This window comes from Drosophila subpulchrella, unplaced genomic scaffold (genome assembly GCF_014743375.2).
Source record: "Drosophila subpulchrella strain 33 F10 #4 breed RU33 unplaced genomic scaffold, RU_Dsub_v1.1 Primary Assembly Seq415, whole genome shotgun sequence".
NCBI classification, from domain to species: domain Eukaryota; kingdom Metazoa; phylum Arthropoda; class Insecta; order Diptera; family Drosophilidae; genus Drosophila; species Drosophila subpulchrella.
This window is the reverse complement of record NW_023665632.1, coordinates 1-72,089: the sequence shown is the minus strand read 5'-3', so window position 1 is coordinate 72,089 and position 72,089 is coordinate 1. Positions and strand designations below refer to the sequence as shown.

Sequence of the window (72,089 nt, the reverse complement as noted above, 5' to 3'; positions counted from 1 at the left end):
CGAATTAAGTAGACTAGCCAATCGCAACAGCTCTGAGGAAGAACTTTGAGGTAGATATTAAAAAAAAAAAAACTATTTAAATAATCACAATGGTATTAATCCTGCAATGGAACTGTAACGGTTACATAAACAATTACGACCAACTACAATTATTACTTAATTGTTATAACCCAAAAGCCATCTGCCTGCAAGAAACCCATTTACATTCCCTTAATAACATTCCCATCCCTCTCAACTTCACATTCATACATAAAAACACATCAAACAACTCCCACGGTGGAGTAGGAATTCTAATCCACAACTCAATTCAAAAACGAACAAGTTAATCTTAACAACGATTTCGAATCCGTAGGAGTTATTATTCACTCCAAGCAAAAGCTTCGACTCATATCCACTTACATTGCCCCAAACAAGAATTTTGAACTACGAAATTTGGAAAATATGTATGGTAATCCCAATGAAAATACCATCATAGCAGGTGACTTCAACAGCTGGCACCAAAGCTGGGGATCGCCTAACAATAATAGAAAGGGATGTACGATTTTTAAATACATTTCACAATCTAACCTAATTACCCTAAACGATGGCTCCCCAACCCCTTTCTCAACCCACCATACAATGACACATGTGGACCTAACAATAATTACCCCGAACCTCGCCACTCAGACCAATGGAAAACCGATCATGAACTCTTCGGTAGTGATCATTTTCCCATCCATATTAATCTTTTTGTTAATGAAAATTCCAGTAAAAGCTACAAGATCCCCAGATACAAACTTGAATCCGCAAACTGGCCCCTCTTCACATCACTCACAGATATTTTCCACAACAAAAGGCCACCAAGCAGCCAAATAATCAAGAAGCCGCCAACATTATAAAAATAACCCATCAAAGCGCAAGTACAGCAATCCCGCAATCAAACCCAGCATTTAATAAAAAGAAAAACCGTCCCTTGGTGGAAACACATACCTCGAACAACTTAGAACCAATAAAAACCAATCGTGGTACTTGCTAAGAAGAAGTATATCTCTCGAAAACATCATACAGTTCAAGAAAAACAAGGCTTTGTTTAGAAGAGAACTGAAACAAGCAAAACGCAGCTCTCTGCAAAAGTTTACTGCAGAAATAAACCCGAATTCAACTCCCTCAAAAATCTGGGCAAACATCAATACATTCTGCGGAGAAAAACCAGAAATGATATACATTGCTTAACATCCCCCTCAGATCCATCTATAAACATTATAAATTCAGAATCCATAGCCCAAGTCCTCGTCACTCACTGGTCAGAATCGTCTTCGGACTCTAAATTTACCGATTTATTCCAAACTAATAAGAACAGAGTCTACTCAATGAATTTATCCCACAATCCATCACCGGAAGCAATCTCAGTAGAATCTAAAATCACATTGATTGAGTTCAAAGCAGCTCTAAACAGCCTCAATGGAAAGACACCCGGTCTTGATCGCATTTCATACCAATGATTAAAAACTTCAGTCAGCCATTAACAAAGCCGGTTAATAAATTTATTACAACAAAATCCTAGACAGCCACATCCCTCAGCAATTTAAAAACAGTATTATAATACCGATCCATAACCCAATACTCCCAAAACATCTGTAACCTCGTATCGTCCCATATCGCTCAACCCTTGTCTTTCGAAGGTGCTAGACAAAATCATAGCAAACCGACTCTGGTGGCTTGCATTAAACTGCAAACTCCTCGATAGTCGACAGCTCGGTTTTCGAAAGGGCATGTCCGTATCTGAATGCCTAACTCTGTTAGACTACCAGACTACCGCAGCCCTATCAACCAGAAGCCACATTTCAATTATTAGTCTCGACTTCGAAAAAGCTTACGACAAAATAGGAATTCACGCAATAATAGACGAGTTACAGAGATGGAGAATCGGACCAAAATTGTTGAATTACGTAAAAAACTTCCTAACCAATCGCAAGATAAAAGTCAAGTGAAGCAACACTTTTTCTGAAGACAGACCACTGTACAATGGGATCCCTCAAGGTTCACCACTGTCCGTAATTCTCTTTTTAATATCGTACAACAAACTATGCCGCACCATTGAAATCCATAAGGGATTCAAATTCTTTTCCTAGCAGACGACTTCACTATACTGAAGAAAATTAATAAAAATGTAAACACAATGTCTATAAACAGCCTATTCACAGACATATTAAGCTGGTGTGACTACTCAGGAGCGAAACTCTCTGTGCAAAAATGCAAACATCTGCATATCTGCCGGAAACATAGGTGTAATTTTACAATCACATCACAAGCATACCCTCTTAACCAAGCTAATTCCCTTAAAATCCTTGGCCTTACCATATCAAGTAGATACAGGTGGAAAGATCACATAGGACACTCTGGCAGTAGAACTATCAAAAAGACTCAACATAATTAAATGGTTAGGCAATCGTAGATACAACTGCGACACCAGATCTTTAATAAATACAATAAACGCTCTTGTTATGTCCAAGATTGACTACTGTCTCCCATTTTATGGGAATTGCCCTCTCTCTTGTCTAAGAAAACTCAAAACTATCTACCATGCAGCTTTAAGACTTGCTTTTGGAGCACCACGCACAACTCCAATCAATAACCTTCTGATTGAATCCGATATTACACCTATCGAGATTAGAATTGAGCTGACCACTGCGCGGATTTGTAAGGTTTTCTCATTCGCCAAAAATACGCCACTTCAAACCGTCCTCCAAAAGATAAAGAACGCCAAAAGAACACCCAGAATACCTTCAATCCTACATAAAGCGTCAGAATTCGTTCTCGAAAATGGAATAAACTGCACTTCAGTTAAATTAAGGAAACAGAAACATCCACCATGGTCCTTCTCAGAAGATAAAATAGACTTAACACTACATTACACAACTAAATCGAACACTCCTACAACTGTTTTCCAAACAAAATTCCTCTCCCTTAAAGAACTCTACAATAACTACGCATTCATATACACAGATGGATCCAAATCTGGGCACGAGTATCTTATAGCATCACTACGGACACACGCATCATTAAAACAGCACTCCTACCAGCACATAGCTCTATCTTCACCGCAGAAGTGGCAGCTATTTATGCAGCGTGTGATTACGCTGTATCACAAAAGAAGAGATTCGTGATTTGCTCGGACTCACTATCGTCACTGCAATCAATAGCCACAATAGCAACCAATCCTTCTACACCGCTCGAATCAGAGATATTCTCAACAGCCATCAGTCGTACATAAAATTATTGTGGATCCCAGGACACACAAACATAACTGGAAACGACACAGCTGACGCAGCTGCCAAGGAAGCTCACTTATTTCCACACCTCTACGAAAACAATTACAACTACAAGGACACACAATTATTTATCAAACAGAAATTCAAAAAAACAATTCGCATCTCTATGGGAAAATACTTCAGACCACTATAAACTTATAAACCCCAACAAACTATCTTTAAAAAATTACAACATTAAAGCAAACGATATTAATCGCCAAGACTTGATTAAGTTTTCAAGACTAAGGCTGGGTCACTCCAAGCTCACGCACGAACACATAATAAACAAACAAGCAGCACCGCAATGTGAGCGCTGCAACACATCGATCACCATCAAGCACATTCCTCCTAGAATGTCCTCTCTTTCTATCAGAAAGAAACAAATTCCTACCTTCAAACCCGTCAGAACTCCTTACCCCCAACACCCCCAATATCATAGCTTCCATGAATTTCTTAAAGGCAATAAAGTTATACCATGTAATTTAAAACCTAGACATAGTCTATATGTAAAAATGTAAATTGTATATAACAAACGTAGCTTAAGGGCCACAGTAGCTATAGCTACTTATACTATGTTTATGCTATGAATTTCATGCATTCTCCAATACATGAAATTAAAATAGCCCCTGTTTATACAACACAGACAAATTCATGAAATGATATTAGTAAAGCTGTCAAATCTTTGAATTTTATATAGAGCTCTATAGAGAAGTAGGCTGTGAAGTAGGTTGTGCCTCAGCATTTCGTAAATTGGGACTGAATTCATAGTCAACTTTCGTGTGTTATCGAATTCATGAAAAGGTGTTTATGCACACACGAATTTGCCCATTTCATGAATTGATTTCATGAAATAGGCATAGCATAAACACAGTAAATGAAAAGTATAGGCTATAGGTAATTTCTCAATTGCCTTTTAGCCTGAGAATAAATAAATAAATAAATAAACATTTTCTGATTTTGATTTTCGTTGGATCAATGATTATTTTAGTTTTGGCAGCATCGCTGATGCCATAGACATCCATTGATGGTCATTTGCAGCTCGATCCAGCTGCTCCTTCATCTCAATCAGCCTTTGGCTTCATACATAACCCAGTAAATCCTTTTTCAGCTGGATGGCATCGTTGCCAATTTTCACACCATCGACAATTACTCAAACCGTTGACAACAACGAGGGGCGTGTAGTGGGCGAATGTCCTTGCACCCCTTTCCCTGACCCGATTTTTTCCGGATGTTGTGAAAAATCCACAGTCAGAGCTGGCCATTCGGAATCGAGGGAACCGGCAAAACAATCGTTGGCAAAAATATTTGCATGCACTCTGGGTGCACTTGTCTGAATCGCAATCGCTGTGCTGGGGCCTCAGATGCTCCCTTGTTTCTGCTGTTGCCATCGGCGTCGGCGCATTAAATATGCAACACCTATGACAGCAAGCCGCTTGACATTTAGATCCCAAAACCCAAGCCCATTCCATTACACTATTACACTATTACACCATTCCACCAGTCAGCACTAAAGTTTCGCCTGCAATTTGCTGCTAAATTTGTCAAAAAAACCCGAAAAACTTGGCCAGCGCAAAAATTATGACTTCCGCAATTGTTGGTGGAACAAAAGGGGAACCGGAACTAACGAAATGCCAAAGTGTGACCGACCCGAAACAGTTCAAAAGGCAACTGTTGCTCTTGAACCTTAGGAAAATCCAAGCACCCCGCCCCCACACACACACGGCAAAGTTTTCAAATAGAAATGTTTAATTTCCCCAAAGACAACGTCGATGCTGCGCTGCGCTGCTGGCTTTTCCAAAAACGCAGCTAAGGAAACTTTCTTACATATTTTACAATAGATCTCGTGTGGGTGTGTGCAACAGTGCAGCCGGGAAAGTTTCTCCTTTCCCGGGTTGAAAAGTTAGCTAAGACAAACTCCCGAAAAACACTCCCCCCCATCTGCGAGCATATACAACCCATCCCATCCCCCATACCATACCATACCATCTCCCATACCATCCCATCCCTGGGCTGCCGGGTCGAACTTGTTAGTTTGCCATATAGCGTCGAAAATTATATTATTTTAAACTTTTCAAATGTCACCAGAGAGTCAGAAATTTCACCGAGCGCCAGTGACAAAGTCGCCTTCGTTGTGCTCGTTAATTAAACATGTTGTCCCAATGAAGCGCACAATAAATCGAACTGCGTGGGAAATTGCTTGTTCGAAAAAGTAAAATTGAAAATTAACTACATTATCTGATCGAACGGGGTAATTAAATGTGGCAATCATTTGAGCTGGTCAATCAAACGCCTCCGAGTGGCATAAACACTATTACAAATGGCAAATAAAAGATTGCTTTCAATGTTGGTAATGGAATTTATGTAAAATCGTTTAATTGTTTGACTTTGAAAATATATTTTTCATTGTGATTTAGCGTGCTAAAAAATATAATGGAATCTGATTTTGTACTTGCAAATGTTATTAATTAATATATTAAACATTAAATACGGGTCAATAACAGATACCTAAGTATTTATTAAAAATAATTGATTTTCAACAGTAGATGCAAAGATAGCTTCTGAAAATATTTTTTAAAATCATAGATTTGATAGCCTTTGCGTTTTTTTTTTATAATTTTAAATGTGTTTTTTTTACAAGTGAAGTTAATTTTTAAAAGTAAACCAAACTGTTCCATATTATTAATAAATCATAAATTCATAAATCTTTGTTAGCTTCGAAGGTTTTCTTTTAAGGACTTTCCTTAATAGTATCCAGATCTTTGATTTAATGATGGTTTTTTAAACTTAAATTTAATTGCGAAATATTTTATAAAAAGTCTCAAATCGGCCAAAGTTTCTTGGCTTAAAAATAACTGCCTTTAGAGGCCTTTGGAAATATTTGGTTGTCCCGAACTTTACCATAAGGATTTTATTTATGAAAGTTGATTGGTACTTCAGCAGTTGCATATTTTCTGATTCCATTCAACTCCTTATCAATTTGTTTACTGTGCTGTTATTACCAAGTTTGACTCGCAGTCTCCGATTCAATTGAGAGTCGTTCTTATTCTCATTTCTCCCATGGAGCCCATTACAATCTAAAACTGTCGCAAAATTTTACAATGCGATCAAAGCGAAACTTCAGCGATGCCAGGGAAAAAGGCGACACACAATGGCGATGCTGCCTCGCAGTTATGGTGCACAATCAAAGCGGCAGCAACATTGGCAACAGCAACATCAGCAGCAACATCAGCAACTGCAACACAAATTGCTGCTGCAGGCGGCGGCAGGGCTTCTTTCTGTTTGGAGAGTTCTGGATGACACCCCGGCATTTGCCACGCGACAACTAGCTGGAAGGCAGCCAGCCATCCGGGCGGCCAACAAGTGTTTAGCGTTTTGTTTTCAGTGCAATTAAAAAGCGCCTACACGCCTGACACGCCCCTCAAGTGTTGGCAGTACTCGCAGTGTTTGCTGCTGTTGACAAACAGCGAAAGGCCACAAAAGACACAAAGGGGGCAGCGGAGTGTGCGGGGGGGGAGGGTGTCGCTTTTTGGTTGCCATTCAACACTTGAGTTTTGTTTTTTAACAGGCACCACAGCCTCAGCGGCGCCTGGGGATATGCAGCACAAATGGCTGGCGTCAAGCATTGCGTATACGTAATGTGGCAGAGTAGCGTATACGCAGTGTTGGCCAAAGAGCAGCAAAGAGGCTGCTGAACTCAGAGCCGCTGAATTATGCTAATCCAGCTGGCTTAATATGCTATAATTGCAGTTCTCAACAATTCCTTTAAAGTGGTAAGCTTTCACACAAAAAATAAAGAAGAAAATATCTGCCTTTGTGTTGATTTTAAAATAATTTAATAACTTTCGGGACAGACTGAATCCGCCTGTTCGATGCGGAAAACATTTTCCATGGCAAGGCCTAAATACGCTTGAATTATTCAAAGCATGTAACTGATGAAGCAGAAACGAGACGAGAACCAAAAAACTAGAGCTCCAATTTCAATGTTTGAGTATTTTTGAGTGCTACGTGTTATAGATATGTGTTATGTGTATGCAGCCAGGCTGGCAGCATTTGCCACAAGTGCGTTCGGTGCACGGGAAAAAATTTGTGAGTAAACTATGAACCGAAAAATTTGATTAATATTTTACATTGAAGAAAGCAAAGGAAACGAATTATGTTGCAAATAACGTTGGCTTTTAAAACTGAACGCGTTTTATAAAGAATTTTTATTTGGTTACTATATTAAAGTTAGAAAGTTTAATATTTTTAAAAAGCTTAATGTAAAAGTTCAGCAGAAAGGGGTCAATAAAATTTAACACATTTCATTTTAAGAAGCTATTGGAGAACCTCACAAATGGTTGAATGATTAGTATAACTTCTACTTATACTGGGAAATAACTTTTTTTCAAGGATTTAATGAATAATACCCACTTGCTGACTAGTTAGTCAGGATAAAACATTTTGAAAGGGGGTGTACATATTTTGTGACACCTTAAAAGCTAGTTATTGACAAGTTTCATCGTAGTATCTACTTCTTATTTGAAATTCTTTGATTTCTTCCAGTGTGCATTTGTGTGTGCGTGCAAGTGCATTGCCTATTATGCTACCAAATGAAAGTGGTAATAAATTGGACAAGATGTTGCCATAAACCACACCACGACAAGCCACAGCAGGCCTTTGCTAGACGGGCAGGCCCATCGACCATCGGCCAATGGCCATGGTTGTACGGCTGTATGGCAGGAATTGCAAATGCAATGCATGCTGCAGTTGCAAGTTGCAACTTGGAGCAGCCAACATGATTATCATGTACGAAATGCATTCGTAGCCGGAGCCAGCTGGCCAACAGCTGACAGGGCTGGCCAACCATCCAAACACCCAACCCCCTCATTCACATCCACATCCACATCCATCCATCCACCCACCTGCACCACCTATCAACCACAAGCGCATTTATGGCCATCAGGATGTCCTGGCCGAAAAGGAAGGGAGGGGAAAGGGTTGGCCATGGAGATTCTGGGGGCAAGTTGGCCATTTAATCTCTCCAAGTGACTTGCAATCGAAATGGAAACGAAAATAACTCAAAGTGAATATGATGTGGGAGCAACAAAACGTAAATGCTTCTAAATGCTTAGAATTCGAAGAAGATGGCTTCCGATTTTCATTCGGAGCTCTTGAGCTTGACTATGGCCATTAAATATTCCCAGTAGCCTAGCAGTATGGTCAAAACGGCAGTAGCGGAGCTCAACTTGAGTTTGATCTCAGCCCTGTTTATAGTTTCATAGCCATAGAATTATTGTGATTTTAGCTCAGCCCAATAGGGCGTAATAATCAGGTAATACGTTTGTTTGAATTTTGATTCACTCATTTTAATTAAAGTGATTTTATTAATTGTGTGGCTGAGCTGCTGGATAATGGGACTCTGATGCATTAAGTTTTATAATTAATTAATAAATACAAAAACGCATATGAAATATGTTTTCTATGTATTTACAGGTATTTTGTGTTTTTTTTTAAGTAAAGAGTTTTACTTGGGAATATTTCAATAAATCTTCCCCTGTTTTTATACCCTTGCAGAGGGTATATTGATTTCAGTCAGAAGTTTGCAACGCAGTGAAGGAGACGTTTCCGACCCCATAAAGTATATATATTCTTTATCAGCATGACTAGACGAGTCGATCTAGCCATGTCCGTCTGTCCGTCTGTCCGTCTGTCCGTCTGTCCGTCCGTTTCTACGCAAACTAGTCTCTCAGTTTTAAAGCTATCGGGCTGAAACTTTCCCAAAAGTCTTATATCTTTTGCAGGTAGTATATAAGTCGGAACCAGCCGGATCGGACAACTATATCTTATAGCTCCCATAGGAATAATCGGACAAAAAAATGAAAAAAAATTATATCTTTGGTGTTTTTTAGCATATAAACTCCTAAGCTTGGAAATAACAATTTTTAAATAATTTTGAATTTTGAATTAAATTTTATCGAAATCGGACGACTATATCATATAGCTGCCATAGGAACGATCGGAAAATTTGTGGAAAAATAATATGAAAAAAATTATAGCTTCGGTGTTTTTCAACATATAACCTCCAACGCTTGGAAATAACATTTTTTAATTAGTTCTGAATTTCGAATTAAATTTTATCAAAATCGGACGACTATATCATATAGCTGCCATAGGAACGATCGGAAAATTGGTAGGAAAATAATATGAAACAAATTATAGCTTCGGTGTTTTTTGACATATTATCTTATACTATTGGGAATATCATTTTTTGTGTTTTTAAATTTAATAATTATAGCTGCAAGGGTATATAAGCTTCGGCTTGCCGAAGCTAACATCCTTTCTTGTTTTTTTTGATTTTTGTGCAATGCGCTTTTTGTATTAAAACCTGATTAAATGGTTTGTATAAAAATAATGTGAGTTTATTATTTTATTGGCGATATGTATTTTTTTGCTTTATTTAAATAATTCAACGTATCTTTTCATTTAAAAAAACCGTTCCCATCTGTGTGATTATTTTAATGAAAAATCGTCTGCTTGTAACACTCATTTGTTAATAGTTTTATATTTCAGTACCTATTGAGAATACAATTATCTCTGGTTCTTTGTGTTTTCTTTCCGCTGTGATTTGATGTAAATGGAGAATTTAATACGCATACGCAGCGTGGTCCCAAGCAAAGCAGCCGTCGTTAATACGCCACGTTGTCTCTGCTGATGCTGTTGTTTAATATTTGTATTTCCCGACTATCGCAGCGGGTAAAACAATCAAGCCTCGACAAAGTTGTTGAAAACTTTTCATTCGCACTCCGTTGTTGCATGCGATGCGATAGGATTTTTATGTAAAACATAATTGCAGATTAGTCGCAGCGGAAATGGGTAAATAAAAGCAAAGCGAACGGCCAAAAGGATGCAACAAAAGCAGGGAAAAATAGAAAACAACAAAAAAAAAATCAAAATGTAATCGTTCTGTTGCCGCTTAAAGAGGATTAAACATGAGTGAAAGAGCTGCCGGGATTGGGATTCCCATGGGGATGGCAGGATGGTATGATATGTGGGTGGGTGGTAAGTGAATGAAAGCTGGATAAGGGAGTGCCATGATAAGCGGAAAACTAAAGGGCCACTCGACACTTCCCGTATGAATGCAGACTGCAACTGGCTGTCAATTTGTTTGCCATCCTGCCACTCCGAATGCTGCAATTGCAGCTCCCCAAAGATATTTTCAATTAATTAAGAACCTAAAAAAACGTGGCCTGAAAGCAATCAAATGGCCAAAGGAAATCGCTCTAAAGATACAAAATATGACTTCAAATTAATACTGAGTGAGGTGCTCGATGGCAATGCATTTCGCCTATTTGCACAACAAATGAAGCTGAAAATGACCCCATCCAATCCACACCGGCCCCCCCTGTATACCCCGCCCACTCTAAATGGAAACGTAAATATTTGAGCTGCAATCGAGATACCTGGCTCCCAGCTCAGTCACTCACTTCCCCTCTTAACTCGGTTATTGATTGGTTAAGCACTTGGCCCAGAGTCCAAAAAGGCCTCACATCGTCATCGTCTCTTATAAAATGCAATTCCGAGATCTGATTGCCGGAGATGTCAATGAATTTTTATTGAAACCGAAATGGATGCCAACGGAGGGAAATATTTTTAAGTTCAAAGGCAAATAATCTATTGCGAAATTAAATTTCAAAAGGATGAGAAGGTCTAAGCTCAACTTGATATTTATGCAATGCAAATTTGTAATAAAAATGGAAAAGCAATTTGGCCAGGCTGAACGAAAAATAAAATATAAAATAATTCTTGTCAGCATAGAATCGTTTTAGCTAAAGGGTAAAGGTCTCTAAAGGCAAGACTTCAAAACCAAACTGGTTACGTTCAATCAGGTATTCTATCGGCTTATGAGATGACTATTTTTGATATTGCCAAGCAGCTTGAACACACTCAACCAGTTAATCATTCAGATTTCATTGGCAAATCCAGGTGAAATCAATGTACGACTGTGATTGCGAGTGTCAAATGCAAACTCAGCCGCTGGCCAAGTGCGATAACTGTAATTATTGCCCCCCTTAGCCCCACCTATGTCCTTGAGCCATGTGCCGACCTTATAAATTAGCTGCCAGGCGAGAAGTCAACCGTTGTCGGCGTCGTCGCCGCCGCTAGTCTAATGAACGCACCACATAAACATAAATTATGGCCAGCCCCAGTGTAGCGGGTCACCTCCCCTCTGGAGCCCCCCTATCGCCATGGTGGCGAGCCCTTCTGGCTGGTAACCCCTTCCGTAACCCCTTCTCAGCCCACTGGTAAACTGCGACCGGAGCTGGCATATTTGCGCAGCATACTTTTGGGCGCCGGACGGGAGCGTTGCATACTTTTTGGCTGCGCTCCGTTTTATCCTGCAGTAAAAAGCATTTTTGGCACGGCACTCTATACTCTCCCTATCTGTGGGTATTGTACTAAACTTAGTCGTCAGTTAAGTTAAAACTTTAGTAGTCAATATAGATTAAATATAATTTGTTAGATAGCTCGATGTACCCATGACTGCTATATCTTGGAAACTACTTAAGTCTGAATAAGTTATAAGTTTTGTGAGGCCTTTCCTTTCGCTTACTAAATTCTACAATTATTTAGAAAATAGATTCGAAAGCTTAGTAGTTACCTTTGGCTATGTTTTTGAAGAGTCAACACCATTCGCTTGAAATTTGGGTTCATAAACAAAATCTTTCCCGGTTTCTTTTTCCAGAATCGGAATCTGAATTTTCCCAGAATAATCGGATATTAAGAGTATAATATGTAAAACATAATTGCAGATAACCAATTAAAATTTTGTTGTGCAATTCGAATAAGGAAGAACTATAGGTAATAATCCATCTGTAATATTTCACAACATCTTTCTTTTTCTTAGTCAAAATTGTGAAAATTGCTTACACCAATTTTAGCTATTCCGAATCGCAGGGTATACCAGGTTTCGGCTTCCAAAACTTTCCCAACCTCCTTTCCCGTTCGTTTTCTCTTTTATTTCGCCACTCGTCTCACACTTTTTTTGCGTTAATTTATTTTCTCATTTTTTATTGTTTTTCCTTGCATATGCATGTGTGTGTTTTACTTAAAATAAATGTTACTCTTTAATCATAATATATATTCACAGTTTTTTGTAAGTAGGTGTGTGTGTGTGTTTGTGTGTAATTTTAAGTTAAACTAATATTTACTTTATATGTATACTTCCCAATTTGAATAGTATTAAAGGTATTTACAGTGAAATAAATATACGCTATCCACTAAATAAGTTAATAAATAATTTAAAATTCCTCATTCATAGAAATGCACTTTCAGTTTACGTAAAGTTATTGCCGATATGTGAACAAATCCACTGGGGATTACTTCCTTGTGCGCCTAAGGGTGTGATTTTTGCAAATATAATGGGATGGGACTTGCAAATATAATCCGGAAAACGGAGGTGGTGGTGAGGGGCGCTCTAGAACTTCAGCTAACAACGTTTTGTGAAACTTAGGGGTATTGTATCTCTAAAATATGCCTACACTTAAAGCCTGGACAACTCGAACAAACTCAACGAAACTCTAGTATTGCACGATCGATTGGAAAGTAAGGCCAACAACAACTAACCTGCCTGCCACACTCAACACTGATTCTAACTAGCTAGCCTATATCCTTTATATAGTAACATACATATCCGTATATATATATACGATCTTAGCTTTGCCTGACACTGTTCTATATATATATAACTATATATATATATATGCATACTGGTATACATAACGCACTTAACTTACTCCTTCGATCTCTCGGGGATCAGGGTTTTTGTGGCCTAAATTGACTGCCAAAACGTATGCAACAGCGTGTGGAATTCTTTCGGTGTGATGATGGGGGAAACCTTAACTACATTTTCATCTCCTCTCTTGCAGTGCATATTTTCGACTTGGTAAGGACTGGTTCTAGATATTTGCACTTAGCTGTAGCTCTGCCATCTATCTGTTGCCTCTGCTGACCAGCAGTGTGATTAGTGTCCCTGTGAGGAGAAGGCTTAAGCTGCTCAGACCCGCCCGATGGGAGCTGTTTTCCTCGCCGTTCCGACAGTGACCCGGATGTCGGGTGAAGTCCTCGCAGTAGATCTGCAAGATACAGGTAATTACAATCTGTTAAGTTAGAGATTCGGTTTGGTTTTACCTTGGTCAGGCTGTTGGCATACTTGTCCACCAGTTCACGAGTGAACTCAGCCGCCTCATTGCCGCACACCTTACGTGCAGCATCCTCCGAGCAGTCCACAAGTTCACTGATGGAGCTAAAATAAGTATAATATAATAATAGATAAATAATAATAAAGGCAGATAATGAATTAAATAGAAAAGAATCACTGGTATTAGGGCACAGAACAGGACATAACAGGACATATTAATAACCTTCTGTTTAAAACAATAAATTCTTTTATTAATTGATTAGGGTAATTTATTTAGCTTTTTTAATTTTACAAAGAGTCAACAAGATGGTTGAAAAACTTTCTGAACTATACCTAATTCTTTTCCTTTTCAACAACTATAAAATACTCTCTACGATTTTTATTGGTTTGTTTTCTTATGCATAAGATAAGTTTTAAGATATATTTGCCATGGTACTGGGCTTAATTGCATTTTCAAGCTATGTTCCTAGATATTATTTCTGTTTTATTGCGATTTCTTTTACTCACCAGCAAATGGTCTTTATGTTTTCATTGAAGGTCCCATTCTCGGAGTTCTCCTGATTCTTGTTTGGCTTCAGGAACACCATGGTGTCCTTGTAGCGATTGCCACACACCTCGAACTCGGTCTTGGCCTTTTGGGAGCAGGGAGCGTGCCTCAGGTACGCTTCCTGGAACGCCCCCTTGATGCACAGATCCCTGATGAACTGGTTGGTTCCGTGGTAGAGCTTGTTGAACTGGTTCCTCTGCTGCAGATCCATGCAACGGCGGGTGAAGCTCTGGATGCACCTCACTCCCTTGCGCAGCTCACTGGAAATATTCGATTTTTCAATGTTAAAGTGGAAGTGAAAAATGTAATTGAATTGTTAAGCCCATTGTATGCGATTTAAAAAAATATTACAAAATCGTTGGCCTAATGTTTTATGAGGCATTCAATTATAAGTTGACTTATTCTGATTAATTACGGATTTATTAAATGTATAAGTACGTTTAAAACATTTAAAATGTCGCATTCAACTATAAATCAACTTTTTCGTAAATTCATAAAAAAATATTTTTTTAATTAGTAATACCTACTTGTTTTGTGAATTATTAAATTTAGCAAGTCTTTGGTTAAATGATTTATTTAGCACTTAGTTAAAAAAAGGATTCTTTTTCTCATAAATTCAAAAAAACAGATTTCCCTAAGTTTCTAATTCTGGAACTTCACCAGCTAATACCACTCTATAGAAAGACATTTGATAGGCAAAATCGCCAAATCGATCATACGAAAATATATATTTCTTGTGCTGAGCAGATTGCGATTGGGATTTGGCAACAGATCGACGGGGGAATTTCGTTCGTGGAGCCACTTACTGACAAAGTTTGTCCAGTTCCTCCTTCTTGGCCGGTCCAATCGAGAAGTTCGACGATAAATGCAGCATATCAAGTGGTTCGGAGCACTTGGCGAACTCCTCCTGGCCGCATTCCTCCGAGTTGGCCAGCGAAACGAGCAGCAGGGCTGGAAATTCGAGAGCAGAAGGGGCAGAGTGGGTGGTTGGGCGAGAGACAAATAAACAAACAAACAGAAACATTGAAATAGTGCTCAAGCTGAAAGCTAAAAGGCAATCTGAGACTCTTGGCCAGCAGCAGGAGCGCCAGCCAGTCAGTTGCAACAAAGTTGCAAATGTGCGTCAGGGGTAATAAAGTTGAACGTAAGTGAAATTGGCATTTCATAAATTTTTCGTGCAACTTTTCTTGAGGGGAATTCCGAGATATCGAGTCAGATTTTGGCTACAAGATAAACCCAAATCGGTTCACATTTCTATAATATACTCACCCGAGAAAATCAGCAGAGCCCATCTCCAGTTCCAGTTCCAAAATTGATGCATTTTTCACGTTCTCTCTCTTTCTGCTGCTTTTTTTTGCAATGCAATTGTGCACTTAAGTGCTTGTAACTGGTTTGGCTGAAAAAATAAATTAATAAATCATACATCAATGGAAAAATACAACACAAAATCATGACAATTATAAAATGCAAATGCAATTGGCAAATTATAGGCTTCAGCTGTTTTTATAGTTTGATACACTCGTATTTTCTTGTTTATGGCCCGATCAAGTCGCAGTAAAAGAAAATCTCTGCTGACAAATAAAAGCTGCAAAATAAAGCGCAAAAAAAATCACGACCAACCGAAACAAAAAATTGATCTAAAAATACTCGGATGTCTGCGATGAATAGAAAAGCGAAAGCAAAGCGTCAGAGGTTGTCTTGTTTTTATTTTGAGTGGGATTCTTTCTGTTTGACTTGGGGTTCCTTCTAATATTTTGTTCCACCAATGGGTGCTTTTATTTCCCAATTATCGTTGCAAATGTGGCGTGGACAGGTCAAAGTATAGTTTGCGAAAACATTGTGTGGGTTTTGTCAAAGCAAAACAGTGGGACAAGTTCTTTTTAATTGAACATAATTGGGTCAAAGGTTTTTCAAACTGCATAATTACAACAGAATCTAATTAATTAACAAACCTTTGTTATTATTAGGATGTAAGTAAATAAATCAAAAAATGATAGAAAAAACGTGCTAAAACAAATGCTATTTTAGAGCTTTAAGTATAGTAACACTAATATTTGGCGGTCTAAATGTTTTAAAAAGTATTTATGAAGAAATTAATTTAATTAAAAAATAAGTCCTATTAAAATATTCACATGTATACCTCCGATCCAAAAACTAATTAAGTGTGAGAATCTTAGAAAACCCAGAGTCTTAACAAATTAACATGACAATTAACATGAAAATAAACATAATAAGTGGGTACGCAAGGTCAACAACCCAATTTAGGTACCGTCTGGCTAGGTTAATTATAAAGAAAATGGTTTATTTTAAACTTTTTACTTTTTTTGTTGTGCTTACTGCTTTTTTACCTATATTTCCTTTTTAGAATACTTTTTATCACCAATTTTTCCCCTGTGTAGCCATAACAAAGGTTTTTCTAATATAAACATGTTTATTTTTAATGAAATATTATGTTTTGAGTAAAAAATGCATTCAATCATCGCAGAAAATCTGTAAAAGCACTGTCATTATTGGTATGTCCGTACTGCTCCTCTTTTTCTTCTCCCCCAATTTGCATGAAAAGTGAGAAACACAAGAGCAAATTAACAGAGAAAAACTGGTCCAAATCGATGTTGATTTTCATCCATTTGACAAGGTAAATTGTTTATGCTTTTGATTATGTTTTGTGGCCGTTTATGTTTTTATTGCAATAAGTAAATACAAATAAATATTGCGCATTCACAGTCCTCCGACAGATGCATTTAATGCCTATAAATAAACGATACGCAAATAAACAAAAAGCAAACACTTTTCAAAAGGCCTCTCAACGATTTCTCGGCATTTGTTGACGTTCAAAATGATTGAAGAAAAATATGAGAATTGGTACAGGTCAGGGTTTTTTGACAGATGAAAGCAACGAGAAATGTGGGCTCAGCGAAAGGTTTTTGCTGGAATTTATTAGGATTGCATAAAGCAAAAAAAAGAACGAGGATATATAGGAAATGACTTTATATGCAAATATTAACATGTGCATAGTTTTGCACTTTTAATTAGTAAGTTGCAATCGCTATAACTGCGGGCAATACTCGAGCTATTGCACCTCTTTCGATTGATATCACCGCCAATTCGCGCCTGTTCTTTCTTATATGCAAAAGTGAGGGTTCTGCAGCTGTTTTCATGGGGCTATGAGGCCGCTCAATTGAGCAACGAAAACAAAACACTTAACGGAGGAGGAAGAATAAAACACCCTGCACAAAGAACTGTAGATTTGCGCCTTTTCAAAGGAGAATTTAATAAACAACACAGAGAAAAAATAAGGAGTTAAAGAATAAAAAATTCGGTAACAAAGAGACTTAAAAAAAAAATAGATTTTTAAAAAAATAAAATTAAATCCTAATTTTAAAGTAAAAAAAATTGTCTTTGAATTTGAATATATTATAAAAAAGTTAGGGTTTGGTTAAGTTTAAAAGACATCATACAAACTAAAAAAAAATTGAAAATATTTAGTAGTCTCCTACTTCTTAAAATTTTTACAGACTCCAATCTTTATCAAAACTACATTTTTAAAACTTTTGAAAATGATTAAAGTTTGCAGTGCGAGAGAATCTTAACAAATATAATTTAAGAAAATTAATAAGTCTAAATATATTTGTACTATTTTGATGCAATATTCGAGCAATATTCGCTTTTAAAACCGCCTAAATCGAAACAAAAAATTCACCGATCTCGAAATTTTTTCTCTGTGCGAATTTCGCCTTGAAAGCGGCTAGGGGGGCGTTTGAGGGGGCGTGTCGCGGGCTGCACGTGATGCAAGAATGCAGTCGGACGAGCCCCTCGCCTCGCGGTGGCGATCTTGCGTGCGAGATCGTCGCCCTGTGCAAAATCAAGAGCCGGTTTTTCTCCATTGTTTATTTATACATTTTTCGAACTGCTTTTGGTCTTAATTCGGTTGATTACTTGGTCTGGAGCCGCCGAGCGAGACACTTTCGAATGACAACTGCAGCGGTACGACGAGCGGTACAGAGCGAAGTCGAGATCGGGATCGAGGTGGAGCGGACCTGAGCGGAGCAAGCGCGCCGTGTTGTTGGCCGGGCGGGTGACAGAAGCGTACTGAACGGCCCCAGCTGAAAGGCAGAAGAAGCGGCGCCAGTCGGCCAGCGAATCGAATGGCATTGGCGAAGGCGACCCGAGAACGAGTGCCAAGTAACTGAAAAAGCCGACCGAGCACGCGAGCAACATGTTGCCGGCGGGCAGCAACATGCGACGCGACGCCAGCAACTGCAACAACAGGTATTCGTATACTCCATGCCGACCCAGTGCAAATGATAAGCGGTTCGCCTTCAAACAGGCGGCTGATAGGCCAAACCCGTAATCCTCTTCTTGGGTATTTGCCTTTCAATTAATTTAATAAGAGGGAAACGTTAAGATAAGATTATCTATTGGTCCGAGGAATGGTCCCAATTTTTGAAAACCCTCTTAAGCTTGCCAATTTCCGTCGTTTCGTAAAATATTTGTTTACATAGGACAACCAAATGAGACTCTATAAAGGTGTAATATAGAGTGCTCCAAGCATATATTCGTTCTTAGTTTTCGTTTATAACGAGTGATACTTATGATATCGCTGCTTAAAAAATACAACAACATTTAATGTTTTGATTTAAGATATCGACTGATAGGTTAAGAAATAAACCGAATCCTCTTCTTGGCTATATTTGCCTTTCAATTAATTAAATAAGAAGGAATCGAGTTGCCATGATAAGATTATCTATTTGTACTAGGAAGTATTGCAAAATCCCACACTCTTTTTTTACACTGCTAAAAAATATAATAGTAGGGATAAATATAACGCATATTTAATATAAAATATTGTTTGAAATACTTTAGCTAAATAAATAAATATATTATTCATTAGAAATCAAGTTAAAATGCATGACATCATTTGAAAATATAATAAATATAATATTAAATAAATAATATATCAGTTATATCAAATAAAATTTTAAAATCTTTAAACTAACTATTATTGTTAAACTTAAAATGTCCATTTCCGAAATATTTAAATGGACTTACTGCGTTTTTTGCCCTCCAAAGTTTGCCAATCATTTTTGTCGTCTTGTACAATATTTGATCATTTATGTTTGCCAAGTGACAATAGAACCAACAGCCAATAGCAGCAACAATCAACTTCAGGTTCAAGTGTACTCAATTTACACGTGTGTCCTTGCCTTTGTTTTTCCAGCCCATCACCACCTCGCTTTTGTTACTTCGATTTTTGTTTGCTATATGCCAATTTAGCGGTCTGTTTGCATATTTACTGTAAATACTGTCTAAATTAGGCGGAGATTTCCTTTCACCTCGGAGTCCTTGGATTTGTTTGCCTAAGGGGAATTCCAAATGGAGTTCCCCGAACCCAATCGCAGACATAACCATAAAATGAAGACACTATCAGGGGAGAGGACACCTGTTAGCTAGATTATTCAATTGCAATCCAAGACAAATGAAATATATATGTATAGTGTTTTACATTCTGGGTCAGCAGTCAATTAGAAAAACAATGAAATAAGGGGAAACCCAACCGAAAGGGCTGCTTAAAATTTATAAGGTATTGAAACTATGTAGAAAGGAGTTTAATTAACACGGCTGAACATTCCAAAGTTCACAAATGTGTAAAATGTTATTCGTGTAAAAAAAATTGATTTCATAATTTCCTTGGAACTAAAAATGTAATTAAAATTTACAATAAAGAACAGTAATAATTTCTGTGTGTTTCTGCTTAAACAACCAGTTTAGCTGTTGCTGCAGAAAATGTTTAGCACCCACCTAATTAATCAATATTAACTAGATTTGTATAAACAAAACAAGTTGTTCAACTTGATTTAAAGCACTCGTAGATTAAATTGTCTGGCCATCTATAGATCAGATAAAGTCGTAATTCATTGAATTGGCCACTTTAGAAATGGGACTCATCTAACCAATCCAGTGTGAAGATAAGATAGTGCTTATTTTCACTTCGATAGGCGATTAAATGCGAAATGGTCATAATAGGAATGGAAGCTAGCTTTCCAATACGTCATTTCCGTTGCAATAAATTCCTTTTTGCTTGAATTCAATTTAAGCAGTCTTAGAGAATAATTTAAGTTATATATTATCATATTACCAAACCGACTTTCATTGATTTAGAAATTATGGCGTAGGAAATACTTTAAAAAATGATAAATAAGTGCTTGAGGATTGAAACATTTTTAAATAATTTCTTTTATAAAATTATAAAAACTATAAAATCTAAGAAACCAAAAATAAATATATTTTAAGAAGCTGTTTGGTTTTTTATCCCAAAACTTGTAAACTCTCTGGGGGTATGCAATTTACATCTACTTCTTAAAATGTTTTAAACATATGCAAGTTTAAATAAATACCTTTCCCCTCTTCCTAAAGTGGCTTGACTTTTATTTTAGTAAACCAATTAAATTTCGACTCAATTGAGAATATGCACAGGCTGAAAAAAGGTAAACAACTTTAAGTGTGGCATGCCACACATTCACTGCTCTGTGGATTGTTGTACACTTCCAGTTTCGTTTTTGTGCTCCACTTTTGCATCCATAATTATCGAAACTTAACCCTTGGCAAGTGCAACAATCCCTTGTGTGTGCCTGTGTGTAAGTATGTGTGCTGGGAGGTCATTACCACTGGCCAAATGCGTTTGGGTTAAGGATGAGAGGGGGGCGAAAGCCGGGCAAAGCTTTAAGCCATTGCTTATACGACAAACGAAAACAAAACTCAAGTTTATTTTATTTTACTCGGCTTCCATGGCTGGACTTGCCAAAGGAGCATGCTGCTTCTAGCCAACAACCCAAACGGTCAACACCTACACTCACACATCGCACATGCACTGGGAAAAATTACAAGTCAGTATTAAAATTTGAAAAAAAAAATTTGCGATTTACAACAGATTTTTTCTGGAAATGTGAAAAGTAATCACTGATATTCGATGGAAAATAAGTAAAAAAATATATTTTCATGTAAAAAAATTAAAAAAAATATTGTAAATTAGTTTTTGGGGGTTTAAGCCCTACTGACAAATTTTATTAACGAGATAATTTGTAATTAGGAATATAGTAAAAAATTGGAAATGTGTTTACAGTTTTTTAGTCCAAATAAATAGGTAGAGCCTTTCTACAATGAAATCATATGTATTTATAAAAATTTAATAAAATAAATGTTTGTAAGCCCCCCTTAAAATAATTTCTGTCTACGCCACTGCTTTAAATAATAATACATTTAGTACATTTTTAATGTACAATAAAAATAATACGACCCTTTTACGAAAACATTTGAAGTTTACTCAAATTTCCAATTATAGATTTTGACATTCAAAAATATTGAATATATCTAAGGATTCAAAAAATGTCCCAACAACTTAGTTTATGTTTTTCTCTGTGCACCCACACACACATTTGGATATCGCGTATTAAGCACACCAGCAACAACAATAACCAGTGCGAGAATGGCAACAATAACAACGGTGAAAGTGGCTTGGTCAAAAGGAGAGAGAGTGGGTGAAAAGCGGGTGGCTGGGGGGGTGGTAGAAGGGCGGAGGGCGAGGGTCGCGTGGCTTTTGTTCCTGCTTTTGCTGCTGCATTAGTTTGTGTTTGAACTTTGCAAGTTTTTGCCATCCTTGTTGGTGCTTTGCCTTGTTTTTGCTGCTTTTAGTGGAGCCGGGCAACTGTTGATGTTTACATTTAGCGCTTGGATTTATGAACTCCGCATGCGGGGCACGTAGCATTGGACAATTTAAAGTTTATCACCCACCCAAAATGCTTTTGGTAGGCCAAAATAGGGAAAATCCGCCAGAGGAACAGAGCCCTGCGAAAGGTCAAGGGGCTTCTTTGGGCTCGGGACAAAGGACTAACTCCACTCGTGGCATTTGTTCTCTTCTTAAGTATTTACGCTTAGTTTATTTTTATTTGTTTAACGGCAATGAGTTCACAAAGGGCCAGTCGAGAAATTAGTGGAGAATTGGGCTTCGCTGTTAGAGGTCTGTTACCGAAATTGAGTGTTTAAGAATTTGGCAAGAAGGGATTAGTTTTGCCGTTTTATTTTAGGTATGATTGAAAAGTGTTTTTCTGAGGTATCGCCGGTTTTCAAAAATTGCAAAGGATTATAGTAGGATGAACTGTCACTTAACTAAATAGTTTTTATTATATTCAAATTCGCATTTTATTCGCAATTTATTACTTGAAGTTGGCTGCGATCAACATCGATACTTAACATTTTGGCAGAGTTGCATTTTAGAGATACATTTAGACGCTAATTCAAATAATAGTTTATATACATTAACACAGTAGAGTAATACCTACATATCCATATCCATATCAGAGTTACATCTAATTATACTTATAGAAAGTGACTTATCCTACTACAAAATCTTGGTAAAGATATAATCCTGGTCTGAGCCTATTTTCTAAGTTAAGCTTCTGTTAAGGCTAAGTAACGTTGAATTAACATAAAACTTAAATTAGTCTTCGGTCTAAGTCGGTCTAAACGAGAATATTACGACGCCCTCTGTTCGGAAGAAATCGAAAGCTCAACCTAATAAAGACTACAGCTTACCAAACTTTTACGCTTCATATCAAATTGGCGCCACTAAAAACGTGTATCTTACATTTGAAAGTAAGACAAATGTAGAAACGCTGTATAGTCAGAACATGACCATACCCATTACACTTATTTTACAGCGTAAGTTTGTTATTGCACTGCAGTGCTGCCAATTTGTCCGTTATCCTAAAAAATTTTAAACATCTTGTCCGGAAATTTTTCGTATTTACTTATTTCAATATTATTCCGCATATGTATAAATATTTTAACATGGTTAAATGCTTAAGCGAAGAAGATGAGTTAGGAACACACGATTATTGCATAATTTAATTAGGTGTTCAATCCATTTATATGGTATACGAAATTTATGGTATAAGTAAACACTTAATAGAATATACTTTTGTCTTCTTTTTTGTCCTGTTTTACTTTTTGTTGTGCTTTTCTTGTACAACCTTTTTTTGGGTTGATCTGCCCTGTTTTATAGATGTCTGCTGGCAGCACTGGCTTGAAGTTTAATCCAAATAATTCTAAAACAGGAAAGATGTGTTCTGAAAAATTGCAGCATGGCAGCATTGACAAGTTCAGTTCTGTCATTATTGTGCCAATTAGTCACATTTCGCACCAAAGTAGATATTAATTACAAGGACCTAATGAATACTACCTACTAATTTGCTAATTTCGGCCGAAATCAAAGAGGCTGTTCTACTAATTGTATGCACACTCTGGAATTAATTGTAAGATTTCCCCATCGTCGCCAGCATTATCAACAGGTTGACACTTTCAATTGACTTGTAGGTTGTTTTGGCTGATTATCTGCCTGCCTTGCGCTCCAGCTCCCCTTTCCCCACTCCCCGGCACACCAAACAAATTGAGCCGATTAGAACGTTAATTGTGGGGCGTAAATCTGGCCAAGTGCCGCCCCAGCCGCATCACAACATCCATCAGGCCGGGCCAAAAACGGGGCTAGCAAACCCCACTGCCTGTTTGGCCGTTTTGGCCAGGATTTACGAGCCACATTAGACCGGGCCACAGACTTCGACTTCTACTTGGACTGCAGAGTGGAGTCCGCCTGGCCGGTTGTTTTGGCCTGCTCATAAGCAAATTTGAGGCAACAAGTAGCCGAGTATCTCCATGGTTCCAGTTTTGGCCAGAGGCCCCTTTCGCCCCTGCCACCCCGAAAATCCGACTTACCACTGACAATGTTTACGGCCACGTTGACAGTTTAAATCGCTCTGTGCTCGTATATTTTGACGTTTTACAGCTCGTGTTTTTCCCAGCTGGAGATGGTGTGCGTTTGCATCTGTGTGTTGGCCGAATGGCCGTCACTTGTTAGCCTGGCCTGGAATTGTTTTTGGCCATTGCCTAGGCCCAGGCGCTAAACGTGAGAAAGAAGCCTTTGCCGCCGACGTTTTCTGGATCATTACGCGACCCGTCTATGGGTTAACAATGAGTTGAAGAGCATTCGGGCATTCGGCACTTGACTTGCCCACACAAAAGATACTTCGCAACAGGGGGAAATGGAGATTTTCGGAGGTGCACAAAGAGAAATGGGAGTTAAAAATGATTATATTGATTTTAAAGGAATGAGTAGCCGGTGTATTAACCAACAAAGCAATGATTAGCCAACATAGAGTTGTTAAAGGATACAGTCTTTTCCACATAAGTATTACGTCTTTTTGAACTTTGAAATATTTTTAAGTTGCAACTAATTATATTTGCTAATGAAAATAAACCAAACAAGATACAAATTATAATGACTATATATCTTTTAAAAAAAATTAAAGGGTTTAAGTAAATTTCTAGTTACATTTTTTAGTGATTATCTTAGTGAAATTAATGGAGATTAGTCAATTTTATATTTTATAAGCAGAGGTAACAAATATAGGAATAATAATAAAAAAAATCTTGGTTGTTAGAGTATAGATTCTATTCTTTTAGTTACCAAAAAAACCTATACTCATATAGAAAGGTTAAAAACTATATTACCAGAAAGTATATGGATACTTATCCTTTATTCAACGAATCACAGTTAAAGCTTATTTTTCAAAATAACTTTTTATAAAGAACCATACTTTTTTAGTGCAGACCAGGGGTTCGATTAATATAACTCCAAGGCACTTCCGCTTTTTCTCAGTGCCCAAATCTTCGGTGGCCTTCTTCGGGGTTGGACCGCGATTTAATCGCCACTGCCCAGCAAATGGTCGAAAAAAAACAGAAACCCCGAAAAATAAAGGAAAGACATTTGAGAAACACTTTTCGTGAACGGTAAAGTAGCATTGGAATATCTGTAGCACTTCACCGAAGTCCGCTACCATGGATATGGGCGCGAAAGAGACGGCACCACTGCCAAAGACAGAGACGGAGAGAGTGAAGTGCGTGGCAAGCACTCGATCAACAAAAGGCATCACTTGGATGTCGCCTCGAGTGGATGTGGATGTGGTGGTGAAGTGCTGAAATGAACTACAAATACGAAATACACAGAGCACCGGGCAACAATAGGGTGTAAATATTTACATTCTCTCTCCCTCTAGCAGGCCTCTCGCCGTCCCTCTCTATTTGGTAAATCAAATCAAATACCTGTCAGATTAGAGTGTTCAGCAGCCTCAGGTGATGGAGATGCCAGAACAGAAGGGAATGCCAAGTTTGTGGAGGAAAACTGGGTGAAGTGCCCAGATTTGAGGGGGAACGCAAATGGGAAGGCCAGCCAGATAGTGAGAGTCGAACAACAGGTGGAATTATAAAGGGCAGATGTCAAAAACCCTTGGAAAAGGCTAACAAAAGATGGAAGTTCGTACATAGAATGCCCTGATTTTTAGTTTGAATTAAAGTCAATGGCAACTCTCTATACAAATTAAAAATAAATGTCTATTATGTAGTAAGTGTTCTGTATTAAAAAATATTTTCTTTACGAGTAGATTGTTTTTCTAAACAAATTCTAAAATCATTTTATTTATATTTAGCTGTAACCGTATTGAATAAAATAAAAAAAATTGAACCAGTCAATTAAACATAAAAACAAGCAAATCTGTTATTAAAATTTGAATCATTAAATATTTGATACTACATATAAAATACCAAACGAGTTGTTAAGCTGTTCATTTTAAAGCGAACCAACGAATCCAATAAAATCAAATAAGATATTACAAAAATGTATTTAATTGGCCATATCAAACCATTAATGTTGATTGGCACAAGAAAATAAGTAAAAGTAATGCGGGACGAAAGATACCGGTAAAAATACTTTAAAACCATTATGCGTAACGCACTTTTTCCAATAAAGCTTCTTTATCTACAGCTACTTACTTAGTCCCGCTTTATATGATTGTCCATTTTCTCGGCAAATACCTTAGTCACACCTTCATCTTCACGCAATGTTTTTCTGCCCCTCCCCTTTCGATACTCATTTGGCCTTCAATTAGTTCAACAAGATTCTGTACAAATTGTCTGACAAACGAATTCATCGTCCATTTCATCATCTGCCCTGGTTCCTTAAACGACTCATTTACAATTCATCTATTAGTGCAGCCTGCAGTGAGTGCGCCCCATGTTCGTGTTCAACTTTTCACTGAATAATTAATTTATTTTAATTTGTTGGCGCACTCAGAGCAAACATTTCAGTTATGGCATCGATGTTTTTCCAATTATTGAATTGGTAGCTGGAAATTCTCATATTTCCCTTCAGCTGTTAACCCATAACCTTTTTGTTCATTTTGTTCGCCCGTTGCCAAAGAGCAAAAGAAACGTTTGACAAGCGGCTGACAGCAGTTGCTGAACCCAAACGCCCAAATGGTCATCGATACTGAGATACTCGGATAGCCAGATACTCAGATACTCCGATATTCCGGGTCCAACGCGGTGTCTAGTCCCATTAATGAGTTCTTGTTGCTGCTGTGCTTGCTGATGTTGCTGCTGTGGCTCAAGTTGTTGCTGCTGTTGTTGCTGCTGTTGCTGCCGTTCTGGCTTCTACACAAAGTTCAAGCCAGCGACAACAACAAGTTCATTATTGCCAACTCATCACACGAGTGTGTGTGAGACCTAAGCTGGTACTTGGACACTGCCCATGGTTATTGTTGCCGCTGCAGAGAGAAAACTATCTGGTGAATAGAATATAATAAAGATATAGTGAGTCACCATATCAATCGAGACCCTAAAATAGGGAATATTACATAAATCGGTAGACTCAAAGTTATTTTACCATTTTTATCTATTAACTATAAAATTAAAATAAAAAGTAAAACATAAAAAAAATCATTTTTCATTCATTATCTTTTGAGTATAATCATTCCAATATATATTTACAGGTTTAAGGATCTACAAAATCTTATATATTATAAATATGTATGTTATCATCAAGGGCTTAAAAACTTAATGCTTAAAAAATGTGTATTGTTAATAAGTCAGTAAATTAAGTATACTTCATTAAGTTCCATTAAATCCTCCATCTTATTAATACTTAGCTGCGTATATTCTAGCTTCAAACATATATATAAGTTCGCTAAAAATCATTTTGCTTCGTTTTATTATTTTATAACATTGTAATAATGATTAAAATTCAAACTAAATTAATTCAATTATATTTTTTTTGGATCTTAACTATCTTATCATAAAACTTACTTTGGCTACCAATCACACACAGGAATTCCCTTTAATTTTCTAAAAGTAGTTTATATGTTTTAAATTCAAATTAAATTATTTATTTCCAATTTATACTAAACTCTTCTCAGTGTTCTGCTGCTACCACTAAAGCGTTCTTGTTCCCAAGCCCAGAACCTACAACTAACCAACCGTCGACGGCGACGACGGCGGCTTTAACTGACAAGAAGCCGGATTATTAATCGACGTTTAATTAATTTATAACCAATTAAGCAGCAACATAATGCGGCAAGCGGCAAGCGACAACAACGAGAACAGAAAAAAGCGGCGGTGGCAGTTGGCTACTGCCGCATTTTGGATGGGGGTCTGCTGGTGGCATGGGTGGGGATAGGAAGGGGTTCTTTGAGGACCGGTAGAGGGGGTGGGTGGCTGCAGATCCCAGAGTGAGTGAGTCGTAAATGCCAAAACTCGTTCTAAGCTTTTTTGCCCCTGCAGTGCTCTGGACTACAAAAAAGAATTAGCCAGGTTTAAGTTTTTGCTGTTGGTCACCAGATCTCAGAGCTGGGGGATATATATATTTATAGGGGGGGGCATTCAGAGTGCCGGACGAGAGGGGGTGGGCAAAAACCAATGTCACAATTTATGGCATTGTTGGGGCAACATGCACCTGCAGCAACAATGAAGCCGCAGCAGCAACAAATGCTGCCTGGCGGCATGTTCACTGATCAGTTGTGATTTCTTTTTGCTGCTCGCGGGAAATCCTTATAAGCAAAATATGTTAACGAAGCATGAAAAGCACAAAAATTAAATTAAATCCAATACTCGCGAGCGGGGCAAAAAAATTAGCCTACACCAGAGGCCTTTCTAAAAAGCAAAAACAATTGAGCAATCTCCCCCAGAGTCGCAGTCGCAAACGCAGCCGCAGTCGCGGAATCCACAGCCACCGATGGTTCCTATTAACACATTAGAAGACCACAAAGCCGGGCACCGCAGGAGTGCACCACTGCACCACATCCACATCCATAGCCACATCCACATCCACATCGCACCGCTCAAATCACGCACCACCAGCCAGGCAGCCACGTCAAGGTTTTGCAGCTGTCAATAGCAACTCCCGCCGTTTGATCAAGTGAACCAAATTATTGTTTATATCCTTCAGAGAGACGGGGTAGCTCAGATCCATTATGTGCCTTTGAGCGTTAGAAACTGCTTCAAAAATTAAGGGCAATTCGGAGAAATTTTACTGAGAAACACCACGGGAAAAGTTCGGATAAAGCATTAGTTATACAAATAAAATTTTGGGTAAAGATCATTTTTCTTTTAACAATTTTGAAGTGAATATTTGCAAGTAGTGCATTACGCAGGATACAAATAAAGTTGGAAAGTTCCAGCTATAAATTGCACCTACAGAATTACTTTCCATCGAAAATTATGAATCTGCATTATTGTATAATAGAAAAATCGCATTAAACCTTTAAAGTCCTCACAACTATCCAGTTTTTCTTTCTATAAAAATAAACTAAATATTATAATATAAAATCAACGAATAATTAAGCAATAAAGGATGTAAATAATAATATTATAATTGAATGGAAGCTTTAGTTATCCCTCAAAAATCGAAGCCGAAGGTTTTTATGATTGATGGTTTTTTTACTTACTTACTTTTTTTTTGTCATTTATTAATTAATAGTTTCGGATCAGTAAGGGGTCTTATTTTTTGGCGAAACATTAAGTAGCACTGTTTTCATCATGTATTTTTTTATTTTCATCACAGTTTTTTCATCACCTGTGATGGCTATTTAAAAAGATAATTTTTTAACACCTTTTATTATGCATATTATAAAACTTCATATATCATAAAAATTATCTTTCTCCCAAATAAATTTACCTCCACTTAACCATACCAGACACGAAATATTTGCACCTGTACCATTTCATTAGTATCCCTCACCTTTTAGGCCAATGGGCAGTGATCACCCCTCTGAACTTTTACTTCCTGAGTGGCCAAGCTAATTGTGTGTGCGTTTCGGTTATTAGGGTATATCAGTTTTGGCCAATTGGTCAATGATTCCCTGCGACTTGTGGCAAGTTGTGAGTGGAAGTTGCTCTGTTTTGCGGACGTTGCTGCTGCTGCTGATGTTGATGTTGCTGGCGCTGCAGTCGCCGTCTCAGTTAGCGCCAAGATTTATGTGATCCTTAAGATTTATTGGTTTACGGCATTGTTGTTGCAATAAAAAACAACAACATTCATAAATTATCATTAAACGTTTAAATGTGACGCAGCAGCTCTAGGGGCACGCCGCATGCTGCATGCTGCACGTTGCACGTAGCTAGTTGCTGGTTGCAAGCTCAGTTCTGGTCAGGGAGAAAGAGACTTTTGCTATCTTTATAATGAGCCAAATGACATATTTATTTCGCTGTTCAGTTGCTGTTGCTGTTGCTGTTGCCACAATCGCTCAGGTTGGCCTGTTGCATGCAATTTCTTTTGGCCCGCAAGTCGCGGCGTCTAGACTCCAGACTCTAGACACATGGCGCACCAGAGGTGACAGCTGATTGTCATTGTTGGCATATTAAAACAGGCTCATGGGCTGGGTTCTTTAGTTTTTAGGCCCACTTGTAGGCCTGCAGACTTGGAGACCTCGACCCAGCCAAGACGGCTAAACGGCGACAGCCACTGACAATTGACACTCTTGGCCGAGTCTCGCATTTCGAATCCCTGGCCTAAACCTTCGCCAATTGCCAGTTGAACCTCAGCAACCAATTTCGAATTCAATGTGTGCCTCACAATGGGCAGGGACATTGCCTTGGGCGGGGAAAAAGAACTGGGACTGGAAAACTGGAAGGCAAGGAGGGACACAAACAAAGATCTAGGATCTGCCACGGAAAATGGGCCTGGAACTACTTCAACGTCTAGAGCAAGGACACAAAAAAGCCAGCCAACAGTCCATATAATAAGCAAAACAAACAAAGGAAAAACCAGACTTTGAACAGGGGCTGACTTTTCAAACTGAAAAGGGTTACAAGTTATAGCATCTAAACTTGCAAGCCTCTTAAAGTAAATAAAAAAAAAATAACCTAGAAGTGAAATTAAAATATTTTTATTTAATTAAGTGATTTTATAAATACCATTTTTTTAAAAACAATTATGTTTAATGGATAAAAATAAGAATATATAATATATGCAAATATTTGGTAATCATCAAAATAGTAATACATCAGTCATAAATGTGGTTGATAAATGTTGCTTAATGTTCAACATGTGCTCAAAATTTTAATCTGCGCTTTTATGATCCATATAATAAAAAAAAACATATAAAACTGCGTTCGACTTGGATTATTATAGGAGCAAGAAGACAATAAAAACATCTATAATTAAACAAAACGGGCGTTATTGCACTGGCCGTTATTGCACCAATTACAAATACATGACTAATTTGACTGTCTTTTGCAGTTCCATATATCATGATTTTATTCATAAGAACCTCCTTTCAGTGACTGCAAAACAAACAATAAATATAAACATAATACCCGCAATTACAACATGGTATGTACAGGATCATAAAAGTAGTTAGAACCACCTTAAAGACCCCTGTTACAAACCGCCCCCTTCCAGCGGCCGACGCCTCTGCCTCTCATCATCGTTTCGGGCCAGAGATTCACTCGCGGCGCGGTCTTAGCCAGGCCATGGCCAATGCCCAATACCGATGCCCAATGGCCACAAACAAAAGTGCGTTAATAGCCAAGACACACATGGCAAATGTGCACCGCCTTGCGGCCCCATAGCCCCCACCCCCACAATTCGGTGAGAGGAGTATGCGGACGGTACGGATCCACGGACAAGCAGCTAACGCGCCTTTTACAAATTTTTATTGAAAAATATTAAATTCTCATTAAGGCAGGAGAGGTCCGAGCAGGTTCCCAATCGCGTCCATGCAGCCTCTTTATATATATAAAAAGCCCCACGTTTTCTGTTGTTTTTCCTGAACGAACCCGAACCGAAGTTGGCGCGCGCTCACATGCGCCGATAGACTCGCTTAGATAAAAGATGATTTATGGGTTTTATGGTGTGATGGGAATTTTAATTTCCAGCATTTTTGCTTAACAAAATTAAACATGGGACTGCGAGCGACAGGCAGATAGAAGCGATATAGCAATATAGCAATATAGCGATATAGGAAGAAAGCCAACAGCCACCGAGCGAAGACAGGCACAAACGGTTATTTGCCTGTATTTGGGAATCGGGCAATTGTCAAATGAGGCGACCTCCTCCAGCTCCTCCAGACGATTCCATTTTTAATTGAGCCAAAGCGCACAGCATGTACCGCCAGCCGGCAACCGGCGACTTGCAACTTGCAACCAGCAACTTGCAACTTCTGCGACTTCTGCGACGGGCAACTGTCCATTATGCTCACTCACCTGTAAAATAAATGGCAAAACTGCCAAACACTTTGGCCAACTGACAACTGCTGCCCCGGCATCATCGTTCCAATTTAATGTAGCAAATGGGGGGGGGATGGAAGGGGTTGGGAAGGGGTTTGGAAGGGGTTATGGAAGGGGATACAAAGGGGGGCACCCACTGCTGTGATCCGAGGTCTCGCGGCCCGTTCGTTTACCGTTAGGTGTCAAAGATTTCATGCCCCATGTCGCAAACTAACGACACACAATCGATCACAAATCAAACGGACAGAAGCGGCCGAAACCCGCAGTTGCCTCAGTTTCCTCAGTTGCCGACGCGGCCGCCGTTGCGACAGTCATCCAAATCCAAATGTGTCTCAAAAATCAGGCCGCGGCCAATGCAAAGCCGTTTCATAAATTGCACATGACCTGACGACCAGCAGCTCCAAACAGCCACAGCTCTGCTCCATCTCCATCCCCATCCCCATCCAACATCGCCATCGCCATCCAAACTGCATCTGCAGCAGCCAAAAGGCAGCAGAAAGGCATAACAATAAATTAAAAATGGATGTCGATGGCTAAGTGCACAGGAAATATTTTTTCTATATTTCTTATAGATAAATATGATGAAGTGTCGAGGAAAATGAGCTAGTAAATGTGACAGCGACGAAATAAATAATACAATTTTATTATACTTCGTTAAAAACATTTTTAAGACGATATATTATGTGTTACTTAAATAATCTTCCAGTATACAAGGGTGGTCAAAAGTATTTTCACAAAAAAAAAGTTAAATATACTCATAATTTGAACTTACATCTTGTTAACTTTGGCATCAATGGAAAGGTAATTTAAATGCCGTTTGAATGATACAATACATTTCTTAACCCATTCAGTACTTATTGAAAAGGACGAATTTGTGTAAAAATGTCCTTTTTGAACTTTTTTCCTCGACTTGAAAACTAAAATTTTTTGATGCAAAAAGTTTCTTCAAACAAAAATAATAGTAACTGCAAAAAGAATTTTTCAAAAATCATTTTGCTTATATTTTTTATGATTTTTTAAAGGTGACAATGTCGGAAAAAATTTGTATGAAAAAGAGAAAAATATGGCTAAAATGCATGTTTCTAAGCATTTTCAAAAAATCATAAAAAATATAAGCAAAATGATTTTTGAAAAAATTTTTTTGCAGTTACTATTATTTTTGTTTGAAGAAACTTTTTGCATCAAAAAATTTAAGTTTTCAAGTCGAGGAAAAAAGTTCAAAAAGGACATTTTCACACAAATTCGTCCTTTTCAATAAGTACTGAATGGGTTAAAAAATGTATTGTATCTTTCAAACGGCATTTAAATTACCTTTCCATTGATGCCAAAGTTAACAAGATGTAAGTTCAAATTATGAATATATTTAACTTTTTTTTTGAGAAAATACTTTTGACCACCCTTGTATATCTTTTATTTTAATACCCAAACCTTTTAAATATTTTTATAATAATAAAGTGGGTATTTTTAATTATTTTCAGATAAATATTTACAAAATATTTAAATATCTTAATCTAAATGTAATGCTTAGAAAACTAATTATTCTCTGTGTAGAGGTGGATGTATGTGGATGCCCGCTGAAAATCCCCATCTTTAAGACTCCTTCAATTGCTGGCCGGTCGATTTGGTTATTGGAGCGATTTTTTGTCTGATGGACAGCTGCCGACAGCCTGAGCCACACATACCCGAATGTACATAGTTCCCGCTCCCAGATCGACTGATCCCCAATCCCCAACCGCATCACCCACCTCATCCTCCTCCTCATCCTCCTCCAAGTGATGGACAGCGTTTTCTAGCCGGATCGCAACTAGACTTTATTGCTTTTTAATGAGCAGCGCAGTGATTTCAATGCTTATCTAAATGCATTCAGTTGATATTTGTCCACGGGGTGGCCTGGGGTAGTTGTGATATAACGAAATCATGGATTATGACTCGTAAAAAAGTTAGCGAACGATGATTTTTTTACGGCAGCTGATAGTTTACAACGCTATAAATTAAGAATATATTAATTGCTGATAAGTCTGCTATATTTTTTAAATTGGATGTTAGGAACAGATTTTAAATGATAGATTGCACAAGATAAATATGTAGTAAGTGTACAAGATCATACTTTGATTTACAAATCCCTTTTGCTTAAATATTTTTAAAATGTGTTTTATTCGATTTCATTACCCTTTTTTTAAGAAATGGAAAAATATTTTACGATATTTAACAGTACAATATATGTATATCAGCCAATCCCTTCACAGTTAAATGCCTTTATTATAATCATCTTGATTTGGATTTTTTACACTTTCCAACATATATAAAAAGGTTTCTCACTTTTATTTCATTCTAATTTAATAGTTCTGTAAGAAAATACTTATATGGTTAATCCCTTAAAAAATCACTCACCTAATTTTCCATCAACTTCATTCATTTTTGTATTACCCCGGTACAAAAGACTTGCCCAATTGCCGCTGCAGGGCATTCAAAGCGTCGATCAGTGTTAATTAAGGCACCTTCTCACTTTATTTACTTTTACTCATTTGCATATGCGTTTGGGTCATTAAACCTGACCTCCCCGGCCCACCATACGCCATCCATCCACAGTCCATCCAATCCTCCTCCGGCATCGCAATATTGACCTGACCCAAGGCATATTAATTAACCCAAAAAACCGGTCTGTTATATTTGTCTAACCTTTATGCTAAACGCGGTGATGGCAACAGGAAAATAAAAGGCAGTAGCAGTAGTAGCAGTCGATGTCGGTTGCTACTGTCGGCTGCCTTGTATTCGGTTATTAATTTACCAATAAATTGCCATGGCGTATGCGTAATATTTCACAATTGTGCCTTAATGACCGAGAGCGTTATTCATGCACTGATTTCCGCTGCAGGTGTCATCCCAGCCCATTCGAGTCCAAAGCCATCTAGCTATATGGCCAACCAGTTATGCGTATTAGCCGGCGGTGCCAGGCCCAAAGATCCAGCTTCCAGCTCCAAAGCTCCGGCTTTTCGCATTGAAATTACAAATGACGAGAAATTTGTCATCTTTATTATTGCAAACAACGGCGCAGTTGTACGTTGCAAAGTTGCAAAACGACAAACGACAAACGACGACAATGCTCCCCTGGACAATTGCAATTGGCGGGGAGTGCGTGCCATGGAGTGCCGTGCCACAAAAGCAAAAGTTGCTGACAACTTGCCACACATCTGTGTTCAGGGGGTAACCAGGGGATACGGGGGAACCCAGGGGCACACTTGTGGGTTAACCGCAGCCCCATTGTGCGCCAATTGATTTTTCATTCAAATGAAAATGCTCCGAGGACTGAGGATTTCGGCTTTCGATCCCATAATGAGCACGGCCAAGGCTTCGTTTGGTACAAAAAAGTATTCGCTTTTCTTTTATTTCTCAAAAAATAATACAATTTTTTTAGCTTTTGTGTGAATGTGTATGTGTGCTAAAATCTATGATGACAGTTGGTATGAGGCAAATTGCTTTTGGGGCTCGCCAGGGAATGCAGTGCGTTCCGTAGCTATAAGGCAGCTTACTGTGTATACATAGATAGTTAGGCTAAATAAAAAAAAGATGGAACATAAAATAACCAATTTAAACAGTATTTTTTAACAGATAGTTCCTGTAATTTCTTCGAATTAACTGTGCGTTTTACGCATATGAAAATTATAAATAAATGTAATATTGTCAATACACCAAAACGTCTTATAATTGTAAAGGGTGTTTTAAAAAATGTAAATGTAAGAATTAACAGTATTTTGTAGGTTTCTCTATAAGAAAATAATTTATTAGTAATTTCTAATGTAGTTTGTATCTGAATCCTAAACATTTAAAGGCACTAAATTGAAGCTGCAAGTTTTTATGAAATATTCTGCTTTAGTTTTATAACAAGTACAGAAAACGATAGATATGGAATTTTCATACATTTCAAATTGTTCAAATACAAACATTCCCTTATCGTACCCCTACAAAATCCTCATCCACTATCACATCATATGCGTATAGTACAAAATGTTTAAAATACCCTACAGATGAGAGAATTTCTATATATAAATATTGCTTTGCTTGGCTCTTCCGGTTTCTTTTGTTTTTGCCTCTTTTGTAGTTCTTTTTTGTTTGTATAAAATTTTCTACTTAATAACCAATAAAAATTTGATCTAAAATTAGTTAAATTTCTTCTTATCGCACTAGGTTGTAAATGTTTATCTAGATCTATGTACACGCAAGTTGCTAGCACCAATCCAAAACTATCTGTATATATATATATATATGTATATGTATATTTAACTATGCAGATATTTCTATGTGTAGTAGGTTAAAATCCACTTTGTTAACTTGGCTTCTGAAGGCAATTGTCTCTGGGCTGTAAATGTGAAAAATTTTACAAATCTTTCGGCCCTATAACTATAGTTGAACTATATCTAAGTTGGGCTTTGAGCCCGCTTACGGTCTAAATTGAGCTACTTAAGCGATATGGAATATCTGGTCTCAGTAAGAATGATCAATGGAAGTGGTTCGAGTGCATATAAATAATCAAGAGCTGCTCCATTCCCCCTCCCCGCAGCATCTCAGATGAGTATTCTCGGATATGTGAGTACGAGTACGAGTACGAGTGTGTATGGCCGGGGCCAGATGGGCAGTTCCAATCCTCAGTGGCGGCGCATGTGCAGCGACAGGTGGTCCGAGCGGCTGAAGCTCCGGGTGCACAGCTGGCACCGGAAGGGCTTCACGCCCGTGTGCTTCCGGTAGTGCCGGGTCAGCTCGTCCGACCGGGCGAAGCGCCAGATGCAGCCCTCCCACGTGCACACGTACGGCTTCTCACCTGGGGAATATCGGTATAGTAGCAGGTTAGTTTAGTCGAAAAATATTCTAAGAACCTTAGATTTAATTAATAAGACCTCAGAACAAAGCTGGAGAATTTAACAGATATAATTCGGAATTGTTACAAAGCCAAAGACTAACAATATAAAAAATAAACAATTAAGTAATAGCAATTGTTGAGACAGGTTTATCCTCTTGCTGTCAGAACTATGAATTCTATATAAGTCCTACCTTATAGATATTATCTTACAATCTCTAACGGATCTCAAGATCGTATAGAAAAGTACATATAAAATGTATAGGCATATAAAAGATAGTTTACGAGTTGCTTAAAAAATATATATTTGTTTCTTTCCTTAATATGAAAAGACCGTTTCGTCTTTAAATATGCCTATTTACGTTTTCGAATCAAAGTCACAATAAATGGTCGAAATTCCTTGTTATTTAGAGTGTTACCTTTTATGGCATAAACATTTTCATGGCTTAATATGTCACGATAAGAAATGTTATAAATTAGTCTTTTAAAAGCTCTTTTGTATCTGTTTAGTAGCTGTTTCCGCCTACATGTACGTCAATGTATTATTTTAAAAGCTTAATGTGATTTTTAACAATTGGTAATGACCGTTTAAAGATTATAAATTATCATTCCATATAATTTACCATCCAAGACTTTTGGTTTTAATCCTAAAAAGATCTGTCTCTATAAAAAACTGTTTATTTTTATTCGTTGTAAAATCTTTTATTGAAAAAAAACGTAAAACTCACCTGTGTGCGTTCTTTTGTGCGCCTTGAGGTGCGAACTCTTGGTGTAGACCTTGTCGCATCCTTCGGTGTCGCACTTGTGTACCTTGCGGTTCTTGGAGAGATCATTGTAGCCGCCGTTGGCCGTGGAATCGGAGGAGGAGGAGCGTCCGAAGGCGGAGGCGCCACCGCCCCCGCCCCCGAAATTAATCCCACTGAAGCTGCTGCTGTCCTTGCGCGTTGCCCCCAGAGCCATGCCACCGAAGGCGGGATTTAGGGCGGCATGGGGTGAACCCGACCCGGCATAGCTCTTCCAGCTGGGCGAGGAGTTGGAGCAACTCGATCCAGCCAGGGATTTGCTGGATCCTCCCGTGGGCGAGGACTTCCTGGTGGCCTGACCATCTCCGAATTTGTAGGGATTTTTGAACAGGCTCAACAACGAGAACTTGCGGTCGTAGTCCTGCATGCTGCTCCCCGCAGATCCTGTGGCCGAACCACTACTGCTTCCGTTGTTGTAGCTGCAGCTGTTGTTGTTGTCCTCCTGCTTGCCACCACTTCCGCTTCCGCTGATCCTTCGATAGGTGAAAAAGAATGGCGAGGCCGCGAAGAACGGCGAGAATGGCAACTTGGACACACCGGAGGCATAGAGTTGTTGCTGCTGCTGCTGTAGCTGCTGCTGCTGCTGATGTTGCTGCTGCTGCTGGCGGGCAAAGGCCCCCAACGACGAGGATCCAGCTGAGCCCGCTCCAAAGTTGGAGGACGAGGACGAGCCGGATGATCCACTCTGCTTGCCATTGCTGTAGCCAGCTGCCTTGGTGGCCGATGAGGATTTGCAGCTGGTGGAGCCGCCATGCGAGGTGCTCGCTGCAAGAGGGGGGAAAAAGAGGTAGAGCGGTTAAGAAAACCCATCGAGATTCGGTTAACAAAATGGCCAAAATGGTGAGGCCACTTTATGGCCGCCAATGCCTAATGAGCCTCGTAAATGAACCGCAAACTGAGCCAAGCTGCCAGCCAAAAGCTGGGCAGGCCAGCTAATTTAATTAGCCGAAGATACTGATACTCTGGTTTCGGTAGATCTGATTTGTAATGGATATTTTCTTATATTTGATAAAATATTAAATATCAGCATAAAATATACATTCTATTTAGCAGCCTTTAGGAAAATATTATTTCTATAATTTATCTGTACTTTAGTATCATTCTAGGTCTATAATTTTATCGATAAGTCATAATTTTCGATCCCTGTTTTACTTTCGGACGTATATCTTATGCTCAACAAAATAGAAAATATTGAAAGTATGTATTTATTACTTAAATGTACAAGTTTGTATGCCTTAAAAAAAATATTTGTTATGCTTTTGAATATTGGATCGCAAGTTATAGAGCAGAGAAACAGTCGGCCGGGAACATTTTGGCCTGTCAGTCGGGAGTCTTTACACAATTTCCTAATTTCGTTCGACCGCCTCATTGCATCAAAAACGTTTGCATGTCGCGTATTTTATGGCCGGCAGACAGCCCAGATGGACGGACGGACATGGAGTTGGAGTTGGGGACTCCAATAGTCGAATAGTCAAGGAGTCGAAGAGTCGAAGACTCCAAGACGCGGATTCCAATTCAGACGGACAGCGAATCCGTGCAGTCGTGATCCATTTAACCTGTACTCTGGGCTCCAGACGACGACGACTGCCACTTTCGGCTGCCAGTTGCAGTTGCATTTGCAGTTCCAGTTGCAGTTGCAGTTGGGACAAGTGTGTCGATTTTGGCGCCCGCGACATCAACATCAATTGCCAGCCAAACTGCAGCTGCTGCTGGTCGCCATATGCCCCACCTGCCCCCTGCCCCTTGTCACATGCCCCACCTGCCCCTCATTTTGAAGGGTGCCCCAAACCGAAATCACCAAGAAGTTTGCTCAGTTTTTGCCACTACACTTGCCTTGGCTTAAGATATTCGTAGCTTCTTTCTTTGCTTGCCTACCCAGATTTGAGTTCTTTCTTTAGATATTTATTTACATGTTTGTTTTGAAATTGGAAATCTGTTAAAAAAGATAGTTATGAAAAAAATGCATTCCTGTTAATGGCCTACAAGACGCGATAATCTTTCAAATTAAAATTAAAGAAATTTTTATTTTTGGCGAATCAAATTCAAATCAGGGATCTAAACTAACTTAATGATTCTTAGCTAATGATCCTTTAATAATAGTAAAATAATGCCCCACTTAATCGACGAAATAATTAATCTGAAGAAAAGCAAGACATAGTTCAAAGTGATATATGATATATCATATTTATTGACGATCATATTTTAGTCATATTTTTTGAAATGAAAAATGTAACTATGGAACTAATATTTTTAGATGCCAAATTATATACACATTTGAAACAATAAATAATACATAATAGTAGATTTTATTTATCAGTACAATTTCTTACAGGTCTTTCAGTATAAGTCTACTTTCTTAAGACCCCATAAAAGATTGCCCAAAACTATAAGCCTAAAACTTGACAAATGAAAACCCAAGAGCATGTTGAAAAAGTATTTAACCATTACTCCCGTTACCCTTGGGCCACCCCTCGATTTTTCGCCTGCTAAGCACATTCAATTTTCACTCTTCTTGGCGTTGCAACTCGTTTGTCAGGGGCCAAAACAAAAGGCCAGCGAAAGGGGCACCGCGGGGGAACCGAACAAGTGACCCGGGCTTAAGTGCTTTGTCAAGCCTGCAACTCCACATGACCGAGGGCCACATGGCGGCCAGCCAGGAACAACAACGGCCAAGAGACCAGACCATCCAAACGAACCGGGCTCGAACTGACCGGCCAAGCAGAGAATGGGGTCCGTTGGAACCGCTGGTTTCTTAGCCTCAAGTGCCTCAAGTGCGTTTGCGTTGCGACTGTCTACACATGTGTGCCCTGGCTTGATGCATTTGTAATTTCCATGCCAGCGAGCGTTTTGTTTCACCAGCAATGGGTTACAGTGCCCAAGGTAGCAGACTTACAGTAGGGCTTCTATAGGTAGAAACCTCTGGGCACCACACACTAAATGTAATACCAAAGCACTTCAAATGCAGTTAATATTTGAGTAGCACCTTTTAATACTTTTTAACAACCCATAGAATTACAGAAAGATTTTAGATTGTTTAAATGTTGCAGGCATTTTAACAATCAGGCATTCAACTTCCTAATATCTGAAATGGAAATCGATTGGACCATTTGTATACAAAAATGTATCTATGTATCTATGTATCTATGTATCTATGTATCTATGTATCTATGTATCTATGTATCTATGTATCTATGTATCTATGTATCTATGTATCTATGTATCTATGTATCTATGTATCTATGTATCTATGTATCTATGTATTTATGTATCTATGTATCTATGTATCTATGTATCTATGTATCTATGTATCTATGTATCTATGTATCTATGTATCTATGTATCTATGTATCTATGTATCTATGTATCTATGTATCTATGTATCTATGTATCTATGTATCTATGTATCTATGTATCTATGTATCTTTTTATCTATTTATTAATGTATCGATGTATTGATGTATCTATGTATCTATGAATTTATGTATTGTTGTATTGATGTATCGATGAAATGTTTTATGGATGTATTGATGTATGTATGTATATAAGAATCTATGAATTTATGTTTTTAGATATATGTATCTATGATGTATCTATGAATTTATGTAATGTTGTATTGATGTATTGATGAATCGATGAATTGATGTATCGATATATTGATGTATGTATGTAACAAAGAATCTATGGATTTATGTATCTATGTACATATTTATGTTTTTATGCATCTATGTATCTATCTATCTATCGTTCTATCTATCTGATCAAAGCTAACACAGATATTTATTAAAATAATGAAGAATACTTAAAATGCGATTTAAATGCAGGTAAAAGTGAAGGATCTGTATTTTGAACTACTTTAATTTTCTGAGTCATAGGAGGTTTCAGTTTCAGAAGTACGACTGTAGCTTTCGAGGGAGGCAGGTAGACTAAGCCCCGGGTTGAGGTCCGTTAGCCCAGGCAGGCGCGTTATTAAAATTGATGGCATTTAATTGAACTGGCCATCAACGTCAGCCCACAGTGCTGTTTGCTGTTGCTGTTGCTGTTGCTGTTGCAGTTTCTGTGTCTTTTCCGCTCTGCCCCATTTGCAATTGCTGGAAAGGGAAGTCCAGCAGCAGCGAAGATCTCACAGAGAAGGGAAATGGATGGCGGTTACTAGATGGTGGATGCTACGGTGGCGTATGCTAATGCGCATTATGTGGCAACTCTCCGGCTGTCATATATTTCTCGTCTCCCAAATGGCCATTCTCCTGTCCAAACTCTGCGAGTATATAGCCGAATGTGTGTGTGTAATCACCGCTTTTACCGAAATGCACACGCTGACTTCATATTTCTGCCAATTTGGCTTTGGCAACAGGCAACAGGCAACAGGCTACAGGCCACAGCCAAGAAACACAGTAAACTCCAAACCCCAAACACCAAACACCGGGCGACCCAGAGATTTGAAATCACACTTGTGCCTATTGCCAAAGTGGTGCAATAAAAAAAGTGAATGTTGCCCCCAAGTGGCACCCGGCAGATTCGATCCAAGATGCGATGCGATGCTATCCAATGCGATGCATATAGATGCTATATAGACAGGCTCCTCCATCTCGGGCTCCTTTGGCGCGTCTTCAAATGGTCGTCGTTGTGGCCATAAACTGCTCATTTGACTTAGCCAGATTTACGTTGAGCAGACCCCCTTCAAACCCCCTTCCAACCCCCTTCGCAGCCCCATCTCCAGCCCCGCCCCCTCTGCTCGTGTGCGTAGTCGAACGTGCCGCCCCAGTCTCAGTCGGCGATAATTATGATGAGGCCAGATCGTCCCCAGACCAAGTCAAGTCTGGAAAAGCAGTCATCGCCGGAGAGTGGGAACCGTGGTGGAAAGTAGCCGGGTAAAGGGATAGTTTGGAGGAGAAATTTTATTAGCTTTGAAAAGAGAAATTGTGTGTAATTCGAAGGTTCTTTAATTGAGAGCTTTAAACTTTATTATACCTGCATGGGATACATATCCAATTTAAAACGTAGTCGCTCTGAGTTTAAGAAATGTACAGTCTAATTATCAAATCTTGAAGAAAATGTTATTAAAATGAAGTACATTTATTAATTAATTAAATGGATTTCAGATTTTAATATATAGAGAAAATGTATATTATATTTAAATACTAGTTCAACTCTCTTAGTTACTTCAATCTCGACTTTTAAAAAATATCTTTCTTTTTCAATAAAAACTTATTCAAGACATTAAAACATCTTTCAATTATTTCAATTAGCTTTAGTAAATTAAAAATGGAAGTTAATTTTTGCCAGAAATAAATTCTAGTACATTTATTTTAACTGGTATAAAATAAACCACATTTTAAGTTCTACTGAAACAAGCTAATCCCCAATTTGACCAGGTAACCAATTTGCAATACGTCTTAGCCCACTGTGCAGTGCCCACTGTCGCAGCGTGTGCTGTGTGTGCAATGTGCAATGCGGATCTCGCACCAAATGCGACTGCAAAACTTGCAACTTTAGAAATGAGAAGCAGAAGAGAAAAACCCAGGCGAACAATAAATTACAAAAACAGTTGATAGGGTTTAATGTGCACTTGGTGTGCGATTGGTTATAATTGACAGTTCGCTTGGCTGGCTTGGGCAGCGCTGCTCCGCTCAACTTGGCTCTTGGCTGTTGGCTGTTGGCTCCCAGCTTGTAGCTCCAAGTCCGATTCCGGGCTTAAGTCAGCGACGTGCTTGGCCAAGCACCACCGAGCCACCAAAAGGCACCTCCGAGCACCACTGGCACCACCATCGTGGTTACGTTTCTAGCCACTTAATTGCCAGGCGAGCTTACGTTGATTTACTAGTTGATTTTTATATGAAACTGTCGTATTTAAGTTATAATTATGAAACAACATGGCTGCGTATCCGTGTCCGTGTCTTTTTGATTCAGCAACTCAGCGATTCACCGATTCAGCTATTTTCACACATGAACCGTTCGCTTTCTGGGCCAACTTTGACTCCAATACGCTTTTTGGGCCACCGACGAGTGCGAGTCACATTGGATTTATGGCATTGCGCATACGCCGTGGGGGCAGCCATCGGTTTAAATCGCCACTATAATATCGTACCCTCCACTCTGAAGCTCTGGCTTTTTGTTTCAGCCATTTTTCACACTCTGCGGGCGTCTTTTGAACCTTGAAATAAAAGTTTTCCCACACTGAACACTGCCGTCTGCACACAGCACACTGCAAAACATTTCGATTTTCCTTTTGGCGGCCTTACCTTACCTTACCTGCTAATCCAGCCAACGATTCCCAGCCAGCCCAAAATGGTAACAGACGTAGACTCTGTGGCAGCAGGGAAAAAAACTAATGAGCAACAACACAGCGAATGCAAACTGCACCTGCCAAAGAGAGCCTCGGCCGGAGGAGCCGAAAACGCCACAAAAGTCAACTGATTCTGAGATGGCGAAACCGAAATGCCCTTTAGATAAGAAGGCACCACTAATCATTTAAGTTCATACTGCCTAAGTTTTGAATATAATGGTCATTTTTCAGTAAAGATTAGGGATGGCTGGGTCCTTTGATAATTTCTTGGTTCCTTAATTCCCATATTGGGTAAATATAAAGATTAAAGTAAAATACAAACAATTTAATTAAAAATTCAACAAGTAGATACCTTATAGGAACAAGCCCACCATAGAGTAAATTATCAGATTATTTTTACTTCTATAAAAATATCGTAAATAGTCAATCTAACTTAGCTCTATATAAAGTGGAAATATACAAATTAAAATATTTTACAAAAAGGAGAAACATCCGTAAGTGTAATTTTTAAATTCTCTTTGTAATATGAATAATAATATAAATATTACGAGGAAAATATATAAAATATATATGACTAATGATTTCATCTTTTAAAAATGTCTTTTAAAAATCCTAAGAATAAACATTTCGGATCTTAAGATACTGTCACACGAAAATATCTTTATCAATGCCAACTGCTCCACAAAACCGGTAATGCCTTTCAACCCCGAAGGGTATTCTCAGTCAGCGAGGGCTGCCCACAAGAAAATCAGCAAACAGCATCGCCGAGACGTTGGCGGCGCTTCGTTAGCGGTTAGTCCCCCTCCCGGGGTCCCCAGTTCGAGATAACCCCCAATCCAATGCAACCCCTCATCCTCCTGCCACCCACGGGTTTTTTTTCTATTTCTATTGCTTTTTTTGTTGATTTGTTTTTTATGAGCAAATTGTGGAAATATCTTAGAGCGACGGCAGAAAAACGTTGACAACTAGATAAATTTAAATGAATTTCTGAGACTCATAAGCTGACAGCGAAATGGTCGATCAGAGTCGTGTATTTAGGGGCATGCCTCGCATGGAGTTCTTGATCAAAAGGCGGTAGCAGAAAGCCAGCAAAAAGCGGACATTTAATTGTTTTTGCTACCAATTATGTATTTGTCAAGTTAATTGGTATGTCAACGCAACTAGTTTTTAGAGCGCAGCTCAGCTGAGCGCGGCTCCATCTCTCTGGCTCACAGGCTAACAGGCCAACAAGCCGACGAGCCAACTAGCCAACATTGTCCAAGTGGCCGACTGGAGTCATCAAAGCTGACCACCGCCGGCGGAGCAAACGCCTGACGCATTGTCAATAAGCTGGCGACGACACACGGACATGGCCGAAGATACAAAAGCAATGCCAATCATGCAGGCATTTTACACCAGGCCCCCAGTCCAAGCCAAAAAGCCAAAGAGCCAAGATCCCAGAGCTTCAAAGACAGGGGGAGAAAAATCTAGTGAAAACTAATGCATTTGTGTGAAATTCTCTACTAGCCAAAGTTACCAAAATCCATTGCAAAATAATATTAGTTTTTCAAATATTTTTTTAAAAGTGCATAAGGATTTATTTTCAAGGTTTTAAGTTTTGGGTTTTTTTAACATGTGTAAATTTCATACAAATTTATGGAGGTATATAGAAAGCTCCTCCTTTAAAAGACTCCAAAGTCACTCAAATGTTAATACGACAATTGTATTAATTTACTAAAAAGGTTAAGATTTTATAAAAATTTTCTGACTACAAAAAATGTTAAAGTAAAATGAATCGTGTTTTTTGAACAGCAACGTTTATAATTGAATATCGTTTCTTGTAGAAATCAATTTTGTATTAAATAAAGGACTATCATTTTAATCATATAGCCTAAAAATCGATATAAGTCTATCGTATAAGTCGATATATATCGAAAAATATTTACCTCCGAAGTATCCTCTTCATAATTAATATTTTCTTTTAGTAATAATGTGTTATAATTTAAAAATCATATGACTTCAAACTTTATATGTTCTTCAAGAAAGAATTAAAGTGTTATGATCATTTTTCATAAAAAGTAAGCTTATCATTTAAGAAAAGGATTGTTACCCCTTATTTTCCCCAGTGCACACCACTGCGAAGGTGTGAAATAGCTGGCCTGCCTGCAACCCAAAACCGGACCCGTTTCAGGCAGCTTCGCTTGTCGCCATTGATTGTCAGCGCGTGTTCTCTCTCCTGGCGTTGATGGATGGATGGCTGGATGGATGGATGGCTGGATGGCTGGATGACTGGCTGGGTGGACGAACGGATGGATGGTCAAGAGCTGGATAAAGGAGTGGGGTCTCCAGGCAGTTGGGCCCCTTCTGTGACTTATCGGCCCGATCTGTGAGTGCTTAACAAATGCCTAGCGCTAATGACAATTTTGTTATACATTTTATGCATGCACAGATCGCGCGCACTCATGGCGTATACGCAATGTCCGTGTCCGATGTCCGCTGTCCGATGTCCTCTGTCCGATGAATCCGATTTCCCGATGTCCGATGTCCTCTGTCCAAATGCCGATCACGATGACGATGATCGCCGTGCCGATAATGACGATTACCCCGATGGTAATGATGATGGCTTGGATGCGTGTGCGATAACGCGACGCTAGTTGCAGCCAATGTCGATGGACAAGCCGATAAATAAATTTATGCACAAACCAGACGAGGCGTAAAATGCGCAATTTGATTTAATGCCTATATATGTGTGCGTGTCCCGCCATGGTGTCGATATACAGTGGTCGGCATAAGTATTTTGACAAAATAAAAGTTAAGTATACTCATAACTTGAATTTACTTCTTGTAAACTATAGGCATCAATGGAAAGGTAATTTCAATGCCGTTTGAATGATACAATACATTTCTTTACCCATTCAGTACTTATTGAAAAGGACGAATTTGTGTAAATCAACTTTGAAATTAAAAAAAAAAACTTTTTTCCTCGTCTTGAAAACTTAAATTTTTTGATGCAAAAAGTTTCTTCAAACAAAAATAATAGTAACTGCAAAAAGAATTTTTCAAATATCATTTTGCTTATATTTTTTATGATTTTTTGAAAGTGACAATGTCGGAAAAAATTTGTATGAAAAAGACAAAAATATGGCTCAAATGCCTGTTTTTAAGCATTTTCAAAAATTCATAAAAAATATAAGAAAAATGATTTTTGAAAAATTCTTTTTGCAGTTACTATTATTTTTGTTTGAAGAAACTTTTTGCATCAAAAAATTTAAGTTTTCAAGACGAGGAAAAAAGTTTTTTTTTTTAATTTCAAAGTTGATTTACACAAATTCGTCCTTTTCAATAAGTACTGAATGGGTAAAGAAATGTATTGTATCATTCAAACGGCATTGAAATTACCTTTCCATTGATGCCTATAGTTTACAAGAAGTAAATTCAAGTTATGAGTATACTTAACTTTTATTTTGTCAAAATACTTATGCCGACCACTGTATATGTATGCAATGATAATCGATTTATGGTGTGTGAAGTTTGTTTCCTTTTTGCATTATTTTTTTTTTGTGCTTCTTTTTGCCCGCCGCGATTCTGTTTTTCCCCCTGGCTTTTTCGTATATTTTTCTTCTTTTTTTTGTGTCATTGCTAATTGTGTACAAATATGGACAAAAGCGTGGACACGGCCGCAAAGGCGAAGGCTTTCTAAATGGCCAGTAAGTAGGCAGAGTCGCAAGTTGCAAGTTGCTAGTTGCAAGTTGCTAGTCGCAACTTGGCCATAGGCAACTTGGCTAACAGGCGCTTTAAAATGCCTGCGAGAAATAATTTATGCATTTCTTTGTCTGCCGGCTGAGATAAACAGCGGCAAAGCAGTTTAAGTGGTTTTTTCTACGGCTGCACAACTTTGCTATACATATATATATATATATGAAATGGCCGGAGAATTCTGATTGGGCTCGGATCGAATCGGATGGGGCATTAAATGATCATTTTATGCAGCATTTCATTGATTTATTGATGCGCATACGTAATCGATGGGCTGGCAGGCGAGGACTTAATGCTAGTCTTACTCAAAATATCTCTATAAAAGCTATCCTCACATATGGATGCTAGGTATTTTAAAATGTGTGGAAAAGTGGGAATAATATTAGCGTTAAAACAACATGTAGTGGTTTCATAAGTGGTATAACTCGAATTATCTAGCTAGGTGTCAAATAGACAAATCTAATATCCGATAATTTCAAGTCATATTAAATTTCAATAAACATTATAATAATTCAATATTGTGTCAAGTAAACAAATCTAATATCCGATGTCATCATACCATAAAAATTATTTCTAAGCATTATATTAATTTCATTGGAGTGAATATTATTATATATATTATTTTCTGTTTTCTCTGACACTAAAAAAAAATTTAAAAAATTTATTATGTAAATTTTAAAGTCGCTTATAAAAACAAAGATTATGGTAAGGTGTATAAATTCTAGATAGCTGTTCTCATTGTTAACTGAGATTAAGAAATTGATGATGCTTTAAATCTTCAGAAAACACAAAAAGGATCCTTCTAATGTTAAGGCACATAAGACATTTTGCCATGTTAAGTAATATTTGATATCACATTTATTTATAATGGTTTCAGAAAATTAAGATCCACTCAATATAGCAATACATGTCATAAAAAAAGATTTAAATATTGTATACAAGTTCTAGGAAAATGTTATCGCTCTAAATTGGGAGTACGTTTTACACATGCAATCACCCTAATGCTTGAAAAACCATTACTATACTTATGTTGTCTAAACCCAACAAATACTGGGTGCTTTATATCAATTGGCATATTGATTGATGTCTACCGAATACAGGCCAAGTCCATTAGGTAGCCGCCTAATCAGTTTTACAGCGAATAAACCAAGTTTACGAGATTAATTAATGTTATTTATCTAAAAATTAGCACCCCGCAATCACTCCAGCCATTATCGGCGGATTGATCGATTGTGCAGTTAAGCACCGACTTTTACAACCCCCTAAATCACCAGATGGACTTCGGCCCGATCCTCGCCAGACGATTTTCGAAGGCTCTTTCCGAGTTTTAGCCGCTGGGATAATTGGATCGCTGAGCTCCCAGCTTTTTGGGGCTTTGGAGGACGGAGTTCGAGTTCGAGTTTGGAACTGAGTTTGGTTTTGGTGAGCGGTAATTGCCGCGTGTTAATTCAAACAAATGTCGGGGATTGCACATTTAATGTGAAAATGAAGAAACATTGCGGCGCATGAGTGTGTGTGTGTGAGAGTGTATTTATGTGCTTGCAGCTTGCCCCCAAACGAGCAAATAGTAAACTTGGCCAGGATTACACAATGAAAAATATTTTAACGATTCTGTTAAAAATATACAAAACTCTATAGTTCACAGAAAAGCTACTGCTTCTGCTTCTAAAAAAAGAAAATGAGAAAATGACAATTCTCGGAGGGAAGTATGTCCTTTCGCTTGGAATTATGGAAATTCACAAACATGCTTTAATTTGTACAATTATTAAAAAAAAAACATTTTAATAAGCACACAACTGAGAAAATGACAATCCTTGGAAGAAAGTATGTCCTTTCGTATGGTGTTATATTTAGGAAATCTCGAATTTGTCGCATTGGAATATTATTAAAAAAAAAAACTTCGATTGAACATATTTTATTTTATAACTTCTTATTTAGATTAAAGCTTAAACAAGTTATGATTTTATAAAAAATAAAATTTCTAGTCAAATTTATAGAACTCAATAATACGCAAACATTTTCGAATTATAATACTTAATTTTAATTAAAGTTAACTCATATATACTTATGCGTGTTTCAAGAGTATTTTCCCTAATCTACTTACTAGATTCGATTTTCCTTTTATTATTTTAATTAATGTTAATAATTAGCTTTCGAACCCCCCTTTCTTTCTGTGCCTTACGCTGGTTAGGTGGAGCGAGTGAAATAAATGATCCCGGCTTCATGTTTAATTTATTTGAAAGTTAACACACATATAACAACGGCAGCAACAACATCACCAGGCAAAAGCTGAGTATAAGAAGAAGACGAGGCCGGTGACTGTAAAACAGTAAAAAGCAAAGGCAGCAACAAATACAACAAGAACAACAACAAAAAATAGAGAAAAAATAAAAACAAAACGCAGACACAAGGTGGAGATGCCTGGACGTTTGTTGGCCATTTGGCTGGAGAGCACGGCATTAATGCGTCGTAATCACACTAAGCAGACATTAAATGCGTTTTCGCTGTTTGAGCACCACCACAGCACCACCAATACAGCAGCAAAGAAGCCACAGCACCACCGCACCACTGAAAAACCACAAAAAACCAGACGACTAGCCAGGCGAAGAGGAGCTCGCAGCTACAACATTTACCTGTACTAGCGCCTAAATGATTGATAAAATAATTGCCTGCACGTGATGCTAGAGAAGGAGGGAGATAGGCAGCGAGAAATAGAGAGGTGAAAAGAGAAAGGCGCCGCCTCACGCAATTCCCATTCCCCTGGCCACAAGTCCAAGTGTCAACCGAAGGCCTGGGAATCCCAGGAACCTCCCAAAAAAAACTCCCAAAAACAAGAAAGGAACAAGTTACCCCGTGTTCAAAGAAGGAATTCCTTCGAAGAACAATTAATCTTAGCACTTACACATTGTACAATGACATAGGTGAGACTTTTGGCTAAAACAGATATCATATGATAATCTTAAAACTTAAGAAAATTCATGTCCTAAATAAATTGGGTCATCTCAATGAAATTCGTTTAAAAATATGATCTTTGTTCGGGAAAAAAGTTATTGATTTGAGTCTTTTGTAATGTAATTTCCACCAGGATATATTCAATAAATTATAAAGAATATTACACCCTTTACTTATTATATAAAAAGGTCTGAAAATGATATACTAGTTCTACATAGTCTATAATAGACTTTGAGAAACCGAACATAATAGAACCCTCTGCTAATGCACTTTATAAAAAAAGAACCTTCAATCAGCGGTAGAACTAAAGCCTCCCAAAAACTAAAGCAAATCGAATGGAATAGGCAGTCCAACTACACCGAAAAAAGCATTGCAAATCTAACGAATTATAACGTGGGAAACTAACTAAAAAAGACACCTCCTAGAGGGAGACGGAAAGTGAGTGAGGGAGAAGGCACAAATTGCCGCAGTTAACGGTTCCTGTTTCATCGCAAATTTGGCGGCTGAAAACAGAAACAGAAAAGCGGAAAACCCCGAACCGAACGGAGAAAAAAATACAGAAACAGAAACCGAAAGACAAGCGCCTGAATGAAGCTTCCAAAAGGCAACAGCGAATGGGCGACACTAGCCTGAGGTACTGTGGATCAAATAAATGTAAAAATCCAATCTTTAATTAATAAAAATAAAAAATTAAAACATTAAATAGGCTTATGAGCAAAGTCACCTACACAAGCAAGGACCCCAGCATCTTTTTCCCTCTGTGGCCTTAAAATTCCCAAGCAGTTCGAGCTTTCCCTTGGTAAGCAAACAGGTGGTAATATTATGGATATGTTTTATATGTTACTTGCGATCAAAAAACTCAAATCAATAATATGGTAATTTACCAAGTAAATAAGTTAAGACTAAGTACTAACATGCCTTTTTTTAAAGATAGGACTTGAATATTCATTGAATAAATAAACCCCTTGAAATTAACTTATCCCCGTTAAACCGTACCATTTTGTTTCTCTTCCCCATTGCTTGATATTCTGATACAAATCTTTTTGACATTAACATTACTATTTAACATGATCCTTCCAACTGATTGATTTTGATAAAGCCTTTGCCCCACTGTGCTTTGTATCTTTGGCAATGCCAAAACGACTGCTCCACGACAAGTGGCCCCCCGCACGGATCTGCCCGCCCACTCGTGCGCCACATTATTTCATGCAAAATCATGCCATGGGAACCACGACCCAGCGATGCTCCACGAGCAGTCATCCTACCGTCCTCCCATCCTCCAGTCCTCCCATCTCCGCCCCAATCCAATCCCCCCCCTGGAGTCCACTGCAAGAGGCAGCAAGCAGTCTAGAACTATTACCCCAGTCCCTGGCCATCATGGGACAGCATCCGACTGCAACTAATGCACAATCATCGCAGATTATTTCATTTAATGTCAATACAAAACCAGCAAGAAGCCATCGCAGGCAGCCTCCGCTGCAGTTCCTCCTTCTCCAAGTCAATGCACTGAGAGACACAATTGGCAAATGCAATAAATTATTTACGTTTTTATATGAGTGGACATCTGTAGTTTAAACTATCTTAAAATGTATTTTCAACAACAGCAAAATAAGGCCTGGCTTATATTTTAGAGCTACCAGCCTATCGACAGTAATGCCAGAATATAGTGTGACCATGCTATTAAAAACTATGCCAAACTTAAGACATTTTTTGATAACTATGTGGAATATGACTCAACTTCACAGAGTTATGTTCAGATTGAATTGTAATTCCCGTTCCTCTCCGTGTAGCGATGACTCCGTTTCTGTGTCGGTTTGCGACCATGGGTTTTGCCATGGGTTTGGGACGGGATCCTGGCGTGCATCGAAAGCTGAAAGTTTGACACTCCAATTCTCAATGCCGCTGGGCAAACAAATTGAGTGTAGAGCGCGGCAGGGGGCACTGAGGCGTTTTGCCCGTTAGTGTTTTGCAAACGAGTTTAAACTGCTGTTGACTTTTGAAAAGTTTAAGGGCCCGGGCGACCAGCAGTTAGCAGTTGCCATCGAAATGTAGCTGGAGCTGGAGCTGGAGCTGGGAGCTTCGATGCGGCCAAAAAGACAGGCGATCAGGCGATCCCACAGCCAGTTTCAATTCCTCCGTTTGACCTTGCTAAATCGATGTTCAATGTTCGATTTCGGCACATTTTTCTCTGGTTTCGCTTTATTTATGGCCCAGCCAGGCGATATTTATTCGAGGCTGTCTCTATGCCCGATCCGATCGCATCCGTCATGCGCCTTTTCAATGGTATTTGAAGTGTGCAATCAATTTTGGTTTTGCGGTTTTTAAAACAACAGCGTTTTGCATACTGGGAGCGAGCAATATGCGATTGAGACTTAGCGAATGACAGAAGATGGGCAGATGGGATGTGGCGGAAATTTTTGAAAGTGGGGCTTATTGGAAACTAATTTGGTAAAGTTTTGATTGCAAGAATTTTATTTGGAAATTAAATTAATTAAATGGTGAAAAAGTTTTAAACCCGATTTCTCAATGTCATGTTAAGGCTCTAGTTGTTAACTGTCAGAGAAAGTTACCATGAAGTACAATTTTTCGTAAAGACCAATACGTTTATTTCAATGCAATGTCATTTTTATGAACGTCAAATCGTTAAACAGTCTGTTATCACACGATTTCAGTCAGATATAACCCAACATGAAACAAAGGATTTTCGAAACAGCCATTCAACTCAATGACAAAAGTTAACATGACTTTGAGAAATCGACCCCTAAGGACCTTAAACCCCAATTAAAGGCTCCCATTTACGCCTCCTATAACCAACTTAATAAAGGGTATATAAATCGCCTGAGATGCTATCTTATTCCCACCATTCCCACAGTCGGCCGTAAAGTATTCATAAAATATATATCCCAGCTCCCTGCTGCCAGCTATCTTCCTGCGGTCATCAATTGAGCCAGCAACCACCCACCGATGCTGCTGCTAAGGGGGCTAACAACCCAAGTAAAATATAAACCGAGCTGATATCTGGGCAATCTTTTAAATTAATTTGTTGTCACCAGTTTGTTGAAATAATCTGGCGAGCAAAACAAATGTTACCGCCAATCGAAGCCAGGTGGGTGGGCACCTGCAGCAGCAGCAACAACAAGAGGCAGCGACACATGCCGTAGCTGCTGCAAGTTGCAACTTGCAACTCGGACCCAAAACTGCCCAACCCCAAAATTGTTCACCTGTCAAATCAGCGAGCTGCGATCTTTTATTGGTGGCAAGAGGCGAGCGCCAATTGTTGCTGGCCACAGAGCAGCAAGCTGCAACAGCAGCAGCCGCAGCAGATTTATTTATTTAAGCGAGCCGAGCTGTGCGGTGCACCCAATTTCAAATGGTGCTGGCTATCCCAGACGTGCACTGTGAGAAAATTGTGTTAAGGCTTTAATGACAAACAATTTTAATTAAATCATATATGATACAGAGATCAATGTATCGCTAGGACAAACCTCTAAAGTCCGATTTTTCAATGTCATGTTAACTTTTATCGTTGAGTTATCCATCTTCATGTCGCGTCATTTTAGTATCTTAGAAAATATTTAAGTCAATGTCAACTTTCTCTGACTGATAACAAACTAGGACATGAATACGATATTGAGAAAACGATTCTACAAGAATATTATTTAATTGTACATATTTGTTAAGGAACTTCAATTATCTATTGAAAGGTCAGTAGATAGGGACAGTAGGAAAGCTTAAAATGAAAGGCATTTCATTTTTTCTTTCCTACATTGACCATATCGATTAAAATGATATTAATATGTTTGATTAAATTAATCTTCCACTTTTAACCGACAGCTAATTTCTTGAATATTTCACTTAGTCACTGTCACGCAGCTGATTTTCCATGGTCTCTAAGCTCTTGACGGCTCAAAGCGGTAAATCGTGTGGTTAATGATGGCCAGAGTCTCCGAAAAATTGTTTACGGATAGGATCGATTTGGAACGGCTCCTGGTGGTCTCGGTCTGTGGTCGGTGATCCACAATCTGTGGCGATTTTTCTCGCAGTGTCTGGTAACAACGGCTGCCGCTGCCCGACTGGCTGGCCTCGTAAAGACTTAATTAAAGCGCCTGGCTTGGCCTGGCTTGGCTCTACTTTGCTTTGCTTTGCTTTTGCCCACTCTCAATCCCCGAGTCCGAGTCTCTCAATCCGAACCCGAATCGAATCCCGCTTTGTGAGCTGGCTTTGCTTTTGTTGCTGCCTGTTGGCCGTTGGCCGAGCGATAAATTCATGCCGCTAATTTGGCAGCGTTAACTCAATTTGTGACCACAAAATGCACAATTTGTCGCTGATTTTGATTGCCCATTGGCTTGAATCGGTGGTCGAGAGTCTGTGTGTGTGTGTGTGCTGTCTGTTGTGAGGTATTAAACCACGCCCCAAATGATCACCCAATGCCTTTTGTCTGTGGCTTTGTTTATTGTCTAATTATAGAGAGTGGGGCATAAACCGCAAAAAGAGGGGTACAGGGGGAGATACCAAAAATTGCCTAAGGGGAAACGACTCTCCAACTATAGAGCTCCCAAATGCCAGATCCCAGCTCGAACCCAGACCAGACCCCATCCCAACTCCACCTCCATTTCCTCCATGGGCATCGTCATCATCTCACGAGTGCATCCAACTGCATTCGGCTTTATCGGAACTCGCAAATCTCTTCTCCTCACACAATTGACTGTCGGCTCTTTTCTACTGCGGGGCCTCCGATGGCAACTCCGATCCCGAGGAGGTTGGTCTATAAAAAGATTTTCCCATAGCTTGCCGCTTCATATTTTAAACAGATAAAAGTGTGAAGTGGCTGGAAAATGTGGTTCAGCTTATGCATAAAGCGCGGCAGCCTTATAAGGCTCTGCTCTCAACTCTAAACTCCTAACGGACTGAGCACGCACTCCGACTTTAACTCGGACTCCAGCTCGGTTTTGGACTTGCATCTGCTGATATAAGTATGTATATACAACTCGGACTTGCGAACCCGATTCGATCCACTAACTGGCTCATAAATCTCGGCAATTAATTTTTTAAAGTGCAAGACCGCTGGAGTGGGACTCCTAGCCGTGACAACTGTCACCAGCTACACACGTTAAGTAAATAAAAATTTGCTCACATTTGTTTTTCCAGCTTTTGCGTAATTTGCGCAGGAATTTTTCATTTTCGCTCGTGTGCTTTCCTGCAGATTTGCAAGATGATTTAGGGCAAACAACTTGTTACGCAACCCAATGGGCGGGACGGGGGCATAAAACTGGCTGAAAATGTGTTTAATGATAGTGAAATTAATTGGGGGATTGCGTAACGCTGTCATCTCTTGTAGGAAGTAAATAGATAAAAGAACGTTGTAGAGAATTTAACGACTCTTAAGAAAACCATTTAAAATTTAGGTTTAAGAAGTAAGTTTACTTACAGATAAGGAAGGCGAATATGATTAAAAGCTTACGTATGGAAATTCGATTTTAGTGTCCTAACTAAAGTGTCTAAGTCAGGACCGTAACTTTTTATATACTTTATAATAATCCTAAGCTAACAATGGTGCATTTACGACCATTTTAAGTTTTAAAAGAATGGGAATGCCAGATTTACGGACTCAGTAATATTCAATATCAATCAGAAATGTAATAAGTTCAAAAACATTTAAACTTATCCTTTAAGATTAGGTTTAAATAGACATTTTCTTGTCTGCGTTTTTTATAAGGTGGTGTTGTTATAAACAGAGAATAACTCTATAAATAACATTGGAAATTACCAGGAATGTCCTTTAGAAATACCCTTTCATTTCTGAAATGCCAAGCAAAACCCTGAACATTCAGAAATCCTACCTCCCATCCATTTTGGCCAAACATATAAACTTTCCCTTCCTACCCATTACCACTTTTACTTTCAAAATGTTTACAAAAGTATCGCAAGAATTTATCATGTCGCACGATAGGATATCACATGAAATTTCTCACACTGATTGCACAATCGAATCCATCAGCCATATTTATGTATATATATGGAGGCTACGTGTGTTATTTTGGGATTGCTTCATTAGGATTACTCCATTCGCCAGCCTTAATTTCCTTGTACGAGAGCGCGCACATTCAAATCGTTAGGCCGAAATGTGCACAATTTTATTTTACCAATAATTTGCGAAAAAATATTTTCACGAACGTGGGAAAACCGCCAACGTCTGCTGTCCATGTTGTAATGGTCGTCTCTCCCCCCGCAGTCTTTTTTTCCCGCCTGTCGATCCCTGATCGGGACCAACCGATCAACAGCAGCAATCCATGTCAAACTGAAAATTCAACAGAATTCGAGCGCAGGCGCAAAGTCGACGACGCAGTTGCAGTTGCAGTCGCAGTCAGCTGAGCAACAGTCAACCAATTATTTTTATCGATTTGGTTGCAGCCACAAGACGCAGCAAAAGTTGCAGTTGCAGACGCAGGCTTTTCATAATCAAATGTGTGTGTTTTTTTTTCCCGGCCCGACTTGTGGCATCAATGCTCAGCAGCTTACACAGCTCCCAATTCAATCCCCATACCCATTCCCATTCCGATTCCCATTCCCCAATCCCAAACCCAATCCCAGTCGAAGTCTGGATCTGTCTGGGAGTAGAGACTCCGTCTCGGGGTTGTGGACATGTGGCAGGCGCAAATGTGCGACTTGTTGTACAATTTCAAATTGAATTAAATGATTGAATGCATGAATGACTGACGCTAGCAACTGGCAGGCAGCAAACGAAAGACTTAGGCAGCGAACGCAGATTGAGCGGAGAAAGGCACTGAGAGATAATGTTGGAGATGAAGATGTTACTCATGCCATGACCTTAATTCTAATTTATATTTTTTTAACATTTAGTAATTAAATTTTTTAAGTATTTTTTATACAATTAAAATTATCAATTAACCGGGGAAAAAAGGAGAGAACTTTGATATTACTTTATGAAGGCATCTCACATATTGAGAAATTAAAAAAAAAAACATTGCAGTTTTAAAATTCCATTCCATTCCAAAGAAGCTTACTTTATTATTTTTAAGCTGTATATTTTTATAACAATAAACAATTTAAAAAAAATATTTAATTTTTTTAAAATTAAATTTAATTGGTTATCTTGCTAATCGATCTGAATAAAGGTTAATAGCAAAATTTCCTTGATTAATATATTTAGTTTGTTCTCCCCCCTTTTTCCCCAGTGTAAAAGACCTCTTGAGTCAGGTATCTCCTTGGCTCTCTGTGCGAGTGTTGAAAATCCTTTCAATAAATAGCTAAAGACAAGTAGCCGTTAAAACGCATTCAGTTGATTCTGGTTGTCGCTGGTTGTTGTGGTTGTTTCTGCCCGTTGTTGTTGTTTCGGGGGGGGGGGGCGATGTTGTTGCTGCTAAAAAGCTAAGAGTGTTTGATGGTGGCTTGGCTTTTGGGCTTTGATTCATGATGCTGCTGGTCCAAGAGGTTGAGACTCTGTCTTTTGCCAGGCTCCGTGTGGCATGTTTCGTTTGTTGCGTTTTTGATCGCAATTTGACAATGCGAACAAACACAACAGCAACAACAACAACAGCAGGAGCAACTGCAACTACAGACAGACAACGCTAAAATGAACATGCGCCCGCTTGTCATTTAACATTTTTATGATTTCCAACATGCAAAGGCAATAACATTGTGGCTGGAAAATCGATGGGAAAGCGGGGGAAAAAAAAGGTGGAATACTGCGACTGCGAAATGGGATGGATTTGGAAAATTGGTCTTCAGTTTAGATTCGGCTTTTATGGCTTAATTGAAATGGCCACCTAATGAATGGGAATGGCCAAACGGCAATGCCAAATGGAGATTGCCTTGCATTTACATAGTTCCTTTCCTCTGTTCCATTGCCAAATCCCCACGGAGACCGCGGACACAGGAATTTGAATGAAGCTCGTTGATGGCTGACAGGAAATTGATTTAGGATTCCGTGCCGCCCCTCCTCTCTGTTTGCCTTTTTTTACGTCCCATTACCATTAACGTCCCCATTAAGCGATACATAAATTTAATTGGATTATAATTGTGGATGCATGCATTTAGGAAACTAAGCTGATTTTTTTTATCCTTGCCATAAAAGCAACATGGCTTAAGTCTTTTCATAGTTTCTCCTCTGGGGATAAACAATGTTATTTTGTAATAAAAGGAACCCGGTGCGCTTTTCAGTAGGTCATAGTAATTGGGATAATTGCTTAATTGGATAGTTTTTATGAAATAAAATAAAAAAAATTTTATGAAATTAAATTGGTAGTTTAAAAACCATATTCCAGTTCTTAAAACTAATAAAATGTATTAAGTTTTGTCAAGCATTTCAACCAATCCATTTAAAATTTTAATTGTGAATCAATAGGTTTCATTTAACCAAATGTTATGTTTCCTAAAAATTACAATAGTAAAAGATGGGCTAAACAATTAAGTTTTAATAATTGAATCACTTAATCAGACAATCGATATAATTTGCTCAAGACTGGCTTTAAAATCTACACCTTTTCCCATCACAACAATCAGAGCAATTGCCAAACCAAAGCTCAGTTCTTGGAAACGATCATGGCTAGAATTTTCTTCACTTCCGATGACAATCTTGACAAGATCCGATGCATGAAATACAATTTTCTTGCTTTATATTCCAATGTCGGTCGTGAAAAAGTTCCCCCGAAATATCGAGGCGATCAAAATTACTGCAGCACAAAGGGACTGAGAAGGCAGATGGGCGATCGAATTATAAACTAAACCAATCCGACCTGGGCTGTCTATTGATGCCCTGCACCGAGTCAATCTCCCAGTGCCCCGAAAAAAAAAAGATAAACAAAAACAAAACTGAGAAAAAAAAAAGACAGCCCCAGCAGCAGCAACAAAAAAATAGATCGTGAGAAATATTATTCGATGAAGCGCCAAAGTAAACGCTTTGAAAAGTTGTTAGTTTATTCCCCTTGTTGCTGTGCTCTCGGAGTCTTTTCTGCCTGTCTGCAACCCATTTTGCGCCTGGTACACGCTACTCGTAGTCGCCGTCGTCGTCTTCGAAAACCTTTCTGAAGGTTGATTGTGAAAGTCACGATTAAAGCAAAGTCACACTCCCCGAATCGAATGACTGACGAACTGCGGCTTACAGGGCCTCCACCTCCATCTTCTGGCGTTCGACTGCAGACGGATTTCGTTATTCATCCAGAATTTGGCAATTCCCGATGCGGTTTTACTTTTCGGTGACAAATTGGCAAATTGGGCAGGCGAAGCCAATTGCGCGTGTCATTAAAACGCCGACTACGTTTGAAATGCACCGACTGCAATGAGTGAATGAATTGTTTAAAAGTGGCGGAGTCTTGGGGGGTTTTTTTTAAGGTGGGAAGGGGAAGGTGTTTCGGAGGGGCAGAACACACCTTTGGCGAATTGCGAAATTGTCGCCGATGGGAGACACACCCGATCGAGGGGAGACGAGCCGAACCCGGAGCTGCTCTCAGCATTTGCCGCATTTATTAAAATCTCATACCCTTCACCAAAACGACAGCAACTATGGAGATGGGATTTTAAAATTAAATGTCATCAGGAACATGGCTTCTTGATTTGTTAGAATATTTTTGAAGCATAATATTCGGAAACATTCATAGGGGAGTCTTTTAAAAATAGTCATTATAATTCCCAAGAAATTACAATCCTTACAAAAGGATCTTCTGGAAAAGAAAGTTAAAATCTTTTGAATTGGAGATGTTTTTTCAATCACCTTTTGCATTGGTGTACAGAGGTAAGACAAAAACTTTGGCAAAAGTGTTCAGTTTTCATAAGACTTAAAGTTTTGGTCAAGTCTTTAAAAAAAAGATAGAAAATAATATATTCTAAATTATATAATATATAATAATAATTAAGATGACTTGGGCTTTCTCTTAATAAACATTCTCTTTGGGAACAACTTTATTGTAACCTCTTTCTAATTCAAAGCAAATAAAAACTGTTAGAGTATCGCCTATTTCCGATCATCGAAACCTCGTGGATTTCCCCATTTATTATTTCTTTCTAAATCACTTGAAGCTGGCTGCCAATCGCAGACTCAAACGGGGCTGAGGAAGCGAGAGGTATGAAGTCTTTTTCCGACTGCCTCAACTGAGTGAGTGGCTTGCCACATTCTACACCTACACCCACACCTCCGATGACATACAAGTGCACTGAAAAAGAAGAATATACCAAAAGTTATTTTATTCTATTAACTTATAATATTTATTGTACGTCTGTCTTCCAAAAATCTCAATAAGTCAATCAAATTGCTAAAGGTTCTTAAAAAGATTATTAAATGGTTAATCATAAAGAACTTAAATATTTTATCCAAGTGAGGAAAGATTTTATGTGAAATCGGTTTTTTTAGTTGGATTTTCAATACAAATCATATTATGATTTTACAAATTAATGTCTTATCAATAAAATGTGGATACAATTCGTATTTTAAGGAAACTGACGTCTAAACAACACCCAATCTAAATTGAAGAATACTTTTTTAAGAACCAGCAGGAAATGCATTTATCTTTTTGTAACGAATAATAAAACATGAATAAAACATTATTGATATTTGATTTTAATGATTTTTTCTCGCAGTGCCGAACTGGATGCTCCCACATGCCGCCGGCTGGGCTTGTTGTTGCTGTTCCTTGTGTCGCATATCAGTTACAAAACGCAGAAGAGCGATCCACACCCAAAAAGCAACAGTAACACACGAGCAACACCCAAGCAACACCAGAGCAACCCAAGTGCAGCAACAAAACTTCCGTAAGCAGTCGACAGTTTAATGACTTTGATGACGCAGCGTGTGCTTTCAATTTACAAATACAACTCGACTGCCAAGGCTCCACTACCACATGTTGTTGTTGTCTTCGATCTGTTGATGTTGTTGTTGTTGTGCTGCTGATGTTGCTGTTGTGCTGCTGATGTTGCTGCTGGGTGTGAGGGTGTTGCCGCTGGGACTGCGTTCAGTGGGCGTCTCTAAATCGCTTTTATTATTTTTATTTTCATCCCATTTGGCCACTGCAGCATCAACGATTGGCAGTTGGCAGCCAAACGTTAAGGAAAGATTTGTGGCAGAGTTCAAGAAACGAAAAAGGTAGCCCAGCCTTGAAAATGGTTTTAAAGTTCGAATCTAGGTCATTCGGCCAACGGAATTTATAGGAGCTATCCTGCAATTTAGGTTTATTCAGTAAATAAATCAAATGAATATTTGCATTCAGTACTACCAATTTTAAAAGGATGTATGTACGCTTCAAAAAAGAAATACAATTTTTCTATTCCTTGATCAAATATTAGTTCTAAAAAGGATTTCAGATGATTAACCACATTACAAATTTTATTTAACAACAGATAAATGTATCTTAATCTTTTTGATTTCCTAACGGATTTGACTATTAACTTTCATTTCATAAAAAAATTAACAATGTACTGCTGAAATAGATTCCAAAGTACTAAAAATAAATCAAATACCTAGGTCAAAAAATCTTGTATTATTATTGCAACATTTTCAAATAGTTTCCCCAAACAGATCGCCAAAAAAACAGACGAATCTTGAACGCCATTTTAAAGCCATTATTTTAGCTGACAATCCAAGGCAGCAGCCAAATTCTTTTCATTCAGACAACGAGACAAACTGTCAACTGAAAACCTACGGACATTACTCATACGCCACATGGGACCTGATGTTTGCCGAAATCTATTTACATGTTTAATTGATGGCTGCGATGCGATTGCCGCGGAGTTCTCCGTTTTTTTCAATAAGTTTTAATTTACTTGCAATAAATTTTTGTTGGACTTCTGTATATTTTTTGAACATGTGCCGCGAAAATGAGCCAATTAAAGAAATGCTAACAACCGCCGTAGAACCGTAACAACCTTGCGACCATAAAAGCGGCCACAACGAAAAATTGGCACACACACGGCGAGAGGGAGATAGAAAGAGGGGGGGAGAGAGGGACAGGGAGAGAGATGGGGGGCCTTCCTGTGGCTCTTGGCCAAAGTAAAACCAATCAAGTGGCGCACAGTGTCACTATTACCACCTGACATTTACACAAATCTTGCTTTATGCCTCGAATGAAATGAAACAACAACAGTGTGCGGCGATGGACCAAAACTGAGCTACACTGTGCGAAAAGATCTTAAAAAAATGACTTAGAACTGGAGAATATTTTTTTTTAATTTCAGGAAAGGACATTAACATTCAAGAAATAAAAATTGCTCTATAAAAGTGAGGAACGGGTAAAATTATGAATTTGATAACATTTTAAATTTATCAATTATTTTTTTCATTTGAAGTTACATAAAAAAAATATTATGTCATAATAGACATATTTTCTTTATCCAACTCTTGTTGATCATATAAGAATACCTTCCATTCAGTGGTCACCAACAGAAGCAGAGCAGACGGCCCGCGGGATAGGAAATGCCTCTTCCGCTGCTCTGCTGACGTTCTGCCACTGCATTTTTAAACACGATCTGTACACGATCAATGGCCTAATTTTTTTTAGTCTGAACAAACTTTTTAAAAATACAGTTTTTAAAATTGAAAGGACTTTAAAAACAAATTGTATAGTCCTTGGCAAGTTTTTAGCACATCCTAATTTCCATTTTTAAACGTATACGCAAGTATAACTACTATAGCTTTATGTTTATGACATGCTTATAATTATGTTTGGATCTCTCAAAATATAAAATAACTATATGTTATTTTTTGATCAGTGCACTTGGCAAACAAACAAACAGTCCAGCAAACGACAACGACGACTTCCTAACAACGCCGCCTGGTCGGCTTGGACTTGGTCCAATCGCTGCTCTGGCCTATCGCAATGCAGCGATCAAAGTGCTGGGACCCGGGCTCAGGTTCAGTCTTAGTCTCAGTCTCAGTCTCAGTCTCAGGCTGAGGCTCTGGCTCAAGATCTGGCTAAGACCCTGGCTGAATCTGAAGAACGGGCCTCCGCCGGAGAGCGCTCGGCAGCCACCAGGCGGCTTATCTTAAGAGCCGACCAGCAGCAAAGTCAACAACAACCACATCCACAGCCACATCCACAACCACAAACACCAAACAACCAAACACCGAACAACCGAGGAAAAACTCTTTTGTATGCTGAGCACATGCGATGGAACGATGGAGCTCCGCATGGCCTGCCTGCCTTAAACTGATCGCTAACAATCAATTTATTGATTGAGGTCTCAGGTGTAATCGATAAGAATGTTTTTTTTTCCCCTACTTTTGTTTTTCCTCGCTGGTTTTTGTCTTTTGTCAGCTCGGTTTTTGCTTGACTTAGTGCTCCAGTTTGGAGCTTTTTTTGCTGGCCTAACATATGACATGGCTACATGACATTATCCGATTTCGATCCGCATTTGTTTATCTTAATGCATCGCTGCAGCCCAGGTCGCAGTCGGTTTTGCCGTTTACACATGACTTAGCGATGGACACTTGACACGGAATCGATGGCATGGATTAAATTAAAGCCTTCGGAGGTGTATCTTGAGAACAAAACTTGATAGATCTATGCAATTGTTTAAATTAGATGATGATGATGTCTAAGGAGTGATAAGAAACTACATGGCTTTCAATGATTGATCGTTAATAGTTTTATGAATGGTTGTTAAATTGACATCTTTAAGTCAAAAATCTGTTGGTCTTTTTCTTTTGCTAAATTCATTTAATCGAGAGGAAAATTATAAATAATAAATTAAGAAAACACACTAAGAAATTTTCAAGAAACTTTCTGTAAAGTTTTGTACTCAGCATTTCTAGCTTCAATTTTTAAAACATTTTCTAATTTTTAACATATTTTTTTAATGTAAAACGAAGGATATTTAATATTTTTTTAATTATAAGCAAAGGCTATCTATCATCTTAAATTGATTTTCTATTTAATTAGTTAGTACACAGACATAGGGGTTTAGGGTTTCGTCCGTGGTCTTAAAAATCTCACATTTTGGGAAAATAATAATAAAATTTCAAATTTTCAGAATATAACAACATATCAAAAATATCTTTTTAGATCAAGAAGTTCCGGTAATTTTCTGAGTACAAAACTATATTGATTTTTCTTTTATCTGTGGCGGTTAGTTACAAACTTTCTTTTCCTTTTAAATCATCATCTCCCTTTCATTACGATTTGAAATCTTTCTCTATCAGTTTTCTTCTCTTAAATAAGTGTTTTATATAGATAAATAAAATATATTTGTATTGCAATATTTGGAATGCCTAATTTCGTGAAGTTTTCGTATACTTTTTTGTATACTTTTTGGAGGAATTTATCTCCTATACAAAACTACTCTCCCCACTCCCCCGCTCAAACTATTTAGCGATAAGAGTCAAAGTTCCTTTCTCAGGATAGCCCACCTTCACATTGAGATTGCTATCCGGCTATCCCGGCCTTCGGCATCTCTAATCTGAATCTGAGACTTAATTAGCCGTTTGGCTGGGGTTCATTGAGGAATTGGCCATTGGTGCACATGGCCATGGTTGATCTGGTTGGTGGGCGTTCTCCGTGTGTGTTGGCCAAGTTGCTTTGGCCAGGCAGCTCCGATGTTTATTGCATCGGCCGCTACAGATTTGGTTAACAGTTAACAAGCTTATCGCTCGATACGGTAAACAAAGGTGACGCGACCGCAGCTGTTTCTGCTCCACTTCTCCCTCTACCCCCTTAAAAAAAACTTCTGATATTCGCAGGCATCCTGCATTAAGTCTATATGTAGATATTTGTATTTACTTTATATTTTTTTTAGCTCCTCCAGATAATTAAGGCAAGACGTTCGTTCGAGCCAAACAACCAGCTGCATTCGGGCCACCAGACCGGAGACCGCAAGACCAATTTTGGCCGAAAAGGAATCACAGTGTGGTCGGTTAAAAGGCTTTGTTGTTGCTGCTGCTGCCGGTTAGCCTTGTTAGCCTCGGCCGCCGAAAACAGATAATGATCTGAGTTGGGGGCGGTCAATTTAATGGTTAACTATTAATAACGTGATACGAAATTGGCGTTAATTTGTAGAAACATTCCCCGCCGCATGCACGGACTAATTTGAGCAAAACCAAAAGTGTAGCAGAAGCCAGGACCAGGCCAAAAAAGGATGTGAATGGTGGATAGGTGGGTGGTTTACTTTGTTTAGCTGCTTTTTGTTTCTTTTTTTTTTTCCTTTTATCCCCAAGTCATGAGTCAAATTTTTTTGTTTGCCAAACACGAAGAGCGAGCTGCTGCCGTTGCACGATTTGTAGACGCTGCTCCGAGAATTCTTTTTCACAGCTTCGAACAGAAATAAAAGGGGGTTATGGAGGGGGTTCAAAACATACACCTATTGGAAAGGTAGAGTTAAGTAAACCAACTCTTTCGGCGGACCAAGTGTGCTCCAGTAGACAATGCAAATTGCTAATATGCGATTGCTATGCAACTCGAGTCGGAGACAAATTTTCAAATATTTTTTGCCTGCTGAATTTTTTACTATTTGTTTGTTTGTGAGCTTGCCGCACTTATGACCAATAAATATGCAGCCAGCTTGCCTCTGTTTTTTTTTATTTTTTTATTTTTTGGTTATTTTTTGGGGGCATTGTCTGTGGCTTGCGAAATTAGCTTGCCAGGCTAATGAGCTACACGAAAAGATCTTGGGAAACTTGGGAAACGAACCAAGATCCTTAGATGCAATCGGTTTGGGCCTTATCGATCCGATAAATGGCACAGTTTTGAGGAGCAGCCCCAGCCTCATTATGATTCGTGTGGGCCGAGTTGACTGTGATGACTAACACGAATCGATCGTCGCCGAGATCTTTTCCAAGTCGTTGTCAGCTTTCGAATTGTTTGCTCACGAAAGCGTGGATCTACTTCGGTGCACTGATAAAAAAATCTTGGTAAGTCCAAGGATGTCATATTCATTTTTAAATATATATATTATCCATTGCGTTATTTAATAATTTTAAATATGGAAATATCCCATTTAGGATTATATTTAATTAAAGATTTTAAGCCTTTACTAAAATATGCCATTCTTTTTTAATAAGATACAATTTTAAAAGTAAATAACATCATACCTCGTATCTAGTATTTTCTAAATTTTCTAAGTATATCAACTACGTTATTCAAATGTCAATAATTAATTTACTACATCATTTCTTTCAGTGTTGTGTGGATTTTGTGCTGTGTTTGTTGTGATGTCTGCGACTTCGACTGCGTGGTTGTTGCCTCCTTGCATCGTTGTATATTTTTCGGTTTTTTTCGGATCTGTTCGCATGATCCTCTTTTTTCCGCCTTTTCTGTAATTTTTTTGACTCTGCCTGAGAAGATGCGCACGCGGGAGAACACTGTGCAACAGGTTTGGTTTGGCACTTTGATTTATGCTTGCCCAGATGCAGGGCATCTTGGCTTAACGGGTTAAAGAGGGACTTTCGATTAGCTCCGGGTTTTCGGGGAGTTGGGGGTGTCTCTTTCTATAGAGCAGGTGCCCTCTGCAAGAACTTTAATCTTGGCTTGGAAGAAACGTACCGCTTTAGGAAGATCTGAAGTGTTTTGGAGTATCTTAAAACTTTTTTCTTGATTATTTTCCTTGAACATTTTAAGGTTCTTTCTAAAGCTTAGAATCGTTCTAGTCATTTGTAATTGACCTTCTTGCAGAAGCTTAGTATCCTATTAATATAAATAGATCAAATTTTATTTTTAGTGATATTTCTAATACCAAAATGTCTTACAAAATATAACCGTTATATCTTTATACAAGATTATTGTCTAGCTACTGAAGTATTCACAGATTTTCAATTGTCTCCTCCCAAAGAGCTTTGCAATTACTGTTTGCATAAACTTTCAATTACCAATTGCCAAATCATCTTCCCCGCCCAGAAATTCCATTCGGCCGCACCCCAACCATCCGCGTCGCCTGTTGTCCAGTGTAATCTTTTGAAAACTTCGTGTGGCATATGCTGTCTAGCATTTTGTTGCCGGTGGTACTGGTGGTTCACTGGTGGTGCCGTCGGTGGTGGTGGTGTGTCAGTTGCACGATTGCCAGAGACAACGTGTCTCCAGTGTCATCAGCATCTCCATTTTTCTCCGCTTGTTTCAATGTTTTCGGGTGAGTGCTGCCACCGAACATCCGAGAGCACCCCAAAGTTTATACACAGAGAAAAAATACTAATGGAATTGGGTTCGATCTAAATGAATTCTTTGAAATTAATAAAAGAATCAATTTTAGTCCTTTAGAAGTGAAAACAATCCTACTTGGTTTTTTTTAATTCAGTCAGTTAGTCAAATTATTTGACTGAAATATCATATCATATAGTCAATTAGTCAACATCGAATGCCATTAGGGGCCTTTATAGAGCTTTTAATATTATTTTAAAAGTCTGCAAAATTGATTATAACTTCCTGCCTTCGACTATCTTAGTCGAATAATTTAATAAAGTCATATCAACCAATAAAATACCTCTAGGCAACTATGTTTGAGTAAACATTTTTCCGAGGCTACCATGACTTTGTTATGTAAACCCCGTGACATTGCTACAATTGAGGCAGGTGTGAAAGGTCTATAAAGAATGCTTTTCTAATAAATAAACATATCCTAAATATTTCAGATTTGAATATTGAATTTGGGATATAAAAGGTTGATGTATATTATTTAAAGGGAGGAAATTGTGAGAGTGTTAGATCTTATTTATCAGATCTTTGTTTATTTCTTTCAGTGCATATTTCGATGTTGTTGGAGGCGACGCTGGCCGTTGTTATAGTGCAGAAAAATTACTATGACAACGCTGGAAACAAGTAAACCACAGTTTACATTCACTCAATTCGGTTCCGGCGAGGGCGGCGGGATATAGCGGTGGGATCTCCGCCAGATGGGGATTGCGATGGGGATATGGATGGGTGAGAGGGTGGGCCGGGATGGTGATGAGGATGGGGATGGGGTCTGCAGGGACAGAGACAGAGACGGGAATGGCAGAATCGTGGCGTGGTGGTGGCACGCTCATCTTCAATTTTTCTACGATGCGACGTCGCTTGGGTCGGGTATTTCTTCTCTCTCTTCTGTTTTTGTTTTTTTTCTGCTGTTTTTCGGCGGCGGCGACTCACACTCGTGTTCCTTGCACTCTACTCCCGGGTCTGGGTCTCCGTTTCCATCTCCATCCCAGTTTCTCTGGTCTGGGCCTGGTCTATAGTCTCTGGGCCCGATCTGCGCAGCGAGATGAGTGGTTGGCAAAAATGTTTGAATGCGATCACGAACTTGACCTTTCACATAACCTCAAAAGCCAGTCACAGTCACTCAGTCAAGTCAAGTCAAGTCAACTCGATGCGCTACATACGCGCCATGTTAACCAGGCCCAGAGACACGGCTCCGAGGTCTCCACCCAGTTTCGGTTTGGTTCCCCAGACCATCCACCATCTACCCATCTACCCATCTTCAATGGTCATCCGGCCGGGTGTCAGCTGAAGCATAATTAAAAAACAATCACCGCGGTCCGTCCACACGCCCCTTGTGCTGAAGTATAACCCCCCTGTATATTCGGAATCGCATTGTGCGGGCCTGGCATCGGGGATCTGGGATCTGGAATCTGGGATTGGGGGATCTCGTAGATCTGGGCGAGGCCAAGTGGAGTGGAGTCGCCACTCTCCAGGTCGCTGGGAGCCGCCAGCGATTATGAGATCTGGCTTCAGTTGGCTATCCTATCGCTGGGGGAGCAGCAGATGCATTTGCCAAATCAGCAGCCCAGCCAGATCCCCGATTCACAATCCCCGAGCCGATGAAGTGCAGCAAAGGTAACACAACTTTTGTTATGGGGTTGCGGGATTAGATCGAGGATTTCTCTATAAAAGAATATTGGAAAAAGATTTCCAGCACTAAAATAACCGATCTCTTTCTTTAAAATGCACAAGGGTCGAAAATCAATTACTTGGTAGACAAAGATCATCTTGATTAGGAATAAAGTTGGGAATGGTTTTCAACATAAACCAATGTTCGCCATTAGAAGTAATCTATGAGGGTACAAGCATTCTCTGCCGGAGCTCTGCCGCCTCTCAGCCAACATACGTAGTATACACACATCCAAATGTATCACTTAGCAAATTACTCACACAAACAATATTCCCTCATATCATTGCTAATGGAATGAATTATGATAATATTATTCGGTAGTCTCTCAAGCGATATACAAACTTTAAGATGCCACTTTGGGTCTGCAAAGATTACTAAACAGTTACTAAACGAAACCTAACATTTCCCAGATACCATCGCCCGTTGATCATGATCATTCCCATTTCCCTTTAGCCCAATCCCCAACCTGCGCCCACCTGCCTGTCACATTTTCACCTTGCCATCAATATGCCCCAGCCCATGCTTGGTACTCGAGCACTTCACTAAATGTTGCATATCATTCGATAGATGCCGTGGATGCTCCGACATCGTCGCCTGGTTGAATCCCCCCAGTGCCCCGGCAGACCCCCGATTCGGGTTGGGATCTCCGTCTTAAGGTCGTTCGCTCGCTGGATCGACCCGCGTGTCGCCGCATCTACTTAACCTGGAAAGCCTATGCCCCTGAGTGGCGAGAGGCCGATCGTTTGGTGGTTTTGGTGGTGCGGCAATGAGGCAGGGGCTCCACCACTAGTGGTGTGGGATTGTAAGATGTTGTGCTGGGTTTTTTTCTTCTTCTGTTTTTTTTTTTTTTTGGGTAAGGCACTGTGGATGTCCCAGGCTCAGTTCAGAGACTCTCCTGCCCGATCTTCGAGCTGCAGCTCCAGCTACAGCTCCACCCTTCTGCTCCGCTCCTGGAATGGTGGCTAGTTCAACAGCTTTATTTATGGGCTGTTTGGGTAGCTTAAATAAATCAAGTTGTAGTTGCAGTCCCCGGCTTCCCAGCTCACCAGCTCTCACCTCTTCTGGGCACTGCAATTAGAGTTGGTGGGAATTTGGCACTGTCTCCTCGGTTCTCGGGCCTTTGGGCTTTGCCCTCCATTCATTGGCAATTTGAGGCTATCTATCGCTATGCTGGCTAATTGCATAATTATTTAAAACCCATAATTTATGTGTGCCGAAAAATCTCAGCTCAGCTCGGGTGGCATGAGTTGAGTTTTTGTTCAGATGACCGTTAAGGTTGGAAATTAACCCGAACCATTATGTGCCGTTTGTTTTACAAATTTTAACGCTATTTAACACATTCGCCACGGATCTGTGGATCGGTGGACCCGTGGACCTGTGGACGCTTTGGTAGCACGCCATAAACCATTAGCATGAGAGATTGCCGTCGCCGCCTCTCTATGCGCTTCTCAAATAGCTTTTGTGGCCAGGTGAGCGCATTGACAAAATTAATGATGCCCTCACTAATATCATGCCTAATTGATTAATATGCGCGGCGAGACAACAACGTTTTAGCTCCGGCTCTCCAAATCTCCAGCTCTTGGATATCTTTAATGAACGGAGCAGAGGTTCAGCTCAGTTTTTTTTAGCTGTTAATCTTACTGTATAGCCATTTAAGGTAAGCTCTCTGGCTTCTTAATTAAATTAGGTGTACCGCTGGGCACCCTACGGCTGAGGAGCTGGGTAGCTGAGTAGATGGCCATATAACTAACCATCTATTTATCTAGTCAAGTTTTTGTGGCTTTTTCGGTTTTTCGGGGCGTTGCTGTTAACTTCACACACACACACACATACTCGTACACATCGAGGCAAAGAGAAAGGCTGCCAAAGGTCAAATGGTCAAACAGTTGGTGGTTGGTGGGTCGGTCTTTCGATCGCTCGATCGGTCAAGTGGGTAAAGTAAGTAAACTTCTTCTTCATCACGAATAAATCCCACAGACACTTGCTTTGGGTCAGGTTGCTGGGCGTCGGATGTAGAGCGATACTCACAGCGGAATCAGCATGAACCTAATGGGCTCACAGCAGATCTGCTGATGATCCCATGGCGATGCTCATCAGGCTTTCACGTATGAATGGCCCAGCCTGATGAGCATTAGGCAATGACTAACGTTTTGTCTCCTCTTTTGTTTGAACCTGTCTGCGAGATTGCCGGATAATCTCGGTCTTTTGATCCGCGGGGGATAGGTCGGGGGAAGACCCTGAAAGATCTAAGGAATTCGGTGTTTGGAGCTCTTTATAGAGGAGTGTGATCATGGGTTGATATAAATGCTGATAGATATCTTTAACATAGATCTTTGTATTGTTCCAAACGAGCTGCGCTTTAGCTTATCGGTTAGATTGTTTGTTCATCATTTGTTGCCGATCAAGAATATCTTTTTATGATCTGATTGAAGTCCAGAGATAAAGACAAAGGAATTTGGTGTTTTTATGTTATGAATTTCGTTCAATATTAATTAAGCTCATTTATTTCTCGCGCTTTATTATTATTAATTTTCAGATTTATGGACAAGTTTATTTTATATGCCTCTCAGCCATTCACCCAAAATTGGCTTGCCTGTTTGAGTCTCATTAAAGTGTTCGTTTTTGGAAGCTGAGTATTTGGCATAGTTGTACAACTTATTTATAATTCTGCCTTGCATAACTCTATAGTTATACTATATTGCTTACAAAACCAGAACTTTGCATATATTGTCCCCACAATAGGTTTCTTTTATACCTTTCACTCCACCCACCAAAGGTATTCCCAAAAATCATCTTTTAAGCACTTTATGCCCATAAAAAAGTTCAACTTCATTAGAGAAGAAATGCAAATTGCTTTTGTTCGATATTTTCCATATCGCTGTGACCTGCTTTTTCAAGTGATCAACTTGTGGCGGCCATTTCATTGATTAATTGTTTTCGGCCCAGCCAGTATACACCCCATACACACGAGTTAAGGTTGAGTCAACTTAGATAGCGTATAATTAGCAACTTACCGCGCGGCGATCGTAAGCTCAAATCAACTGGTTCAAC

General features: G+C 38.9%; 2 protein-coding genes across 4 annotated transcripts; both read right to left on the bottom strand.

Moving 5' to 3' along the window:
• Positions 1–13,223: 13,223 nt before the first annotated feature.
• LOC119562276 lies at positions 13,224–18,138 on the bottom strand. Of its 3 annotated transcripts, none has more exons than XM_037875451.1 (6): positions 18,052–18,138; positions 15,284–15,410; positions 14,821–14,965; positions 13,975–14,274; positions 13,458–13,572; positions 13,224–13,402 (listed from the first exon to the last, which is right to left on the bottom strand). In XM_037875451.1, exons 2-6 carry the CDS (start codon positions 15,333–15,335, stop codon positions 13,259–13,261), a joined length of 756 nt encoding a protein of 251 aa, XP_037731379.1. In that variant the 5' UTR covers positions 15,336–15,410; positions 18,052–18,138; the 3' UTR covers positions 13,224–13,258. The 3 variants fall into 3 exon arrangements, with proteins under 3 accessions (XP_037731379.1, XP_037731377.1, XP_037731378.1); XM_037875449.1 differs by having other exon boundaries at positions 17,951–18,107; XM_037875450.1 differs by having other exon boundaries at positions 17,912–18,096.
• Positions 18,139–35,022: 16,884 nt separating this feature from the next.
• Positions 35,023–72,086, bottom strand: LOC119562271 (Krueppel-like factor luna; the record flags this gene model as incomplete). Its single annotated transcript, XM_037875445.1, has 3 exons — positions 35,023–36,437; positions 37,202–38,041; positions 72,053–72,086. Coding segments are annotated over 3 exons (1,047 nt in total), but the record flags the coding sequence as incomplete, so codon positions are not given.
• Between the last annotated feature and the right edge of the window lie 3 nt (positions 72,087–72,089).

What these genes read in the sequence shown, in the direction of transcription:
- LOC119562276 (XM_037875451.1), bottom strand. Translation starts at nt 15,335, where the DNA reads ATGCATCAATTTTGGAACTGGAACTGGAGATGGGCTCTGCTGATTTTC. An exon ending in GAACTGGACAAACTTTGTCA is followed by an intron (nt 14,275 to 14,820) that starts GTAAGTGGCTCC and finishes GAATATTTCCAG; the next exon opens with TGAGCTGCGCAAGGGAGTGA. An exon ending in ATGCCAACAGCCTGACCAAG is followed by an intron (nt 13,403 to 13,457) that starts GTAAAACCAAAC and finishes TGTATCTTGCAG; the next exon opens with ATCTACTGCGAGGACTTCAC.